General features: G+C 35.8%; 2 pseudogenes; both read right to left on the bottom strand.

Annotated features, from left to right (window-relative positions):
• Positions 1–34,176: 34,176 nt before the first annotated feature.
• LOC137242135 (uncharacterized) lies at positions 34,177–40,844 on the bottom strand (annotated as a pseudogene).
• Positions 40,845–41,072: 228 nt separating this feature from the next.
• On the bottom strand, positions 41,073–42,183 carry LOC137241515 (uncharacterized; annotated as a pseudogene).
• Positions 42,184–72,089: the final 29,906 nt, after the last annotated feature.

Raw genomic sequence — 72,089 nt, 5'->3', positions numbered from 1 at the left:
GATCTTTAATATGTTGCTCTTCACTCCCACTAGCAACTAAAAATCATCAATGTACGAGTAAACAAATTCTAATTCATTTACAACTTCATTGATGAATCTTTGAAAAGTTTGTGCTGAATTCCTCAAACCGAAAGGCATTCGAATGAACTCTAACGTGCCAAACGGAGTAGTAATCGCCGTTTTATAAATATCTTCTTCTGCCATTGGAATTTGGTGATACTCTCTAACAAGATCTAATTTTGAAAATATCTTTTTATTTCTTAGATTAATATTAAAATCCTGAATATGTGGTAAAAGATAGCGGTCAGGAACAGTAACAGTATTAAGTCGTCTAAAATCACCACAGGGACGCCAATCATTACTCTCCTTTTTGGTGAAGCTACAGAGGAATTTGATGGTCTACAAATTTCAGTTTATACAAGAAAATCAAATTCAGTTTTAGCTACCTTAAATTTGATTGGGTCTAGACGTCTGGGCTTTGAGAAAGGAAGATTGCCTTCTGTAACAAGTCTATGAACTGTGGTGTGTTTAACTGGTTTTGAATAATTTGGCTCTTCTATATGAGAAGGAAATTCTTTCAACAATTTTGTGTATTGATTTTCTATTGAAAAAATTTTTGGAAGAGAGATGTTACAATAGTACGAAATTGTGTTAACTGATAAATTTGTTAATGGATCTATTAAACATTTGTTTTTAATATCAACAAAAAGTCCATATTTGCATAAAAAATCTGCACCTATAATCGGTTCTGCTATATCAGCGATCAAAAACACAAAAGGAAATTCCCACCTTAAACCTAAATTAACATTTACAATTTTTTTTCCATATGTAAAAATCTTTGAACCATTAGCTGCTGTTAAAATAATATCTGATGATTTTTTTGTGCACGAGAATTTCGAAGCTGGAAGCACAGAAATTTCTTCAAAAAGTTTAACTTGTTTTCTTTGTCAAATATAAATAAGCGACGAGTTGATATTTCTGAAATTCCGTTATTTGTCACTGCAATAACGGAACATTTTAGTTTGTTGGATTACTATTTTTTACAAACGTACATGGTTCTTCACATCTCCTAGCTTTATTTCCGAAGTTGTAATGATATCTACATAACTAGTTGGGATTATCACGAGATTTCGAACGATATCTAACAGGACTTTTAAAACTATTTCTACTTGTTGAACGTGATCTTGAATAATTCTGTTAATTTCTTTCTTAATTTCACTTAATTCCGAAGATAATTTTTGAAAATTTTTACAAATTAAAGATGTTGTCTTAACCAAATTAGTAATAATAGGATTTTCGCCTTTAGAATTTTGAGAACTGTTTATCAAAGCAATTTAATTTTTACTGATAACTTCCCAAACGTTTTCAGCTAATTAAGTTAGATCATTTATATCACTGAATTTCGAACTTGTTAAAATGACATTCAAGTTTTTGGGTAATTTTCGCATCCAAAGTTTCTTTAAAATTTCTTGACTAAAATTAGAACCAGAAAGTAGATCTGAAGATCGGTAAAATTCCGAAGGTTTGCGATCACCCATTTCAGAATCGGACAACACTTTATCTAATTTCGTATTCTCACTTAAGGAATGTCTTTCAATCAAAATTTGTTTTAATGCAGAATATTTATTTATTTCCGGTGGATTTTGAATAAAATCTAAAATGGTCATTATGACTTCCTGAGGTAATGCAGTAATAAGTTTCACTGAAGTGGAAAAAATTTCGTTATAGTTTTGGTTCGCATATGGATTTATTAGATCATTTTGCGAAGAAGCACGTTCTAAATCAATAAGCGAATCGTTAACTCGATGTGTTGGTGTAGACGTGTTTCTGTCGTTTGGTGGCGTACGAAGCATAATTGAAATGGAATGTCAAAAATTAATTTTTTAAAATAGCGTTCAAAACTCAACGTTATTAAATGCAAAATATTCTTTTAAATCTCCAGAAGAGAGAATTTACAACTATTTAAAATGTATTAAATTTTAATTTCAGATAAACTTTAATTAATATAGTTATATATGGGGTATTCCTTCCCATTTCGACCAATTTTGAACCCGACCCTTTTAGAATTGGCTGAAAGTTTTTCTTCTTTTTCTAGCTTACGAAAGACTTTTTTCAGAAGTTTTTCAATTTTTAAAAATATTTTTATTTGCCTTCAAATATTATAATTTATTAAATTTTAATGAGCTCGAGGCAGTTTAAAAAATTGAAACACAGTTTAAATTTTTATATTTCAATTTTATTTGGTCGATATTTCGATCTTATTCTGAGAGCATCCTCAGGAACTGTGGACAAAAACAACAATTAGTTAACATGTAAACAATTTTCAAACCCTAAACATAATACCACTTACACAATTAAATATGTTTTACCGACTAACAAGATGTACGAAAAAAGAAAGCGTAGAAGTCAAATAAATATGAAAATATAAACAATTTAAAACACCGTAAGTATAAACAAAAATCTACAAAAACAACTATACATAGAATGACGAACAAAAAGACATAATCATTTGCATTAACATACAAATGTACATATGTACATATATATTGGTCATCCCACTGCATTTGTTGTGTTGAGCTGCAATTCTAACTAGAAGAGTGTTGTTGTCTTAAAACTAAGTCGCGGTAAACGCGCGCGTGTTAGTCGGTAAAACATATTCAATTGTGTAAGTGGTATTATGTTTAGGGTTTGAAAATTGTTTACATGTTAACTAATTGTTGTTTTTGTCCACAGTTCCTGACGATGCTCTCAGAATGAGATCGAAATATCGACCAAATAAAATTGAAATATAAAAATTTAAACTGTGTTTCAATTTTTTAAACTGCCTCGAGTTTTTAAAATTTTTCATCCAACTCAAAAAAAGTTATGAATTTTAAAAAAACACCGTTTTTGTTTTCAAAATGCTATAACTTTTTCAAAAATTGACCGTTTGGGATCATTTTTCTTTTTTTTTAAATATTGTTTTAATTGTACTTTTCGGAAAAAATACAAGAAAAATTTTAAAGTTTTTTTTTCAATTAAATAAAAAAAAAAATTCTCGGCCCACTCCGGGATTAGTGGGGATGATTGCAGAATTGATTGAAGTTTTTTATGAGAAAAAAAGGGCGAAATTCGAAAAACTGAAAAATTACAAAAAAAAAAGATCCCAAACGGTCAATTTTTGAAACAGTTATAGCATTTTGAAAACAAAAACGGTGTTTTTATTTTAAATTCATAACTTTTTTTGAGTTGGATGAAAAAATTTGAAAAACTTCTGAAAAACGTATTTCGTAAGCTAGAAAAAGAAGAAAAACTTTCAGCCAATTCTAAAGGGGTCGGGTTCAAAATTGGTTGAAATGGAATGGAATACCTTGCGGTATGTTCTTGATATCATCAGAGGTTTTTGATATTTTTAATATAGTTGTTACTACTTTAACATCACAAATGTTACATCTGTTATTATTAAAATAATTAAAAATTTCCTTTTTTGTGCACTATGCATATGTTTAACTAAATGTATACTAGGATTTTATATGAGTTTGTTTGAATTTAATATCGATCGTATTTTAAATTTATATTTTATCAATTTAATAAAACAATGTTAATTGGGTATAAACACATGCATACTATATGCCTTTTTTACGACAAGTTTTAAACAATCATTCATAAATTTTATAACTGTCTAAAGTTTCTGTTTGTTCACAAGGTTATCACATTTGGTCCTCTTCACTTTCGTTTTTTTCTTTTTTAAAACTATTCTGCGGAGGACCTCTCAAATTCAATGTCCGCCTTCATTCCCATATTCTATTTTTCTTTTATCGTAACAATTTTTTACTCCGACAGACTCAATACAACATATCTTAGATTTAAACAAAATATGCATACATACATGAACTTTGGCCACAAAATCGGTTCATTGGCAAATTTGCTTTTTTTTGGTGTTAGTAGTTCATTAATGCACTTCAAAAAGTTGAATTTTTTTGGTGCTATTTTCAAGTGTCCCAGATTTAGATTTTTTAAATAATTTTTGATATTGTCGTCACTTGACCAAATAAAGCTACTTTCAACCTTCCTTTTATGTATAAGCTACTCTTCTTTTAGCAATAATTTAGCTTAGCAAACGTTACATTTTGTGTATATTGGGCTTGTTTAAAAAAAATACACACCGTCTACACTTATTTAAAAATATTATATTTTCTAATTAGTTTCTCTTTTCTTATTGTCCTCCTGGCAAGATCGCCAGTTGTAGTATCCTTTTTATTATTTTTATTAATATGAATGTTTGTAAATTGTCGATTAATTAATTAATATGAATATTCACATATGTAGATTATATCTTCTTGATGTAAAAAAAATTTAATAATCATTAAAATTTTTGATAATTAAAAAATCAATATTGATAATTAAAATATTGATAGTACATATTAAAATTACAAAGTTCAAATTAACTTAAACACAAAGTTAAATAAAAATAATAAGAACCCTACAGTGATCAGTTTGACAACCCACTATTGTATGTTTCTATTTACATGTTGAACGTCTTTTTAAAGGAAGGAAGACAGACTGATTTGTCTAAAGTCTATGATTGTTGGCGTAAATGAGAGCCATCTATCTGCAAGAAATTCCTAAAAGATCCGGCCCCAGATGAAACGAGATGGATATACTTGAAATATTTACAAGGCAATTTTATTTACTTTCGGGGTCATGTTGTCCAATTGGAGATATTGCCTATAAATGTTAGGTTACGTTGAAGTAGCTGCCGCAGGGGCACATAGAAGTCAGTTACAGTAGACCCATTTCGATGCAACAAAAAATCACCATTACCCCTCCTCTTTCCAGCGTACATTATCCACAAAGAGACCTAGCAGATAGCGCTGCCTGCCTGGGCATTTGTAAATCCAGCGAAGAATCACTATTGCCAATAAATGGGAAACGAAAATCATACTATACAAGTCACTTTTATCGTACGCGTCCTGCTATATGGTGCAGAAGCATGTACCATGACAACATCAGATGAAGCGGCTCTGGGAGTGTTCGAGAGAAAAGTTCTTCGAAAGATTTATGGACCTCAATGCGTTGGCGATGGCGAGTGTCGAAGAAGATTTAACGAGGAGCTGTACGAGCTCTACGCAGAAATCAACATAGTCCAGCTAATTAAAATGCAGCGGCTGCGCTGGCTAGGCCATGTTCTGCGAATGAAAGATGACGTAAAGGAAGTGTTTCTTTCGGAACCCGCCTATGGAAGCAGAGGTAGAGGGCGGCCCGCTCCGCTGGAAGGATCAGGTGGAAAACGATTTAAACTCCCTTGGTGTGCCCAATTGTCGCCGGTTGGCAAAGAGCAAGAGCGACTGGCGAGCCTTGTTGGACGCACATAACCATTTAAATGGTTAAGCGCCAATTAAGTAAGTAAGAAAGTAATTTGTAGATGTGGTAGTCTACCGTTTCGTAGTCTTTGTCGTCCTTAAAACTTCTACAGTATCGAGACTCCTAGCTTTTCTGCATGCCTACTATTAACGCAGTGCCCAGTTAGTACTCCTACAAGTATAGAAAACGTATTCGTACTTAGAGTAAAAAGGTGACGGGATATCTAAATGTCCCATTTTGATCCAGTTTTATTAGAGGTTCGACATCATGGTTTGACGGTAGATGTACTCTTTTAGCATTAGCTTGCATGTGACAAAGGGTATACCAGAGTATTTTTTATTTTATTTTTTTTCAAAAAGATTCTGCTTCGTCCACGGCACAACCCAACAGTTCATCTAAAATACAGTTTCCTCGTTGTCTTTGTGCCCGGTACCCTTTTGAGGTGTACGCGGTCCTGTTGGGCGAAATCGGCGATACTTAGGTCTTGGTTTAGCAGTAAATGAGTAAGAGTTAAAGGATTTGATTCCCGCTTGGCTGTTGCTAAAAAAAACTTCCTTGGCGATAGTGTGCTTTCCTATCCAGACTGCGACTTCAATGATAGCTGATACGTCTGAAAGAAAGTTGGAGGTATTTCTACTTTGAAGAGATCCCTTCTACGACTCTACCATTTAACTTAGAACCGAAGATGTATGCGGAATTGCTCTGCCAACAGGAGTGAGGCACTGACTCTACTTCACCCAATCGTGCTAACTTGGAATGTTTACCGTTAAGTTGCTGTCAGCAACTGTTTTAGTCGTTAGTCTGTGCTTCGAGGATAAAGCTATAATAATTTATTATGCTAGAGTGCCCTGTGGTTCTTTTAGTACAACAGGGCGACTCCCTTAAAGGGACATCGCTACCGATTTATCACTTCATTTGTCGATATACAAAAGTGCAGACAGAGTGACACGGATCCCTGCGAGCACGTTGTTTCGGTTATATTGGAAAATAACTTTTTTAATAAGAATCAAGTCGGAAAACTGTAACTGGCTGAAGCTGAAGAGGTTTGATGATTGAATTTTGATTTTATTACGAGAAATCCCGAAGGCACTCTTAGAAAAGCAGAACCGGCCCGGCTCCTAGATTTTTACTCAACGTTCGGTTTCGCCATCCGCTAAGTCTGCAACTTAAGCCTTACTCCACAAAAGCTCTAATGCACAAATAGATATGCATGGCATAAAGTGTGAAATGCCGTGTCAAATGGCTGCCAATATGGTCATAAGCGCTTTAACGCATGCTTGCGTATGAATTAAGGTGGAAATGTGTGAGTGCATGTGTATTGGTGTGAATTTATTTATGTTTTGTTAAATGTGTTAGCCTATGTTATGTTATGTTAAGTACATATCTACATATGTGTGTATGTGTCACATTTATCTGTTTTCTGTCATGTCAAGCTGTCATGTGGGCAACTTTTTGTTACAATTGCTCTGCACTAGAACTCTCTCTTTTCGGATAGGATCTGCCTCCCGTATTTTTTTATGTGAAATTAAATTTTTCGCTGAATTTGATAGAAATTGCACGATAAGCTCATACTCGATTTCCGCTCGTGTCAGTGCTAACATAGAGAAGCATGCCTGTGAAATGCAACAGCGGTGGATTAACCCACCAGCGGAGCGGTGCCTTATTTCGGCCGAAATGTAAGAACTGTATGTGTTCATGAGTGATTGGTTATTTTTCTGTCCGTATAATACAGAACCGGGCCCAAGTAGAGCCCTGGGCGCTATTATGTTGCACTATCTCTTGGGGGCTACATGATATTGTGTTCAAACCTCTTGGTTCGGTCAATGAACTTGTGTCTATAGTTTGAAACTTCATGTGGGCTGGAAATGGGCATACGGTCAGGTAGGACGTGACTGTTTCATTGTAGTCTCGCTCGCCACAACTTCTGAAAATGCTAAGCAGAGCAAGCCACCAATGTCCCGGTATTGTGGTAGTAGTACTTGTGCTATATTTCCTGGTTCTAATTAGAAGGTCGCTTGTTCTCTTACTATCGTAACTCAAAAATTTTTGGCTTAGTTGTTCAACAGATATACAATGAGTATCAGTTAGAAACCCCTCCCTCCTGGAATCTAATATGTATGTTTCTTTTGATTGATGTAAGTGGATGATACATCTTGACAGCCTCAGCCAGCATTCACTGGTGCCTAAGGTTTGCGAATTCATCTGTCTTCTCATTGCTCTCAATGTTCCTGTGATCATGTTTGCGATGTTCACGACTTCCTCTTTCATAATTTCTAACTTGTATTTTAATTCTAGAAATGCCTCTATTTCTTTACTCTTGTTGTTTTGCATGTGCTTCATAATACGGTTTGTAATATTTGTAATTTCGTTAACTTTTTCTACTGTAAGTTTAGTAATGAGAACTTGGTTGTTATTGTTTTCTAAAACGTTATTTACTTTGTTCATAACTATTTCATGTTCCTCATGGTATGGACTTCCCGCAATCCATTTCCATGCACTGCCCAAAAAATTGAGTGACCTTTTTGATCTTTTTTCTATTCTTAGATTATTAATATGGGCCTTCACTTGGGATATTAGGAGGGATATAAAAGGGTAATTCGGATTTCTGTAGAATTTTTCTGCTTTTGTCGTTGTTTCTATATGTTCCAGAATTTCTGTATATTTGTCGATGTTTATTTCGTGTATAATCCTAAATTGTCCTGTCTGCAGTCTGACAGTTCCTTTTTCTATTGTGATTAATTGGGAGTTCGAATAGTCTAATATCTGTACCTCTGCGAGGCATAGTGGTAAAAAGAATCTGAAAAAAGAAATTTTATTGTAGTAGTTAATTCCGTATCCTACTTTTATGGACGATTTGTCCTCTCTCGGTCACTACCGTGCTGTTCCTGTCTTCTTTAACTATTTCCCTACTATATAATTTGCATAGTTTTGTTCCTAACCTCCTATTTTTTTTTTTACAAATATGACTTGTCCTGGCAAGTAGGATTTGAGCGTTTGTTTACGTTTATTATGGAATTCAATATCCTTATTTTGTTTTTGTGTTAACTTTTTCAAATTCTCGTATCTAGTTTTTTCTATGTCTTCGGGCGTGAAGTTCATATTTCTTCCGAAGAATATGTCGACCGGTCTTTTCTGTGTAACTGAGTGAATGGTATGATTGTACTCGGATACTGCTCTTTCTAAACGTTCCTCAAAGTTTCGATGTCCCCCATTTTCTTTTACACAGCGCATTATCTCACTTAGGGTGGAGTGGAATCTTTCCACTTGGCCGTTAGCCTGGCTTTTATATGGGGGAGTAGTATAAACTTCGATGCCTAATTCGTCTTTCATCATAAACTACATTGACATGGAATTTAACGATGGTTCATTATCGATCACTATTATCTTCGGGACGCCGAAGGAAAATATTATATCCCTTAAGGGTCTCCTTACATCCTCTATGGCCCTACTATTTAGCATTCTTGTTACTGCATATTTCGAGAACTTATCCAGTGCAGTCATAACTCTCTTCCCTTCGGTTAGAAAGATGTCTATATGGACTGTGTGTCCTGGGAAAGTTGGCAATGGGGTTGCTGCTATTTTTGGGTTGTTAGGGTGCCTTTCATACTTGCTTTCTTTAAATACCGTGCAGTTTGTTATCAGTCGCTTGATTTTGTTCATCATCCCGGGAAAATAACTCTTCTCTATGATCTGTATTTTATTTTCGGTCGCGTTCCTATGTGCTCTTAGATGTTCTTTCAAAATAATATTTTCCTGCTCTTGTTCGTTAGTTATGTCCTCCACCAACTTCTGGGTGTACCTGCATTTATAGTTGCTAAAGTGTTGTGGATAGACGTTTTGTATTATACCCATAGTCCTCTCATCGGTGTGGATTCCGTTGATTACGGATGGGTTTAGGTATCTTTTGAAGAAATCTATAATCTTTTGCTCATCGAAAAATGGTTCGTTAACTGTATGGCGGTGTACAGTTGGGAAGATTATTTTGAATTGGTAAGATGGCGTTTCTGAATGCTCGACAAAAATTTGGTTTTTGAACACGTTAATCGGTACCTCCGTGCAGGGTATTAGGTTGTATCCTGAACTCTCATCACTATGGGTAGTGGGTGTAAGCGAATTTATTTGGACGAGTATTCTTGATAGCGCGTCTGCGACTACATTCGATTTACCGGGCTTGTACATAAGCTCATAGTTATGTTCTTCCAAGATGGCTTTCCATCTTTTCATCTTACTGTTCGTATTTTTGTGGCTCAGGGCATACGTAAGAGGTTGGTGGTCGGTCACTATCTTAATTTTCTTAGAGCCGTACAGATAACTGCGCAAATAATTAAGAGACCAGATTATGGCGAGCATCTCCTTTTCATTGGCGGCATAGTTCTCTTCTGTCTTGCTCAAAGTTCTTGAAATATAGGTGATGGACTTTCCATCTTGTGAAAGGACGGCTCCTATTGCAAAATGGGAGGCGTCAGTGGTTAATTCGAAATCTTTCTCAAAGTTCGGGTGAGCGAGGACAATATCCCTTGATATTAGTGAAGTTTTTAATTTGTTAAATGCATTTAAAGCTTTTTTGTCGAGTTTTATTTCGATCTTCCTAGACTGATTTTTTTAAACATTCCCGGCTTCTCCTCGAAGGAGTGCAGTTAAGGGTTTGGCTAATTTGGAGTAGTCCCTAATAAAACGACGGTAGTAGCCTGACATACCTAGAAATGATCTTATTTCCTTCAGGTTCTTTAGCACTGGGAACTGTGCTACGGCCTCTACCTTCTTGGGATTGGTTTTTATGCCATCGGGAGTGACGACGTATCCTAGGAATTCAACTTCCTGTTTTGCGAACTCGCATTTGTCTAGTTGTATCTTCATGTTCGCTTCTTCCAATGTTTTAAATACTAATTTAATATTCCTTAAGTGTTCCTCTTCGGTTTTACCGAATATTATAACGTCATCAATATAGACGTAGCATCTAATTCCTATGTGCTGGCGAAGTATGTCATCTAATGCTCTTTGGAACGTAGAAGGGGCATTTTTAAGCCCGAAAGATAATCGGAGAAATTCGTATTTTCCGTTATTCACGGAAAATGCCGTTTTCTCTATATCAGATTCACGAAGGGGTATTTGATGGAAACCGCTCTTAAGATCTATAACGGTAAATATTTTATTGTTTCCGAGGTTGGCCAGGACCTCGTTAATTTCGGGTATTGGATATTTGTCTGGGATAGTTACGGCGTTAAGTTTCCGGTAGTCGATGACCATTCGATATTTTTTTTCGCCTGAACCGTCGGTTTTCTTATTGACTATCCAGACCGGGGAGTTGTAAGGAGATTTAGATCTCCTTATTATTCCATTAGCAAGAAGTTCTTCGACTTGACGTTCTATTTCTTCTTTCAGAGCCATTGGGTATGGGTACGGTTTGGAGTAGATTGGGGTGTCTGTCGTTGTTCTAATTTCGCCTTTGACCAGCGTAGTATACGTCAGTTTTTCGTCTGGGTCCGAAAATAAATTTGGGCATTTTGCTATTACGTCCTTGATTTTATCTTTTTGTTCTTCAGAAAGATGGGGAACCCTTATTACCGCGTTATTAACTTCTTCGGATATTCGTTGTTTTAGAGGTATGATTGTATTCGTAAATATGGTCATAATATTGTTATGTTGTTGTTGTTGTTGTAGCAATGCTCGCAGCCGCGACCGATCACAAATTGTCATCAATATCCTCTAACGGGAGTCCAAGGAAACTTGCCGTTTCAACAGGGGTGAACCATAAGGAAAGGGGTGTTAGAGGCGTTGGTTTCTTATTACAATTAAATAGATGGTTGGTGTCATGTGGGGACACATTGCAAGCGGGGCATACATTGTGTATGTCGGGGTTGATTCTGGATAGGTAAGAGTTTAACCTGTTACAGTATCCAGAACGAAGTTGAGCAAGTGTGACACGCGTTTCCCTGGGGAGTATGTGTTCCTCTTCCGCGAGTTCTGGATATTTTTCTTCAAGTACTGGATTCACCGGGCAATTCCCGGCATAAAGGTCCGACGCCTGTCTATGGAGTTCACCAAGGACCTGCTTGTGTTTTTTCGCTTCATACGGTTGGGTTCTCAGGTGCCGTATTTCCTCAAAATGCTTACGGAGATGACTCCTTAGGCCCCTAGGCGGTGCTGGTTCGTCAATCAGATGTCTGTTGGGATGCCCAGGTTTCTGGGTATTCAACAGAAACTGTTTGGTCGGCATTTCATTTCTCTCCCTGATGGGGAGTATTCTCGCCTCATTATGCAGATGGTGTTCTGGGGACATAAGAAGACAGCCCGTGGCGATTCTGAGAGCAGTATTTTGGCAGGCCTGTAGTTTCTTCCAGTGGGTAGTTTTTAGGTTTGGCGACCATATGGGTGACGCGTAGCACGTAATCGGCTGGCTAATTGCTTTGTATGTGGTCATGAGCGTTTCTTTATCTTTTCCCCAGGTACTGCCAGCAAGGGATTTGAGGATTTTATTACGGCTCTGAATTCTCGGAACAATTGCGGTTGCGTGCGCACCAAAATGTATATCCTGATCAAACGTCACACCCAAGACTTTGGGGTGTAGGGCAGTCGGTATCTCTTACAGTTACTGATGGAATTAGACGTTATAATGGAATAGTCCTTCGGTATGAGATAACGGACCATCTTTATATCGAAAACTTCCCATTCGCAGATACCACCCGTGTCAAAAGGTCGAACAGCCAGCCATCCCTTGAGTAGTTCTCACGTCGCAGTCCTGTTGTAAGTTGTTCTTTTAGATTTAGACTGCGTTCTCGGTGTACACCGCGTCCGACCTCCACTTCTCTCTTTAAGGGAGCCTTAACCTCCTGTCAAAATTCAGGGACGGCGTATGATAATCTGGCGACCGATCCACGCCGAAAACCTTCGGTGGTATCCTTGGAACCAAACCTACACGAGTTCCAAGAGTCAGACTAATGAAGTTTTATTGCCGATCAAATTGTAGTTTGACGTATGTGCAGGTCCAGAGATTTCTGGTTTAGGATCACATTTAATAGGACAGTTGGCCGCCATCTGGTTCTCTCCGAAGTATGCTCACAGTTCCCTGTTCACCCGTTTAATATCGTACTTCTTGTCCATGGCTGGCCATAATACTATTGGCCCGTAAACTTGTGACAACGGCCGAACACAGTCACGTTACGAATTTCGGTTTTTAAACTCGTTTCTTCTGACGAGTATTTTAGGTCTCTTAAGCTATCCCAACCGTTTCACCCCAATCAAAAAACTAGACCGTACTAAATGGCACAATATCTAATACTAATTTAGTACCGGTAAATTAAATTTAGTGCCTTTGTATTTTAAAAAATATCGAGGGTTGGGCTAGCTTAAGTTTAAGATAGCCCAACCCATATGCACAATCAAAAAATGAGACCGTACTAAATTGCACAACATTTAATACTAATTTAGTACCGGTTAATTAAATTTAGTGCCTTTGTATTTTAAAAAATATCGAAAGTTGGGGATCACGTTTAATGCTAATTAAATACCGACGGACAGTAATAAGGTTATAAGCAATACTTATGTATATGATTCGATCTATGAAAAAGGGGTTTTGGTCCCTTGCTCCAAATTTTGGGGTTTTTTTTGGAAATTGTGAATATGCACTTTTTATATACTCGAGCAGACCTACAACTTTATGTATAGATCGCAAGAAGCATACTTAAACTTTTTTTTATTTTGTCACAGTTTTATTTATAAGTTCTTTTATATCAGTAATAAAAATAATACAATGAATGGTTGTTTGTATTTGTTTTCAAAGTTTTATATCGAATTATTTTGGTGTACATTGTATATGTACATCCAATTTTTCTATAATATGAAATTTTTAGGATTTGTTTTAATGGAATATTTATATCGTTAGCTTAATGTGAAAACGTGCTAAGTCACAATGTGCGATCACAAAAAAAAATATTTTAATTTTTAATTTTTACTTGCTGGGGGCTATGATGTGTAAATGTGCTAAGTCGTCAGCTGTTAAAAAGAATGTGCTGAGTCAACCTGTCAATAATACCAATCTGAATTACTAGTCATTTCTTTGTGCGCGCATTTTATTTATTTATTTAATTCATTCAGTCTAAAAGTACATGCTTTGTTGTTGTTGTTATTGTATTATTATTATTATTATAATAATAATAATAATTATTATTAGATCCGGTACGTTTCGGTATTAGATCCGGTACGTTTCGGTAACAAAGTACTATCAAGGTACTAGCCCGACCATCTCGGGAACGATTTATGTGGCCACATTAAACTTTCTAGGCCATTCCGCCCACCCCACCCGATAGTTCCATGAGGAGCTTGTGGTCGCCAGAGCCTCGGATGTCAATGAAACATTATTTTCCACGGTTAAGTGAGGTTGACAATTGAGTCGGAGAAGCTATGTATAGCGCTGGCAACCCCTTGAGGGGGTTGCGAACACAACCCCTTGAATTCACCCAAGTGAGACATGCCTTTGGTGTTTGATAAATGCTTTGCGCTGGCCATAATCTACTTCAATTCTTACATGTCGATAACTACATGCTTTCTTATAGACTAGTTAAAAATAGAAAACAATTAAAGCTTAAACTTATATAAGCTGTTACTAAAAAAATAACACTACTGAATCGATTTGCTAGATGATAGTCCTAGTTATAGGTTCATTCATAACATAATTCGTTTTATGAGTTATTTCGATAAATAATCTATTATGCCGAAGATCACGCAGAGGAATATATTGAAAGAACAAATTAGATAAATCAGAGCAATTCGTGCTAAAGTTTATTACATTATAGGCAAGCATGAGTGAGATAAAAGTTGTTCTGTCATGTAAAGCCTGAAGACCAAGCAATTTTATGGAAGGCCGTCTCTCCAGTGAAGCATATGTAAAACAATTTTTGTAACAATTTTTGAATTTTCTCAATTTTATAGGAGTTAGATTCATAGAAAGGATTCCATATTATTGAGCAATATTCAAGACCACTTCTGACCAAGGATATATAAAGTGCCTTCAACGTCATAGGGTCCTTAAAATCACTGGTGTTACGTCTACTGAACCCAACCATTGTAACAAATTTTGAAACAATGAAGTCAATGTGACTAGAAAAAGAGAGTTTGGAGTCAAAAATTACACACAAATCTTTACTCTCTTGACAACGATTAAGAGATTTAGCATTTAGTTTGTAGATGAAGTATGTGGCAGTTATCTTTATGGAATAAGTTCCAACACAGCATTTGTTTGAATATAAAAATAAATTATTGTCTGAGCACCATTCGGCAAAAGAGTCCACATCAGAACCATTAGAAATAGTTTGACAAATAAATAGTATTTTTTGTGAAGTATATAGTTTTAGTGTTATATTTCATTCATTAAAGGGGAGGAGTGATGGGGAAACATATTGAGTTAAAAGTGCTAAGTCAGGAGAAAAAATTTGTTTTGAGTGCGGAAATTGTGCTAATTCATAAAATAGCTGCTGGCTTAGCATACATGATTTTTATTTAAATTTTTCAAAGCTTCTACACTCAAAAGTATTGCAAGTAAGGCAGGGATCGCCACCTCATAAGCGCTTTCACGCAACTCGTTTTGTAAAACGCTCAGGCATGCGCCCTGCATAGGCAAGCGCACCACACATCCCCGCGCGCACGCATTCTATCTTCTCGCCAACAACCGAATGTATTCTGCTGTACCCACTAGGAAATAAACTGCTATAATTTCGTGTAAAATGACTTTTGAAGTAATATTTTCGGGTATATTTTTGGTTCGCCTGTACGAAAACATTGAAGCTTTGTTTGATTTATTTAATAATTAAATTTAAATTGAACGCATTTTTGAATGCATTGAAGAAAACAATGCGATACGTTAATTTTGAAAGCTACCAAGTCCGACTGGGTTTGCGTACGTTCCAGCGCCATTTCTGCTCGCTGATTGGTTGTCGCTAATTTTTTTAGAAAACAAAATTAAGAATAGACAGGCACTGACAAAAATTTATTACGTCTCACTTGAAGTTAATAATTTATTATGGAATATACATAGATAAGTTTAAATACATGCATGCTTTATTTCACCGTTATTAACCCGAAAAGTTAATTTAAGGTTATCACTCATTTATCTAATAGAATATAATAAATAATAGCCGTGTTTTTTAAATGGTTTTATTTAGCCTGACTCTGTGTAGCGAACAGAACTTTGTAATCGAAATTTAAGTAACTACCCGATAAGCTACATTATGTTATGTTATTTCAAATTGAAAAATTTTATAAGTGTTAATATATTTAATTTAAATTATAAATAAAATTTTATTAAAAAATATAGTTATTACTATATTTAGGGGGAGTAAATGTAGGGTTATAGGTGAGTTAAATATCTTTATTTTTGTAAATTATTTTTAATTGAGTTATCGTTTGAAGATGAAAATTTTTGAATTACTTCAAAGAGAAAATTTTTGTTCTTAAATATTTAAAAACTTCAAATGAATAAAAAATAAAAGTTGTTCTTGAAAAAAAAAATATATAAAAGATTTAATAAAATGAATGAACAAAAAAAATTAATAAATAAAAAGCCTACATATATAAAAAAAAATTAAAGAAAAATATAAAAAATTAAATATAAAAATAATGGAATATTTACCTTCTACCAGAGTTACAAAATATATAATTTTCTTCCTAAATAAAATAATATAATTTTATGAATTTCGAGGTTTTTACAGTGTACTTTTTACTAGCTCCGTCGCCATTTTTTTATTTTTGGATTTCAAAGTAGGAGTGGTCACGCTTCCATAAGCTGGTGGCGATCACTGAACTAAGGTATCCTCATTCACAGTTATGAAAAAAAGGTTATTTCAAAAATTATTCATTTTTTTCGTCTCCTGTAAAATTCGTAAAAAGTGACTTAGCACATTTTCACATTAAGCTAACGATATATAACATTCGTAAAAGCTAAAAAAAACTCAAATAAAATTATTTAAATAGGTACGTTGTTCATAATAAATTGTAAATGATTCGAATATTTTTAAACGTCCGGGAGCCCTGAAATAGTGAAATTTGCGGGGCAGATAATTTCTTTAGGTTCTGATTTTTAATTTGGACACAAAACTAAGTTCTAATTTTTAGTTCGGACACACCTTCATTGAGCTAGATAATTTGCTTCGTTTGGACACTTCCAATGATAAGGCTTTTTCAAAGATAGATGGCGCTGCTTAATCGTGTAACTATTTAGTGCCAAATTATATGAAACGCGGGGAAAGAATTCAATTTGTCTCTTCTAAATCAAAGTTCGTATTTTATCAAAGCGTTCACACCCCCAGTAAATTAAAGTAGCGACAAATTTCTGTCAGAAAAAAACCGTCCCGCTCAAATACATTAAACAGGCCTTAGATCACCGCACACCATTGTTTTTTTTTTTTTTTTTGATAGCTGCATGTGTTATGTGCACGCTTTTTAACGAAGACTCGCACAATCTAAATTGTGAACAAAAATTGATTTATTAATATATGCAGTACACAAAAAATTTCATTTTTAAGCTTGAACCTATTCACAAATATTAAATAATTGATATAATATTTTAAGGAATACATCTTTAATTGGATTGATTCACCATGTACAAATGGCAGTTAATCATTGTGTTTTGGCAAGACATAGTATGCCAGTAGTTTATCTTATTTTCTGCGCGAAAAAGGTGAATGAGTCATAACTTAGGCAGGAAATAATAATAAAGAAACAAATGAAACATGTTTGTGATATTGTTGCATGCAATACGTCATTGCAAACTAACCCTGTTTTGATCTCTAGAAAGCTGAAAACGGAACTATATTTAAATGTGACAAACCAAACAATATCCCAGAGATTGACAGATGCCAAACTTCCTGTCAAAAACTCTAGCAAAGTACCTTACGGAGTATTCAAAACGAGAACAACAGACAACTTCAACAAGCAGGTATAGTTTCTATTATTTTTCCAACCAGCGTTGCGGTTTTGATACACTTTTTGTGAAATTTCGTACTTTGATATTTTGTATTATGGAATACCCCATTTTCAACCATTTTCCTAATTGTTATAAATTGTTTGTAAAATTCGGTAGTCGGAGGGATTTATTTTAATAGTTATTTTTCTTGTGATCCGAAAAGGTCCGTGTCAAAAAATAGTCCTACGTGAAAGTTTACCCAGGATCCGCATAGCTTTTTCATGACGAATCATGCATCCTTTTTGATTTTTCGGGATTTTTTTTAAAGTCCACAAATAAAAGTAAAATCTAGACTTTTATTTTATAAGTCCGAAAACAAAAGTTGAATCCGGACTTTTATTTTTTAAGGACGAATAAAAGTACCACCCTATAACTGTAGAACGGCTCATCAAAAAATTTTTTTACCACTCGATTCTACCTAATATCTGTAATTCAAACATGTAGAGATACTTTAAAACAGGGTTTAAAATTGCTTGAATATTTTTTACAGCAATGATTTTGTTCCTGCTTGGGCTGTGTAAAGTAAACAGCGATAGTGCAAGCACACGCATTATACTGCAGCACGAACTTATTGCTTATTGCTTGGACTATGAAATAAACGAACAGCATAAGCCACAGCAGCTTTCTCTGCTGCAGCAGGATTCAGTTGCTGTAGCTTGAATTTTGTAAAAGAAAAAGCAAAGGCAATACAGACTTATTATACTCAGTTGAGCAGAGCTCACAGAGTATATTAAGTTTGATTGGATAACGGTTGGTTGTACATATATAAAGGAATCGAGATAGATATAGACTTCCATATATCAAAATAATCAGGATCGAAAAAAAATTTGATTGAGCCATGTCCGTCCGTCCGTCCGTCCGTCCGTTAACACGATAACTTGAGTAAATTTTGAGGTATCTTGACGAAATTTGGTATGTAGGTTCCTGAGCACTCACCTCAGATCGCTATTTAAAATGAACGATATCGGACTATAACCACGCCCACTTTTTCGATATCGAAAATTACGAAAAATGAAAAAAATGCCATAATTCTATACCAAATACGAAAAAAGGGATGAAATATGGTAAGGTAATTGGATTGTTTTATTGACGCGAAATATACCTTTAGAAAAAACTTTATAAAATGGTTGTAACACCTACCATATTAAGTAGAAGAAAACGAAAAAGTTCTGCAGGGCGAAATAAAAAACCCTTAAAATCTTGGCAGGTATTACATATATAAATAAATTAGCGGTATTCAACAGATGATGTTCTGGGTCACCCTGGTCCCCATTTTGGTCGATATCTGGAAAACGCCTTCACATATACAACTACCACCACTCCCTTTTAAAACTCTCATTAATACCTTTAATTTGATACCCATATCGTACAAACTCATTCTAGAATCACCCCTGGTCCACCTTTATGGCGATATTTCGAAAAGGCGAACACCTATAGAACGAAGGCCCACTCCCTTTTAAAAATACTCATTAACACCTTTCATTTGATACCCATATCGTACAAACTCATTCTAGAATCACCCCTGGTCCACCTTTATGGCGATATCTCGAAACGGCGTTCACCTATAGAACTAAGGCCACCTCCCTTTTAGAATACTCATTAACACCTTTCGTTTGATGTCCATATTGTGCAAACAAATTCTAGAGTCACCCCTGGTCCACCTTTATGGCGATATCTCGAAAAGGCGTCCACCTATAGAACTAAGGCCACCTCCCTTTTAAAATACTCATTAACACCTTTCGTTTGATGCCCATATCGTACAAACACATTCTAGAGTCACCCCTGGTCCATCTTTACGGCGATATCTCGAAAAGGCGTCCATCTATACAACTTAGGTCCCCGCCCTTTTAAAATAATCATTAATATCTTTCATTAGATACCCATATCGTACAAACGCATTCTAGAGTCAACCCTGATCCACCGTTATGGCTATATCTCTAAATGGCGTCCACCTATAGAACTATGGCCCATTCCCTCATAAAATACTCTTTAATGCCTTTCATTTGATACACATGTCATACAAACACATTCCAGGGTTTCCCTCGGTCCATTTTCCTACATGGTTATTTTCCCTTATGTTGTCACCATAGCTCTCAACTGAGTATGTAATGTTCGGTTACACCCGAACTTAACCTTCCTTACTTGTTTTCCTGTGAATTTGATTTTGCGGCTGCGAAGCTGATGAACGGTAAATTAGAATTTGATGACAAAATGTTTTTTTTTCGGCTAGTTTTGTTTAGTCAACAAGTGTCGCGTCCAACAGAGTGGTTAAAATTAGTGAAAAAAATATAGAAGTATGGAAATGTTTTAAAAATAATATTAATGATGGGATCGCAAGTTGTTGCATATGCAGTGCTCGGTTGAAAAACAACAGAATTTTCAACTTAAAAGCGCATATAAAAAACGTGCACAAAGTAAGTACAAATGACGACTTAAGCCCAAACGCGTCGACTAGTGTTCCACCAATAATGCGTAAGAAAAAAATAAAGATAGAAATCAATAAAAAACATAATTTTCGGTCATATGTTGGGCTTGTGACAGAAAATAGTGTGCCATTTAATCTTTTGAACGCGCTAAACTTGCGAGCATTTGTTGATCCGATTTGCGAGGGACTCTCAGGAAGCCTTAGTAAAAAGATTTGTTTAAATGCAGATAATTGCAAAAAAACATTCAAATTAGTTGCCGAAAACATTAAAAAAGATATTTCAAGTGAAGTTAGAAACCGGCTGTTTTCATTGAAAATTGACAGTGCTACGAGATTATCGCGCAATATTTTTGGCATCAGTGTGCAATTTATCAAAAACAATGAAATAAATTCGAGAATGTTCGGAATGGTGAATTCGAAGGAAGTCGGTTCAATCACATCCAGAAACTTATCGATTGAAATACTTAAAACTTTAAGTAAATATAATATTTTATTGAACCAAGTAGTATCCATTACTTCTGACAATGGTACCAATATGATAAAAGCTACGAATATACTGTCCCATTGTATTTCTATAGATGATTGCAATGAAGATGATGAGGAGTTGACAAACGAAGTTTACATGCAAGTCATAAATTCTTATGAAGATTTTCCAGATATCCGTGTTGGCGATATACAAATTTGTCGATGCGCTGCGCATACAGTTCAACTTTGTGCATTAGATGTTACTAAAATCGGTGAAATTCAAAAATATGTTTTAAGCTGTCGCAATTTAGTTAAATTTTGTCGAAAAAAATCAAATGGCTGCCGGGAGGTTTTAGAGCTCAAGGAATTAAGAGTTGCTCAGTTAGACACGCCCACTAGGTGGGGATCAACTTACCAAATATTAAGTGACTTAAAAGCAGAAAAAGATATTTTAGTTAATTTGGAATCACCAAAGAATAAATCAACTGAAGAAAACTTTGAAAATAACAAGGCATTATGGGATTTTATTGAAGGGTATTGCGTTGTATTAAACCCCTGCAAAAAGCTATCATAAAATTTCCGGAAAAGCAATTGCATTATGGCGATTTTTATGCGCATTAGCTGAAATGCAAACTATGTACGCAAAAAATCGTAGACAATGAGGAAAATACGAGATCGTTTGTATATAAAGTAGGAAATAGCATTTTGCAAGCACTCGAAAAGAGGAGCAAGAAACTTATGTCTAACGATAGTTTGCTGGCCACGCTCTTCCTTGATCCTCGATTTCATCACACATTACAGATATCTCAAAAATATTATGCCATTTCTTATTTAAAAAAACTATGGTATAAGATGAAACAATTTGATACAGATGCACAACTATCACCCAGAGTTTCCACCATTTCATTTGACCTTGAAGCTGCTGATGAAGATGAAGTACTTCTAAATACATTTCTGAGAAATGGATTGCTTGCCAGTGAATCAAATAATATGGTTACAGATGTAAGCACAAAAATTCAAAACTTACATCTTCCGTTTATGGCAAGTGATGGAAACGTACTGAATTTTTGGAAAGAAAGAGCACACAGCGACCCAGAATTATAAGCTCTTAGTAAGTTTGCTTCGCTATACCCCCAACGCAGGTGAAAATAGTTTAAATATTTTAAACCAATAACAGTAACACAGTCTTTTTTTTTTTTGATTTTAGGTCACAATCGAGCGAGCTTTTTCTATTTTGAAAACAATATTAACAGAGAATAGAAATCGGTTAAGCGAAGAAACTTTGGAGGATATATTGTTGGTTAAACTAAATTCATCACACCTAGATGATGCTATAAAGAATTTGTTATTATTCGAAAATATGGAATAATACTAAATATTCTTGTAATCCATTAAAATTTTATTTTATTTTTTTTACTTTTGAACTACATACATATTTAATTATTTTTCTGTTATCAAACAATGTTACACAATAAAATAATCAATGAATAACGCTGGATCACAAATTTCTTTTGCCCCGAACACAGTTGCTTTCCCTTGCTGTGTAGCTCACTGCTGCTGAAATATGTAAGCCAGCATGTGCTTGTGCTGATTTTATTTCAAATTGCCAGCTATAGCAAACAATGTGCGCTGTCGCCCTGTCGTTTGCTGTCGCTTGAACTCATTGTTTTCTTTTCAATTCAAAGCCAAGCACAATGTGTATTGCTGCAGTTTCCTCGCCCATGCAAGCACAGCAACAGTACCATTTTTAATGCTTTTGCTAATTTTGCTGCAGCATTTTAAACCCTGCTTTAAAATTGTTGTTAATTATAATAAAAGTTTGTCATTGATATACCATAACTGACTCTTATAGTCCTATTTTTATCCTTTCCACAGTAAGCTTGCACCTGTTTTTGGCCATAAAGTGTGGTTCAATTGAGATATTGCGTTGAAATTTGATACACCGCTTTCTGGTGAATAAGAAGGATCCTGTATGCAAAAAAATGTTGTATTTGGATGAGCCGATCCACAATTATAGAGCTTTTTATAAACTTTTATTGGACTAAAAAATTAAAAGTCCGGAAATGATTATTATTTTATGGTAAAAGCAATAACAGTTTGGGTACCTGGTTACAAGTTAATATTATTATTTTTATACCTTTCATGAACATGAAATGGTATATTAACTTTCGTCCGATGTTTGTAACGTTGAGAAATATAGAAGATAGACTCACCATTAAGTATACCGAATTGATCAGGGCGACGAACTGAGTTGATATAGCCATGTCCGTCTGTCCGTCCGTCCGTCTGTCTGTTTTAACGCAAACTAGTCCCTCAAATTTTGAGATATCTCAACGAAATTTAGCACAAGGATGTATTTTTGTATTATTATAGAAATTTGTCAGATCCGGTAGGATCGGACCACTATAACATATATCTCCCATACAACCGATCGTTCAGATAAAACGATTTTGATCATTCTTGCCGCAATGTAGAAAGTATAAAAGTGAAACTCTGTGATATATATTCTAATATATCATAGAAGATATGCTGAAAAAATCACTTTGATCAGAGCTATATATAGTTATATCCCATACAACCGATCGTTCAGATTTTTGGCCATTTCTCTCTTAGTTTCGAAAATAAAAACATGAAATTTGGTGATATATATTCTAATATAGTGACACGTGATTTTTATATATAAAGATTTATCTTAAAAGTCGTTTAGGTATGTACATCTGTTCACTTTATATTTTTTATCTTATACATCCGACTATTTGGAGATTACGAACGGGATAAAATTATGGTTCAGCCCCATTCATGGAAGGTATGAAGTTTTCGGCACACACATTAATTAACCCGTGTTAAATTAGTATTAAATATGCTGTAATTAAATACGGTCGATATTTTTTAAAATACAAGTGTAATAAATTAAATTAACCGTTACTAAACTAATTTCAAATGTTGTACAATTTAGTACGGTCTCGTTTTTGATTGGGCTGAAAAGGTTGGGCTAGCTTAAGAGACCTGATTATTTTACACGAATAGAATAGCCTTTTCAACTCTATATTTTCCAGATAAACTTACTGTCTATTTCGTCGCCCCGCTACTTAAATCTCTAAGAGAGGATGAGGGCAGTATTCTTTAGAGAGGGCAGTCGAAACCGAGCTAGTTTCTTTATTATTAGTAAACAGTATCAGCTTCGTGTTACTTAAGTTATCATTGATGCTGCTTTTAGCTGTCCACCAACCACTTAAATTTCCTTGGTATTACCAATTAGCCCAACGAAAAAGCTACTGGAGATACTTGTTGCAGGGCCAAACCCGTTCAAACGGTATTGCGCCAATTAACATAGGAAGTTGCAAATCGTAAAGCCTCCGAAGCACGCCTCCAGTATTTCACTTGAATGTTGCAAGTAACACATCTAATAGTGAGCTTTGAAAAGATCTCGTTCAGTGCAATGACCCACAGATGTAGCAACCCCTCCCAGAGGAGTTCGTGTGTTTTCGAAGTGTGTAACTTGTACAGAACCCCTGTTAGTTTGCATTACCCTATTTTACAGCATTGATTGCGTTCCTCGACAGATATGTCCGCTCTTATTTCTATACTTTTACAGGCTCCAAGGTGATATCGTCATGGACCGGTGATTTATTTAGCAAAAACCGTCTGTTCAGAATTTCGTTATGCTCTTTTTTTTGAGCTCTTTTGCCTCATTATGTAGATGGTGTTCAGGAGCCTTAAGAAGACATTCCGTGGCAATTCTAAGTGCAGCATTTTGACAGTCCTGCAGTCCTTTTCCAGTGACCGCTTTTAAGACCAGTCAGTCTGGCACGCGTAGAACATGAGCGGACCGCTAATTGCTTTGTACGTGGTTAGCAACATTTTTTATCTTTTCCCCAAGTGCCGGAAAGCGACTTGAGGATTTTGGTGCGTGTTCACACTTTTGATAAAATTTCGTGGCATGGTCCTTGAAGGCGAACGAAGTGTTATGGAACGATACCCCTAAGATCTTTGGATGACTGGCAGTTGGTAGCGTAATACCATCATTGTGAGCGTCCAATATGTGCGTCATCTGTTCCTTCCATGTCGTAAACAAAGTTTTCGTGGATTTTGTCGGAGATAGAACAAGGTGGCGCGAGGTAAAGAAACTAGAAGAACTATAAATCTATCTCCCCAAAACCTTTATTCTAGAAACTAATATCGTAAATGCGATGCCGATATATTGTTGTCCTATTAACGGCTTACTATCGATTGCGCATTAGTATCGTCTAGTTTTGGCTTGATATCGACGAGTTACGAATGCATCATCGGTATCGCATTGTAACGAATTTACTGCAAATCCTCTTATTCGCAACCTTCTACTACCGTTCGTATCGCTAAACTTTTCAATAAATAACTCCAATATTTAATAATGCAAAATGGCCTTTATTAAAGTACTTCACAATAACAGTGATACTTCACAACCAATAGCTTGCTTAAATGAAACTGATTCTCGCGCCTCTACTGTTGCTGCTTTTATACCGTGTGATTTCCTCGTTGCATCTTCTAGGCGCTTTCAGAATTTGCTTAGTTTCTGGTATATAATTATAACTACAGATGCACGTGTGTAGCTCTCATATGCGCGTGTATTTGTGAGCGACAATTCCACAATTACAATTGCATACTTTTGAGAGCATCTCAGATAAGATATCTGCATGTGTTTGTGCGTTGCTTCTCCGCTGAGTGTACGTACATATGTGTAGACATAATGATTGATTCGTTTATGTAGATACCTAATCAATGATTTATGGATGTGCATATAAGTCACTCTTAGCATCGGTTTAGAGATGATAGTATCCCTTACTTACTTACTTACTTAATTGGCGCTTAACCGTCTAAACCCTTAGTGTTGCTAATATTCGTCACAGTATTTATCGGTATATGCTTTATTAGAAACATATAAGTCGTCGTTAGCAAAGCGATATTGTACCGATAACATATTAGTAACACTGCGATAAGAATTAGATAAATTTTCGATAAAAAATCGATATTTGATAACATAATGATAACTTTTCTATAAATAATCGGTAAATTTTCGATAGTGAATCGATAACTTGTCAATAACAAGTCCATGCTTTCTGATAAGTAATCGATAGCCTTTTATTGAAAATTAATATCACGCTAAAAAAATTGGTAACATTCCGATAAACAAATCCTTCCTTTCCTTTCCTTTACTTCACTTGTCTTGTTTTAATTTGCTTTCTGTTTTCGCTCATATCTACGCTACGACGTTCATTGTTCCCAAATTATGCTACATTGTGAGGTCCTCATGGACCGGCGAGTTCAATCTAACCTAAACATGCGACAGTGTAGTGACTACGTTAACGCTTTACCTTCTGGATTCGCACATACCGTGAGCAAAAATGTTTACACATCAAAATTCATTTTAAATCATATTGGGACAAATTGTTCTAGTGGCCATGAAACGGTTAAGATCTATCTAATGCTGGATTACATTTGTGGATATTCATATGCAGCACAGCCTAACTTGAAAATTATGCAACTATACATTTTCCGTTCCGTGTTTGAATTACAAAAAAAAATTGATTTTATATTTCTACACACATACATATGCACTTACAATATATATATACACCCAATCGCATATTACACTTAACCTTACCTAGTAACTTACTTTCCTATATTTTCCACATAAATGTCTAACATTTTTCTACACCACACTTACATTCACATACACAGCAAGGTGCTTCAATGAGAAGAAAAAGAAGAAGAAAACATGGAAAAAAACTGACTCAAAGAATTTGCGAATAAAGCAAATTTACACGTTTTTGATCTTAATCTCATTCAACCTGCAATTTGGTTTGGTTTGATGTTTCGTGCTTTTTTCCCACTTTTTAAACCAATGCTTTTTCACAATTTTTATGTAATAATTTTTGCAGTGGTTAAAGATTTTTATGACTTCGGATTACTTATTTAATGAATCCAAGATATTTTGGGATTTTAATTGGTTTTTCATTCTTTTATGTGGTAAGATTTTTTTCGTGAAATTAATAATGATGTTGTTGTTGTCGAAACATAGTTTTCGAACACTGTTCCCTCAAATTTAAATTAGTATAACAAAAGCTTAATTAGAAGTGATTGTGAAGAGGTTCTTCATGGAATGCAGAGGGGTTGATAAAGGCAATACGAAGCTTTATAGCTTCAGAGCTTCCGCAATCCAATTGTCAACCTCTCCTACGCGATCGGAATCCTGTCACAAATATGAATGTATTATACACATATTAAGCCGACGAGGCTCTCCTCATGGTATTGGGGTGGGGGGACGGCCTAGAAAGTTTAATGTCGGCGTATTCATCGTTTCCGAGATAGTCGGGATAGTACTTTAATGATGCGTTGTCACAGGAAGGTACCAAATCTACATATATAAGACTAAAGATCATCAGCATCAATAACACTCCCCAAAAACCATTGGAGAGTGTCTTTATAGTTAATACAACAACAAATCTAACATGAGTTGATTCATAACGTTTCCCTGGATAAATAAGAATTTAGCACGTGACTTGTAGTAATTGTACAGTTGACTGACGTTGAAATTCTTTGCGAAACTTACTTTTCATTCAGAGTATAAAATTTATCAGGTTAGGTAAGATTGAACTGGCCGGTTCGTGAGCACTTCACATAGGCTGAATGAGATCATAGTGACAAACTTGAAAACCCGTATCAAAAACCACGACCTATGTTATAAAAGAACTTAGCACTCTTGGCAACTTCTAGCAGATTTCTCAGTCCTATCGTGCGGCCGCCGTGGTGTAGTGGTAGCGCGCTCCGCCTACCACACCGGAGATATCTGGTTCAACTCCCGGACAAAGTAACACCGAAAATTTTGAAACAAGTTTTCTCAATTAGAATTAGTCGCCCGTTGGCAGTGACTTCGCAAACACTCCGAGTGTATTTCTGCCATGAAAAGCTTCTCATTGACAACTTATCTTCTTTGCATTCATGGCGTTCGGAGTCGTCATAAAACATGTAAGTCCTGTCTCGCCAATTTGAAGAAAAAATTAAAAGGAGCACGACGCAAGTTGGAAGAGAAGATCCTCCTAAAATCTCTTCGGAGGCTATCGCGCCTTACATTTTTTTGTTTTTTATAGCTAATATATCCAATCTTCGTCTGCTATAGTCTTAGCATGGTAAGCGTAAGGCAGGAGCACAAAATGAGCTCGATAGGTTGCTACTCCTTTCCGCACTTCCTAATTTAAAAGCATGTGACACCAGAAGGCGGTTTCCGAATAGTAGAATACCCATAATGAGCCTACAGTCCTGTATTTTTATACTCAGTTGAGCAGAGCTCACAGAGTATATTAACTTTGATTGGATAACGGTTGGTTGTACAGGTATAAAGGAATCGAGATAGATATAGACTTCCGTATATCAAAATCATCAGTATCGAAATAAAATTCGATTGAGCCATGTCCGTCCGTCCGTCCGTCCGTCTGTCCGTTAACATGATAACTTGAGTAAATTTTGAGGTATCTTGATGAAATTTGGTATGTAGTTTCCTGGGCACTCATCTCAGATCGCTATTTAAAACGAACGATATCGAACTATAAACACGCCCACTTTTTCGATATCGAAAATTTCAAAAAATCGAAAAAGTGCGATAATTCATTACCAAATACGGATAAAGCAATGAAACTTGGTAGGTGAGTTGAACTTATGACGCAGAATAAAAAACTAGTAAAATTTTTGACAATGGGCGTGCCACCGCCCACTTTTAGAAGAAGGTAATTTCAAAGTTTTGCAAGCTGTAATTTAGCAGTCGTTGAAGATATCATAATGAAATTGGGCAGGAACGTTACTCTTATTACTATATGTATGCTTAATAAAAATTAGCGAAATCGGAGAACGACCACGCCCACTTTTTGAAAAAAAAAATTTTAAGTAAAATTTTAAAAGAAAAGTTAATATCTTTACAGTATATAATTAAATTATGTCAACATTCAACTCCAGTAATGATATGGTGCAACAAAATACAAAAATAAAATAAACTTTCAAAATGGGCGTGGCTCCGCCCTTTTTCATTTAATTTGTCTATGATACTTATAATGCCATATGTCGGACAAAACATTACCAATCCTTGTGAAATTTGGTAGAGGCTTAGATTCTAGGACGACAACTGTTTTCTGTAAAAAGGGCGAAATCGGTTCAAGCCACGCCCAGTTTTTATACACAGTCGACCGTCTGTCCTTCCGCTCGGCCGTTAATACGATAACTTGAGCAAAAAAGCGATATATCTTTAATAAACTCAGTTAACGTACTTACCTGGACTCACTTTATATTGGTGTAAAAAATGGCCGAAATCCGACTATGACCACGCCCACTTTTTCGATATCGAAAATTACTAAAAATGAAAAAAATGCCATAATAATATACCAAATACGAAAAAAGGGATGAAACATGGTAATTGGATTGGTCTATTGACGCAAAATATAACTTTAGAAAAAAACTTTGTAAAATGGGTGTGACACCTACCATATTAAGTAGAAGAAAATGAAAAGTTTTGCAGGGCGAAATCAAAGCCATTGCAATCTTGGAAGGATAACTGTTCGTAGTATTACATATATAAATAAATTAGCGGTACCCGACAGATGATGTTCTGGGTCACCCAGGTCCACATTTGTGTCGATATCTCGAAAACGCCTTCACATATACAACTACCACCACTCCCATTTAAAACCCTCATTAATACCTTTAATTTGATACCCATATCGTACAAACACATTAAAGAGTCACCCCTGGTCCACCTTAATGACGATATCTCTAAAAGGGGTCCGCCTATTGAAGTAGGGCCCACTCCCTTTTAAAATACTCATTATCACCTTGCGTTTGATACCCATATCGTACAAACAAATTCTAGAGCCACCCCTGGGCCACATTTATGGCTATATCTCGAAAAGGCGTCCACCTATAAAACTAAGGCCCACTCCCTTTTAAAATACTTACTAACACCTTTCATTTGATACCCATATTATCCAAACGCATTCTAGAGTCACCCCTGGTCCACCTTTATAGCGATATTCGCAAATGGCGACCACTCATAGAACTATGGCATACTCCCTCTTAAAATACTTTTTAATACCTTCCATTTGATACACAAGTCATACAAACACATTCCAGGGTTACCCTAGGTTCATTTTCCTACATGGTGATTTTCACTTATTTTGTCTCCATAGCTCTCAGCTGAGTATGTAATGTTCGGTTACACCCGAACTTAGCCTTCCTTACTTGTTAATGATAAGTGTAGCTTTTTAAGTGCAAGGTTGTTAGACCTGCACATGATCTTCGACAGTTTGCAGCCCCGCGCTTGTGCACGCGCCTTTCCTGCTTGTTCTATCATGTGCAACTCTCGCCTTTTCTTAATCCGATTCAATCTTATTGTGACGTCGAGGGATGCGCCCCTTTCAGCTAGTATGGGCTTAATCTGTTAAAATACCCAGACCAAAGTCGGGCGAAAGTAAGAAACAGCTCCCTGGGAAGTGTGCGTTCTTCTTCTGCGAACTCTGGAAATGCGGGTTTTATAACGAAATTCAACGTGTGTTACTTTTTGTAGAAAGACACAGACTTTTCTTGGGTAAGTTTAGGGGCCAGCACATATTTCTTTAGATTGATATTTGCCTCTTATATTTGCCTTATGTTGTCTTTTGCTCTACTTAGTCTTTCATACAGAATAAGGACCAGAAACTCTGGCTTATTCGAGCTCAAGAATTATAAGCGAAGATATAGTGAAGCTCTATAACCTGAGTTAAGACTCGAATGTGTCGTAAACGCTGATGAGCTCATCCGTTTACGGCTTTAACATATCACACTGCAAATTGTTCGGGTGTAAGTAATGTTCCCATAACATTTACATTGAAAAATTCAAATTTTAAATCTGTGAATTAATCTAATGCACGTTGAGTTGAACTTAAACTTTACTTCGTCCATCATCAAAAACGTTTAAAGGTAATCGCAATAATCCCACGACAAAAAACTTGCACTCTCACTACTTTTGCCTCGCATGCACATACGGACATAGGAACATATACATACATGTAAATTTATAAACAAAGAGATACTTTATATGAGAATGCGTGTATATGTGTGTGTGTTAACTCGCAGCATTTCTTGCCTGCAACCATAAATAAATTATTTAAGCTATTTTACTTGTAACAATGTACAGCGTAGAAGCTAAATATTTTAGTAAAAGATTCCAGTAATTCACTTGAAATATGCAACATTCAGTTGATGCCACACTAAGGAAGGTCGAAAGACTTAAAATATTGCGTTTGTTGTCTACGCTGTATGATGTTTAAGTTTCAATAACTAAGATACTCTTGCTCCAAATGCCATATACACACAGCGAAAAGACCACCTAAAATGCCCTGTAAATCAGAACAGAGTTTACCGGATTTCTCTATGATTTTTTTCAATAATATGCCCGTCTTGTTATGACTGGATATCTCTTTTTATTAAAACTGAGTAGATAATCTACAAAACTCAAATGAAAACCTTTTCAATAAAATTAAAATGATTACTCGTAGAATTTAGATGAAATTCTTTTCAGTATAATCTAGTAGATAACTTTTAAAATTAAGATGAAACCCCCTTTAATATTGTAACGAATATTAGCAGCACTAAGGGATATTATCATCTCTAAGCCAATGCTAAGCAGTGACTTGATGCACATCAATAATTCAATCATTATGTCTACACATATGTACGTGCACGCAGCGGAGAAGAGACACGCAAACACATGCATATATCTTATCTGAGGTGCTCACAAGAGAGGGCAATAATTTGTGCAAGTATTACTCACGCGCATATGAGAAGCTATAAACGTAGTTGTGGCTGGTGATTTTGTAGCTGATAACTAACTAGTAAGTTCTAGAATGGGAAAGCCTGGAAGTATGCAACGAGGGAATCAGACAGTATAAAAGGCGACAACGGTAGAGGTGCGATAATCAGTTTGATTTAAGCATTCCATCTGTCGAGCAGTAGCAGTCTAATTTTTAAAAAGTATTTTAATGAAGGCCATTTTGCATTATTGAATAGTGGAGTTATTTATTCAACAGTTTAGAGATTCGAACGTTAGCAGAAGATTGCAAATAAGGGGAATTTCAGTAAATTCGTTAAAATATGTTTAAGAGGGGAATCTAAATTTTCATTAGAAATTCCTCCTAATTACAATAAGCCGATGATCTTATCAATTTGAAATGATTGACACCTAAATTCAAATACACTTCTTTCCAAAAATAAATAAATACCACATTTTATTAAACTGTTTTTTATTTATATAAATGAACACGTTTTACGTATAATTATAATAAGTTCAGGTACTTATATATTATAAAAATATACTATACATATTTGTTTATAATTTCGAATATATGTAAAATACAATAGAAAAACATTTGGTTTTATTTTTTCAATAGGCATTGAGCTCATTAAAGACTTAAAAAAAATTTTTTTATGGTTCTTATAATTCTAACAGATAATTAAGCGTCGTTTTTTCAAAAACGTAAAAAATGTATTGTATAAGGTATAGTATTTTTTAAAGTTCATATTTGTTTTAGTCTTAAACTTTTAATTTTCATTTTTATGTTTCTTATACTTCTAATAGAAAATTAATCGTCGACCTTCGAATACTTTTTGACTCTTATAACTTAAACTCCATTGTTTAAAACGTAAAAATTTATTGGCGGTCCATCTAAGGAATCAAATTTAATGATAGTGTAATTATGTGTTTCACTTCCAACCAAATATGATTGAAATCTCTCAGAAAAATTTAAACAAATATGATGTTTGACTACAATATTTACATTATTTTCTTTTATTAAAAAATGGAATATTTCGTAAATAAGAAAAGAATCTTCAGTAACTGAAACAAAATGTCCAACTTGGAAAGCTTTCCCTCGGAAAATAACGGCATTTCTTCTTTCATATACATTCAAATCGGATAAATTTAATGATGGAATGTAAATTTCCTTTTGAGTTTGCTAATCTTACTGCTGATTCTTTTCTAGAGATAAAGGAAATTTACTCTGGACGTTATACTTCTGGCTTATTTTTTATGAATTTGGTGTTCAGCTTCAAATCTGAATGTCCATAAGCATTTAATGGGTCCTAGTTTCTTAACAATAGTCGGGTAATGTACAAGATTGTGGTGTTTGGGTTTTAAAGTATCTTTAAATAAACATTGATATAGTTTTTTGTGCTCTTCAATCAATATTTGAAGTTTAATCAAAATATCGTCATCAAAATTTGGCAATAATACATAGTAAATTATTTTAGTGAAAAGAATTAAAAACTTATAAACAGAATCTTATCCCCCGAATGAGTAGCACAAAGTGAGAGAAAGTTTTCACTTGCTTAGCGCTCATTAAAATTTGAGTTCTTTATATGATCTTTTTTTACAGGAGGAGAAACATTACCGATTACTGTTTGTTCATATTGAAACATTTGCTTCCGGGAATTGAAAGTTTCCAAAGTGAAAAATTTTTTTTCGTATATTAAATAATTTAGTAATTTACTAAAATTGTATTTGCATAAATCATGCATGATATCGCATGATATGTTATCGGTGACATGAAAATATGGAAGAGAATTGAATATAGAATTTTTTTTAAAAGCAATTAACGCTGGGTCATTTAATGTAATATCAAGTTCGTAATTAATATTATTTCTTAAAGAATCGGGATATTCGATACAATCAACGCGTGTTTCGTTCTTGCTGCGTTTGCATACTCTACAAAAAGAGTTTTATGAAAATGAGCTATTGTATCCCAAATCTGTGTTGGGAGCCTAAGTTGTCACCTAAAATTTGAACAAGCTGCACATAAATTTTGAAGTTTTCACTTCCTATATCAATATTCAAACCATCAACATATAATTTTTCGAAAATATCTATTAGTGGAGTGAAGGCAATATAAATACCATACTCAGATATATCTGTACTTTTCATAAATTCGCATACAAGTACATTCACGAGCCTTCCAGCTTGATAATTAGGGATTGTCAGAAAAGTGTAATAGATTCCACATATTTTTTGTTGGCAGGATTTTAAGCCTAAAGGATCGTTGATCTCAAAACCGTCCATGTACAAGAAAAGTCGTATTGCCCACTTGTTTTCATCAAATTTCGCCATTTTCCACAAATCTCCATATTTATAAAGTTGCAATAAGAAGTAAATTGTGATATGATGCCAACATTAGCAATAATTTCTTCCCATATCGCTTCACTTTCAAAGAACTTTTTAATTTGAAAAGGTATGTTAGTCAATACTATTTCTGCCTTAGCGCTAGTCAAAGTCGGATTATTGTTTAAAATAATTCCAGACAGGTCAATGCTAATTACATATTTTTACGGATGTTTAAAATGCTTCAAATTCTATTCTTTAATAAATTTATATTCAGAACCCACGTTTAGAAACGGTTCAGATATGTTTCGAATTATTTCTTGAGATACAACTTGATTTTCATAATTTTGAGTTAACGGGTTAATAATTTCAGCTATTGGAGCCGTAATACGTTCTGTTACAGATTTTTGAATATTGAGAGTGTCTTTTCTCGAAAAATGTGGATAATTGTGAAGTACAAGAGTAAATGCAAGGATTGAATGCTTGAATTTTGAAAGACATGTAAGTTGAGACTCATCAGGGCATTGTAAATGTGTAACTGGCTCTTGTGAAAACGAAGTTTGATATATAACTGACTCTTGTGAAACTGAACCTTGATTTAAAATATTATTTTCTGGGGAAGAACAATAAGGTTTATGTTTCCCTAAGTGTTTTTGATACCTATACATATTGTGAAATATTTGAATGCAATATTGCTCATTGCAAACAAATTTCGCTATGGGTGGAAGCCCATGATCTTTTTTTAAATGGCGGATAAGTAAATATGAAGTTAAGTGGTGTTTCTTACATAAATAACAAGCAAATTTTGGCATTTTTAACAATTAAGAAAAGAAAGGATTAGTTATCTAATTCGCTAAGTAAATTTGAAACTGAAGGAAAATCTTCAGATTTAAGACCAAAGAAGTATTGTTCTAAAACTACCCAAACTTGCTTGCTATTATGGGAATATTCAATTTGGAATACATAACCTAGCTAAATAATACAATCGACAAATTTCTATAAAGTTGCGCACTTCCACTTAAGCCCGTCGCAAAATATAAAAAATTGTAAAGTCCTCACCCACTGCAATGATGTGAGGTTGCAATGGCTGCTTTCTACTCGCGCACTGCTCAATTTTAGCCGAAATTTTTGGCAAAATATCATTTGGTGTAGTTGCAAGTGTTATAGACTCCGATTGTGCATCAGCAATCGTTAGCTTCTGGGTTTTACTCTGACGCTGTGGTTGAAGAACAGCATGGAGCAGTAACAACACAATACAATATTTAGAATCTGAAAAAAAAATTTATTTAAATTTATAAAAATTTAAAATTTTATAATTTTGATGCTTTCTTACCGTTTGATAAATCTTTATAATAGAGTTTCGGAAGTAGTAACTCTCGGCTGGCTTGGTCTTTTACTTCGGCATTTAACACTTTGATCCCCGCGTGCCCACCAGTGGTAATTTTTTTTCTGCACCAGTGGACCTCGTGCTGACGAAGGGTTGTACTTTAGTTGACAAGCTAAGACCAAAATTTGTTTACTTAGTTTTATTGATTTTTTGTAATTGGGGTGACCTTGTGATATTTATTTTTGATAAATCAAATGTATTTTTGTTGTTGGTAATCTGTTTTTTTTTTGTGACCACCGGTGGTCATGTTGTCCCTGGAAGTCAAAATACATATTGGGTCCAAGTGGCCACCAGTGGGCATACTCTAATTTTATACTTTTATGTATTTAACATTTTTATTTTTATATTTTTTTCATTTATTTGTTTTACAAATTTAATTTAAAATGTCTAGAAAACTTTTAACACGTGATGACATTGCTGCCGAGCTAGAAAAGTCGAGTGTAGATGAAGTTACAGGATTTTCAGATGATTCATTTGTTGATAATGACTTTGGGCCAGATTCTGAAAGATCTGGTTCAGAATGTGTGTCTTTGGGGACGACGATAGTGATGAAGATATAGCAATGGACTTGAATGAAGATCCTGACGAAGAAGTTCCTCTTGCAAACTTGATAAATAGTTAAACATGGGGGCCTGTTGGAGGAGATCGGTTGACGTTTGTTGATTCTCCGATCTGTACAGGCGTGAATCCTGATGTTGTTGATATGATGCGACCATAGACATCTAGATATCCCCAAAGACACACATTGTGAGCAGTGTGAAGAAGCAATGTGTTTAGTGTGTTTTCAAAGCCACAGATAAATCATTATTAAATTTATTTTTTATTTTTTTTTCTGAATAGTTTTGGAATAGTTATATTCATCTGTTTTTTTATATAATATACTTCTTACTTTTTAAGTCCTAAAATGAATTTTTTAAAAAGTTATATTGAATTGGACTTGTTTTCGTCGAGAAAGTTTTTTTTGTAATGCTCTACAAGCAACATAAAATATATGTAAATCAAAAGAGTTTGATTTGTGAATAAAAATGTATATATAATGAAAATTATATATTGTACAGTAAATTAATTCAGTTCAATTTTAAGTAGAATAATATTTAAGACAAGTTCAGAGTCAAATTAAAGATTTAAGTTTTGTAAAATACGGCTGATACTGCTGATGTTCGGCTGACCACTTATCTCTTATGACTGACTGTTTCGTTATTCGTTCTCTCTCTCTCTTCTCATGTTTTACGACGTAGGGTTGCCTTCTCACAGTGCATGCATTGGGATGCCAGATTACACTCGGCCATCCTGTTCGTCATCTGTCCCAGATGACTCCTCTACACCATCGTCATCATCGCTTTCATTAATACAACTGCAAAGCTTTATGTTGTCAGCGCTTGTTGATGTTTTGTTAGGACCAATAAATTCTGCTGCTTTTTGTACATCGTATCTGCCGTTTCGCTTTACTTTCGTTATCTCGTAAGGTCCGGCATACTTCCTACCCAACTTTTGCCCCGTCTTAAATTGCGTGACCTTAATGGCTACTAAGTCATGCAATTGGTATCCGTGATGCCCTTTACGTTTCTTGTCGAATTCTTGCTTATATTTTTCTTGCGCCTTTTCGATTTGATATCTTGCTTCTTGCCTTATTTTGTTACGCTCATCTTGTAAACTCGATACCAGTTCATCTTTCAAAATTTGCATCAGTTCGAGATCGCATTCATTGCGCATTTTTACACCAAACATTATTTCGAAAGGACTGAACTTTGTTGACGAATGAATGTGTGAATTTATAGCTTTCTGCACCTGCGATGTGTATTTATACCATTTCGGGGGTTCTGCGGCTGAAATTTTTGACAAAACCGATAGTATGACTCTATTCGTCCTTTCGATTTGCCGATTTCCCCTCGGCACTCCTGCTGTTGATTCTATGTGTTCGATTTTGTTCTTGGAACAAAAATCTTTAAATAAATTTGACGTAAAAGCTGTGCCTTTGTCACTGATAATGCGTAATGGATTACCAAATAAAGTGACCCAATCTTCCATGTGCTTGACAACTTCCTGCGCATCTGTTGACTTCGTTGGGTATATCCACGTATACTTGGAAAACCCATCCACTATAGCCAATATATATTTATAGTTCTTTGCCGTTGGATCTAGTGTACCTAAGTGATCGATGTGAAGTGTGGAAAGTGGAGTATCGCCCTTGTCGATGCAGTGTAAAAAGTCTTCCTGCTTGCCCAACTTTCTGTTACGTGTAATACATTCAATACAATTTGCGATGTATTGATTCACCTTCTTCTCTAAGTGTGGTATGTAATAACCCTGCCTTATCCGATGCATCGTATTTTGAGTACCCATGTGTCCGAAGCAGTGAGCTTTTGCAATAACCTCTTTCTCCATGAGTTTAGGCACTACCAACAAATGTTGCCCTTCAACTTGCTTGTATACTAAATTATTTCTTATTTGATAGTCTTTATACTGATGGTGTTTCAGAATTTCCGCAACTGCTGTTAAATGTTCGTCTTTCTGCTGTGCTCGGCGTATTTGTGCGTGAATCTCTGACACTACCATCATGACAGGAAAACGACTTAAAGTATCAACGTGCTTCATCCTGTTTCCCACACGATGTTCTATTTTATAGTTGAAGTCTTGAAGATACACCAACCACTGTACAACCTCACGTGGAACATCTTTCTTCTTCGTGGTGTGTTTAAAAGCTGAACAATCAGTAACCAGATCAAATTCTATACCCATTAAGTAATGACGTAGTTTTTTCGTTGCTAGATAGGCTGCCTTTACTTCTAAAATGTAACTATGCAATTTTTCCTCTTGTTGCGATGTCTTCTTGCTCCAGTAAAACACTGGGTGCCACCCGTTTCCGTGTTGTTGTAGCAATGTGGCCCCAAAGCCATATTTTGATGCGTCAACGTGCAACTGTGTTTTTAAGTCCTGACGAAAAATTTTAAGTACTGGCTCTTCCAAAAGAGCTGATTTTAATTTCTCGAAAGCTTGTATCTGTTCATTCCCAATTTTAAACTCAGCCTCTTTTTTCAACAACGATGTCAACGGTCTAGCGATTACAGCATAGTTATGAACAAATTTACGAAAATAACCCGTCAATCCGAGAAATGCCTGAACACCTCTAATGTTTTTTGGCAAAGGAAATTTCTTCACAGCTTTTACTTTCTCTTGACTTGGCCAGACCCGCCCGTCTTCTATCTCGTGACCCAAAAAAGTTACTCTTTGTTTTAAAAATTGACATTTTGTCCAGTTGATTTCTAAACCAAACTGCTCAGCTTGCCGCAGAACGCGATCAATATTTTCTAAACACTGCTCTGCCGTGTTTCCAAATACTACGATATCATCTATGTAGATTTCCATGATGCCTTCGTTTATCAGTTGCTGAAAAATATGATTTACATAACGTACAAATACTGCTGGGGAGTTACAAAAGCCGAACGGTGCTTTATTAAATTCAAAAAGGCCCTCTTTTGTTGTAAACGCTGTATACTTTCGGCTTTGTTCTTCAACCTCAACGTGGAAAAACCCGTTCTTAAGGTCCATGACCGAAAAATATCTGGCACTCTGCATCTTTTCGATCACCTCCTCTACTACTGGTACTGGAAATCTATCTTTAAGGACAAGAGAATTCAGCTTGCGAAAGTCTACGCAAAGCCTGTAGCTACCGTCTTTCTTTTTGGCCAGTACAACTTTACTTGCAACATCAGAGCATGACTCCCTAACAATTCCCTGACGCAGACATTCGTCTACTTGCTTTCTTATAAATTCTCGTTCACTCGCTGAAACCCGACTGGGGTTTTCACGAAAGCTGATTGTACTTTCATTGGGTATAATACATAGTTTTATAGGAGAACCTTTTGGATTACTCACCGGCTTATAATTTTTTTCAACTTCATAACAGCTGCATTGTATTTTTGATCTACATTTATTTCTACTTCATTACAAGCTACGTTAAAAATATTGTAACCAGCTTCGCATTCCTCTGGGTTTTCGTCTAACCGTGAAAACTTGAAGTTGCCACCATTTATAGTGACCACAAACTTTTGTAAAAAATCATATCCAACTATCATATCAACGCTTAGTTTGTTATCTTCTACGACTAAAAATGTATGTGTGGTAATTAGCTCATCAACCTGAACCTGTGTTACTATTTCACCCAATGCTGACGTAGCAACGTTACCTAATCCAAATAGCTTTACAACGCACTTTTGTAGTTGCTGATTTTTAAAAATTTCCACGTATTTCCTCTTGCGCCAGTGTCTATCAGGCAAGGTACAGAAATACCTTTAACTTTAGTTGTTTTGGTACGTGTCTGATTTACCACCATATTGACAGTAGGCTTGGCATTTGTACACTGCTTCGCCATGTGCCCTACGCAATTACATTTGAAACACTTTGTTTCTTCTTTGCACTCTGCCCTTTTATGTTGAGCAGACTCACAATTATAGCAGTGCGATTGTTTACGCTCCACCTTAATGTCTTTCTCCGATTGTTCGCGCATAATTATTTGTGTATTTTGTCGGTGTCTGTTTGATGAACCATTTTTTATCATCGTTTCTACTAATTCATACCTTTTCCGTAATTCTTTAAACGTCGTTGAACTATATAGAGGAAATTTCAAATCGTTTCGCACATCTATGCCATCAACTATGTAACTTATGACAGCCTCATCTTCTATTTCTCCAAGCGCCGCAATTTTTCGCATTTGCAAAACATAATCGTGAAATTTCTCAGAAGTACGTTTTTTTCGACAGCGCAGCTGCTTATGTATTTCAGCGCTACTCAACTTCTGCTCGAATTCTTCTCGTAATGCTGCGCACAACGATTCGTAATCATAAACAGTGGTGGTTTCTAAGAACAATTTTGCCGTACCTACCATTTTATTACGAGCATTTACATATTTTTGTCTTGCACTTAATTCGTATGCTTCTGCGTTATCATGGAAATTGCGTATCCATTGATTAACTGGTATCGAAATGCCATCGAAATCCGGTATAATTTTAGAAAAACTTTCCACGGTAACATTATTTTTGCTTTTGTTTTTATCGTCTTTTTCTAATTTTTCAGCGAGTACTTTGATTAGTTCTGCCAACTCACTAGAACGTACATATGTATTTTCATCGTCTGATTCAAAGCCGTTGCTTCGTTTTTCTCGTTCGTTGTCCATTGCTGCTTCAACTGCGCTGCTGCCTGCGCTGTTGCCTGCTCTGCTTGCTACACACGGAGTAGATTCAAGTATGTTACTGTTGCCCTGCGCGTTCAACTGTTCGTCGTTTTCGTCTTTGTCACCTACTTTACGCCGTTGTATTTTGAAAGTGTCGTTCGCTTCGCTTTGGATACACACTTGTTCACTTTTTTTTGTGCTCGAACTTGGTTTCTTGTTCTTCCAACGCTGCTTTTTATTTGAACGTAACATGCTGCTTCACCAGAAATTTGTCTGCTTGGTTGAGCGGTTGAGCCCCCATGTAAATCAAAAGAGTTTGATTTGTGAATAAAAATGTTTATATAATGAAAATTATATATTGTACAGTAAAGTAATTCAGTTCAATTTTAAGTAGAATAATATTTAAGACAAGTTCAGAGTCAAATTAAAGATTTAAGTTTTGTAAAATACGGCTGATACTGCTGATGTTCGGCTGACCACTTATCTCTTATGACTGACTGTTTCGTTATTCGTTCTCTCTCTCTCTTCTCATGTTTTACGACGTAGGGTTGCCTTCTCACAGTGCATGCATTGGGATGCCAGATTAAATATATTTATCTAAAATATATATTATATTTCTTACTTTTTAAATCATAAAATTAATTTTTCTAACCTAAATTTAATTCACTATTTTTTAGGCTTTGGCACACGAAATTATAAAGTCCAATTCAAAAAGGTTTACATCCTGGGACCGAACTAATTTTATAGTGCAGAACGTTTCCACCCGTGATCACATTGTCGGTAAATAAAACACGACCTATGACCACGGGTGGTTACCTTGCCCCAAATCGTGAAAACATTATTGTCCACCGGTGGGGCACGCGGGGCTCAAAGTGTTAAGATAGGAAAGATTATTTTACAAAAGTTGTCCAGTTTTAAAAATAGCTGGTTTCCAATACCTGTATGCATTATATTTAAATCAATATCAACCTGTTATACATAAATAATCCTTAGTTGTTGTTTTTAAGCTTAATGTATGAAAACATTTTTAACTCAATTTAAAAAAATTTTAACTTATTAAATATTATGAGAAAAAATTTAAACAACGCGACATCGAAATGGTCAACTGATATCGTGTTTTAATTTTTCCCTAAATATTTAATATATTTAAAAAAAAATTTAATTAAAAACACTGAGCTATCGCCTTTTTCTTACCAATTCGTAACCGTTAAAATCATTGTAGCGCGGCCAAGCTGCCGGCAAATCCGATAAAGAGCGCTTACACTTATTTCTAAAAATACATGTATCTGCCCAATATTGTTTGACTTTCTCCCAAATAGTGCAGTTTTGGGCTAGCCAACATTGTTTTTCCAAAACATTATCTGCAATATAAGAATTTAAATATTGTTAAAAGAACAAATTCTTAAAAAGGTATTAGTAAGTATTGCATACCATCCAAATTATCTTCATGAGCATTTTGCGTATCAGAAATGACTTTATTTTCCAATTTTATGGCTTTGGCCGAACAGGAGAACAATTTTCCACTCGTATTCTTTTTCCCCTTTTTCCTTTCCAAAAAGTAAAACTCCTAAAATATAAGAATAACCAAAGATGTTTGTAAGTTTTTGATAGTTATCATCGAACCCATGCAATTACCTTGTTTTCTTTTGGAAATACCGCAACAATTTCATTGGCCCACTTCCTCATATCTGAGTATTGCATTTTATGCCCCAAGGCAGTATAATTATCCACTATACAATTAGTAACATTTTTCTGGTTTCTACTATCCAGGTAACCGTTTTTTTCGTGCAAAGTTAAAACAAGTTGACCTTTTGATGTTTTTTTAACAACTCCATAAGGTTCAAACAGCTGGAATTTTCAGAACAAGAAGGTGTCGTACTGGATTCTCTTGATTTAGCGGAGGACAAATCCTCAGAAATTTTTTCGAACCATTCCAGAATTTTGTTGTTTGTCGCTAAAGTCTCTTGGTCACAAATAAATAGAATTGCTTTAAAAAAAAGAAATCAGTATTATATTGTTTAACAATAAAACAAACAACTTACCTTTCGTTTTCGCCACTCTCTCAAAATTTGATGCGCTCTCCGAAATATTTTGTTTCCAATCGATCAAAAAAACGTTCAACATCTTCAATTTCACTTTTCTCGAGAACGAAAAGGGAATTAATTCCGCGCTCAATTAGAATTGTTACAACCTAATTTGACAATCCCCAAGATTTAAATAATTATAATATTTCATCATTGTCTTGGCTTGGTTGGGATGAAACAAAAATATCGCTTTCTCCATACATATCTCACAAACTCACTGAAAATAAACAAGAAAAGGTACACATGTATTGCACCATCAAAACTGTTGTTGTTGTTGTTGATACAACAACAACAACCATCAAAACTAAAACGTAAGTAATCACTGCACTATATTTTATTATTAATTAATATAATTCATCCACTGTTCACCGCACTATATTGAATTATTATTATATAATTTACTTACCTTTTAGAACGCCAACCAGAAAACTCAGAATATTTGTGAACACTTCTCATCGAAATCAAAAACTCAACTGGCACCTATTAATATAAGAGCAATTAAAATATGGCACGTGTTATTTGTGAACATGCATTCGCACGTATTTAGCTTCATAAGAAAGTAACGGGAGAAAAAGAGTATCACTGTCGCCAAAAATAAGAAGTTTTCCTTCTTAATAAATTCAATAAGGTACATGTAAAAAAAGAAGATGACCTTATTGATTTATTTTTAAAAACTTGTTCTCATAAAAACAAGCAGATTTCTTCTAAAAATTTAATTGTTCTGACAAAATGACTTAAAAAATTAATAAACAAGAAGTTATCTCCTTGTTTTCAGCCGATTTCCTTTTCAATAAATTTGAGAAGAAATCGAAGCTAAAATCTAGAAGATTTTCTAGCAAAAATTTCTTCAGTTTTGTCCCGTCTCGCTCTCCTCGGCCAAAAAGCTTTTTAGACGTCGATCTCTTTGATTATAAGTGAACTTTTTGGCTCTGTGTATATTCAAAAGTAAGTTTGGTTGTATACATGTGTGTTTGTTGCTGCTAGCGTAGCTCAACGATAGCAGCAGATGAATAGGAAAAGTTGGTATTGAGGTGCTGTCGTTGATTTTTGAAATACCGTTGTTAAAGTATTAACATTTTCGTTTTTTAACAAGCACCGATGAAATTCTTATCTGCTCTTATGATGTTCCCTTTGACTATGTGGATGGAATTTTTGTTTACACAGATGTTCATACATACGCAAATATATACATGTATGTGTTTCTCATGTGGGCTTACAAATTCGGCCTAGTCTCACTGGAGCTCAATATCATATTCAAATTATCCAAAAGTTGTCAAATCTATTGAATTGCAGTTTCCTTGTTCTTTCTCTTCCTCTTCCTGTTCATCTTCCTACACCTCTTCTCTCCTCCTATATTTCTATATCGTCTTAATCTTTTTTTCTTCCTCTTATTCTTCCTCACCCACCTCTTCTCCCCTTCTGCTTCCTCTCCCTGTTTCTTTTCCTCTTTGTCTTCTTCTTGCTCTTCCCGTCTCTTCGTCATTTTCTGTATTTTCCACATTTTCGCCCCTCCCCTAACTTTCTTCATCTTCCACTTCCTCTTCTGCCTCTTCCTTTTCCCCTTTCCCTACCACACCCTCTTTATTTTTATCTTTTTCTTCTAACTTTTACTCTTATCTTCATCTCCCTTCTCCTTTCTTCCTCGTCGGCTTCATCTTCCTATTTATCTTTCTCTTCTTTTTGCTCTTACTCTTTCCCTTGCTTTCCCCTCCTTTTCCTCTTCCGCAGCCTCTTCATCTCGCTCTTCCTATTCCCCACCTGAAGTCGACAAAAAAGGAAAAATGAGACACCATATCTTCTCAGGGTAGAAGCAACAAAGTGGTAGCTTATGCAGATGACCTAGCAATGTTTGGAGGAAAACATTGACGATCCTCTCATAGCGGTGCCTGGGTGTCTTGATAAGTTAGTATGAAGCATAAGGATTATTTTCCATACCGAGCTGGTTCCATTGGCGTGGAGGTTCACGACTCCTGAATTTAGAGCATCCTGAATTAAGGAAGTACCGTTGGTGTTATCTGACAGAGCTATGAGATTACTTTTGACAAAAAGCTGTCATGTTAGCTAAATAAAGGGGAAGAAGGCAATTCCAAAACGCTGTGAGCTCTCACCAAATGTGGTAATTTGACTGTATGTGGACAGAAGAGGAGAATGGTTTGATGGTTAGCACTAGCCATTTCCATCACGGTCAAAGGGATCGAAGCAGTGCAGTGACTGGCAATGTTTGAAATAAGTGGTGCTCTTTGTAGCACCCTGGCGCTAAAAGCTGACTCTGTGCCAGGCTGACATTGTGGAAAAAATTGCAGCAACTCAAGCGGCAATACGGCTTTGGGATGTGGGATAATATCTGGCGAATCACGAGAACTCCATCCACCATATTGACTAATCCATGTTTGGGGAGCATACTGCGTCGGTTTCTGATTCTGTTGCTACATTACTACTCTTTCAATTGAGGAATGAAATAAATTTTGGGGCGGGAGTCTGGTAAGCCTGTAAACGAATGTATTCCAGCTAGAGAGTCAAGTTGGCGAGGGGAGTTTTCTGTCAGGATATGGGTGCATCTGGATATTCAGATTATCCCATCACCGCATCGTGTTCCAGGCGAAGGATGTCGCTATTGAGAATACCCTCGGTGGAATGCTACTCGCAGCTTTAGCTGTGAGGAAATTTAATATTTGGTGTGATAGGCAGGAAGCTATCAAAGCGCTAAGCTTAGCCACCGTGAATCCGAGGTATTTTAGGGATTGTTTGAACTCTCTCCTTCCTACTTTTTGATAGAAAAATCTGGGTATCTAGGCAAACGTAAAGGCATAACTCATAGCAGAAGCTTTAGCTGGAAATATGAAATGGTAAAGTTGAAACCTTAGGCATGTAAGCATAGGAGAATTTTTGTACAAACAACATTCCACAGGTGACATATTTTATTTTAGTTAAGGAAATATTTCTTAATGCTTGGCTTTACCACAGTTAATAAAATCATTAATACAATCATACCTATATGTATGTAGGTATACAGAACTAGCAACAACAATGTGGTAAGCTATGTAAAAGTTATTTGAAATTGAAAGTATTTTTATGCTAAAAATTTGTTCGTGATAAAATTTTATGAAAGGAGATAAAAAATGCCTTTCACTGCGATATTTTGCTGTTTCATCATATATATGTATATAGTATGCACTAAAATATTTATGTATAAGAACAAGCATTCATATCTACTTGCATGCATACATATAAATATCCTTTACAGACGCCACTTTATTATTTTGTGTATAATTTCTGAAATTTTGAAAATATGTTCTTTGTGTGACATACGAGTAGGTATAAAGGAATACATAATACAAGTTGTCGAATATTTTTGAAATATTTAGTGATGAGGTATGTCTCGGATTACCTTCGGAGATAGGAAATCACTTGGTAAAATTACAAAAATATTTAGTTAACTAAATACAATACATACATATTTACAGTATAAAGACTAACACAGTTGCTTTTTTAATAAGGGGCCAAAATATGTAGGCATTTATATATATGTATGTGACAAAGTGAGTAAGCGTGCTTACAAATTTACAGATGTTAGGTTAGGTTGAGTTGGCCGATTAATAAAGACCTTATATAGATTGAATGTTTCCGTAGTGTTACCTGAATTTGTTTAGCGGCCAAATAAAAAAAACCCAAAGGTACCAGGGCTTATGCCAAAGTTTCTAGGACCTAGTAAGTATGTCCATCGTGAACATCTCTCTTTAGAAATATGAGCAAGTTTGAGGGACAGAGAGAGAGAGAGAGAGATAGGGAGGGCGAGGGGGAGGAAGGGGTAGACAGACAGATAGAAGGACGGAAAGAGATAGGATAGGGGGGATAGAGAGAGAGATAGGGAGAGAGAGATAGAGAGAGAGAGAGATATAAAGAGACAGGAGTGTGGGAAGAGGAATGGGAATGAAGAGAAGGGAGGGCGAGAGAAGGTTAGAGAAAGGGAGAGTAAGAGATAAGGACATATCAGAACGACATATGTATGTAAGACACGAAAAATGGCACAACGCCGAAATTAGATATGTCTCCAAACCGAATTTGACAAGGGATGACAGAAAATCGTTGGAATATGGATTGTCCATTTAAATATAGAATTGCTTATAAATATTTTTTAAATGTTGTTTTGTGTGTGTTTGTTCTATGTATTATTATGTTAGCTGTTGTATCAAAGACTATCAGTCTACAAATCTGAAAGTTGTAACCAATTCCATAAAGGTAAACGGAGAACGTGTCTTTGTCCGATATACTTATAATATTTTAATTTGCAGTCACAAATCATTCGAAGCTAAATGAACAAATAGTGAGTTCAGAAAGGGATGACGATCCTCAAGGGCCTTATAAAGGTAAAGTTGAATGGATTCCTAAATTCCAAAAACTCATACCTGCATTCGTCCACACCTGACAACGCTCCTCTATTTTGACAAAACGATTGCGAACAACTTTTTTTGTGTTCGAATACTGGACGTGAAAGCTAAGTTATACTCTCGGATATCGACTCACCAGTCAACCCTTTACAACGGTTCATTATGCACCAACCGCCATTAATCAGAAATACGTTCACCGATGACTTTTGGTATACGGACACCGATTCACGGTGCACCACATACACCGACCGTTGACGTCTGCCACCCGTACACCATTGTATAGTCATCCAATGCTCATCCCACCTTCATTTCGACTAGTAATAGTATGCCTGTCTAAGATTCCACCAAAAGATTAACATGTGTTCAATAGTAAAGAAAGAACTAGATGTGTACTAGAAACTAGAAATGTACTCACCACGCCATAGTGGCAGCCTGAACCAGCTTCTGGTGGGTTCACTAGGGAAAGCTATATCTGTTATATATTGGGGAATGTGAAATGGCTGATTCGACAGGATGAAGGGGTTTTAAGATATATGCAAAAAATTACCAAACTCAATGTAGGCATGAACTTAGTTTCATACAGAAGAAACTTCCAAACTTCTACTTGAAAAAAGCAGACAAAAGTGAAAAGATTACAACCGGTGCAATATCAAGAGCCATAAGATTGTATTATAATGGAGAGAGGACCGGAATCCCTCAAAGTAAGTTCAGGGCTGACACCTAGGTTAGGCTAGATTAGGTTGATTGGCGGCTGCTTGAATAGCTCTCTTGACAACTTTTTTTACTTGTACTTAGATTATCTCTGCATGGCAACGACACAATTACGAATAAATCACACGTCGATTTTAGATATTTCCTCCTGAGAGCCGAATACATCCCGGACGAGATATTTACGCTTCGTCCTCGTAAAGCATATGTGGCTGAGCTTATAGTCCCTGAATGATTCTACTACGTCGTTCTCCGTACAGGTAACACTGCTGGGGCTGTCTAGTATATTATTTATTTATTTAATCAACAAGCAATTTGTTTGCAGACTGTTAGTGTACAAAAATTCAAGTTTACTTAGCTTATAGAAAAGGTATAGTTAACTTTATGACAAGTGTCTAATGATTAGGTTCTTAAATGTAAATTTACTACAACTAAGATCAAACGCCAAGCAATGGGAATAAGCATTAAATTGAGAAAGTGTCCTCCTGAGGGGACCATTCATTGCACAAACCGTTCTAACAGCACCCATATGAAACATATCGTTACAACGAAGGATACGAGAGGGTACATTAAAACGAATTTTCATGAGGAGGTAAGAACAGTCAATTGTGCCCGAAACGATATCAAAGACAACGCTCATTGACAACAGAGTTCGCCTGGAGTCTAGTCACATAAGGTTTATCAGTAAACAGTGAGATTGATATGATGGTATAGGGTCTACAAAGTTCAACGACTGAAACGCAAAGCGCAAACAAGCTCTCTGAACAGACTCCAACTTCTTGACATAAACAGCATGAAAAGGTCTCCACACAAATACCGCATACCCCAACCTCGATATCACTAAGGATGTATACAATAGTTTGAGAGTATAAGGATCTGAAAATGATTAGCAGTTACGGCGGATGAAAGCCAACATCGTGTACGCTTTAGAAACTGTATAGCTTATGTGAGTGGTAAAAGTAAGCTTGGTATCAAAATACACACCCAAATCTTTAATTTCAGTTAACTTTTTTAATTGAACGTCTGAGATACTATACGATGTAGGAACCGCATACAGCTTAGTCTCCTATCCTTCTATCTCCTAGCGTAGAGCCTGTGCCGAAGCAGAGAGCACGTGCTCAGAAATTATAAACTGCTGTGGATATTAGACTATTGAACAGCATTCTAGTAAAGTGAAACTTCAATTTGGAGAAATTCTCATGTAAATTTAAAACTTAGATTTTAAACTTAAGCTAGACCAGGATCCTACGGAAACTTCCCATTGGAAATAATAGAAGGTTAAGTTAGGTTGAACTGGCCAGTCCATGATGACCTCCTAAGACTGAATGAGTCCGTAGTGTTACCAGAAGTTTATTTAACGGCCAAACTGAAAACCCCTTACTATTAAAAACAGGACCTATTTTATAAAAGAACTCCGTTCTTTTGGCAAATACTAGAAGCTTTCTAAACCCTATGCCACTTGATGCTTCTAGAGCTGATAGCTGTATCACGTCTAATAGCTGGAGTCTTAGCCTGGCAACCGCAGGGAAACCGCATAAAACGTGTTCGATTATTTCCTCCTCGAACCCGCATTTCCTACATCTGCTATCACTGACTAAGCCTAATTTAAAGGCATGTAACGCCAGAAGGCAGTGCGCAGTTAGAATACCAGTCATGAGTCTATAGGCCTCGCTTTTTAAAAGTTATAAAAGTTTAATTACTTTTAATTTTATTAAAACCTATGGCTTTTTTTGTTATCTTTCAGTAGATGATCTTCCCTGCATCAAATCGTTTTTTTTTTAGATGATTCGGAGACTTCGGGGACTTCAGAGGTAGAGGTAGTTAAGTTAGATCGGTAGTTAAAGCCAGCGTTGACCTCATGGCGCTTCCGGTTAGTAAAAAAAAAAAAACAATATGCGTATTGCGACTTTCACCCAACGGAAGCATACATTTTACTCCAATAATAAGACTCAAAGCTAACTTTTCCTCGCTACACTAACTACCTATTAGCATATTCGTGAACTAAAGATCAGCAATTAATAGTTGACCAGCGTGCCACCAATATTACTAAGCTCTTGCGCAAAAAAAGAAAAAAAAAGTCCAAACGCGTGACAAGTTTAGGAATTGTTCTGAGGGATCATTCCAAGGTACGCAGCTTTTATAAATTAAAAGAACAAAAAAGAGAGCTAAAGTTTAGTTCATAAACTCGAACGTTTCTAACAAGATTAGATTTGTTTTTTAAGTTTCACAAACTGAGACAAATTTCAGCTAATATCTTTCAAACAAAAAACTTTACGTCAAGTTTTAGAAGATAAATGCATGCCAGTACACATCAAAATGGGCAAGGCATCGTAGTTGTGTGGGAGGGGAAAGGGGGGCATTATTCGTCAACTCTAGCAAAACAAAGCGCGTGAGTTTACAAATTTAAAATTTTTTCTACGGCATGCCCAAATTGACTCATGCATGTCAATCTATTGTCTTACGAGTTAACAGAAAGAAGTTTATCACTACGAAACATAAGCAGGCGTGGTTTATTATATGTATGCGTTAGTTTCCGGCTGACATATGTATGTATTTATGCAGCAGAGATTGCATTTAACGGTCAACAAGGGAAGAATTTCGGTTGTATCATAAAAACCTCTACTCAGGAATAAAAAGGGCTTTCTCAGAGAGATATTTTTATTTTTGAATTTTCTCGGTCGATGATTAATTTTATTTTTATTTTCAAAAAATTTCTCACCATCACTCAGATCGTTCAGTGTGGTTTATTGCATAAGTTTTTTTAAAATTGCTGTTTTGCGACTAAACAAGATTTAGGGAATGGTAAAATCCTTGCGGCTCTGTTAGAATTAACATAATGTATATTAAATAATTGTTACTCCTCAAAACACAAACCATAGTCATGGAGTAATGCAGGGACTATTTTCAAGACCATTTGGAACCATTTCGGATTTGGTATCGAAAAAACAGTAATTTTTTATACGAAGGTTTTTATTGGTTATCGGAGTGCTACCAATTCGTTTCGATTTTATATCGACTACTCATCGGTTCACTATGAAACAGATACCGATAAAATATAAATTATAAAATATAATGTCGATGACGCATCTGTAAGTCGAAGCGAAAAAGTTTCAACTAGATGCCGATGATTCGGCGATAACAAATCGATATTCTTTTTGAGACAATATCCATATTTTTTCGAATAAAAGTCGAAATTTTAAGATGGCAAATATTTATCGATATTTTTTTTAACACAAGCCAATATTTTTCCGATAACAAATAGACATCTTTTGTTAAACAAATTGAAAATTTTCTATATAACATCTTTTTTTTACGACCACAAATATATATGTTTTGATATTCTTCGTTAGGAAATCGATATTTTCTCTATAGTAAATCGATAATTTTTCGATAACAAATCAATATTCTTTCGATAATTTTCCGTTACAAAAATTAAAAATCAATATTTTTCTCATAATAAATATATAATTTTTTGATAACTCGAAATTTTTCCGATAACAAATAGATATTTTCATCAACAAATCGAAAAATTTTCCTTATAAAATCTATATATTTTCGACTTCAAATATAAATCCTTTCGATAACAGATCGATTTTTTCGATAGTAAATCGATAATTGTTTGATAAAAAATCAATGTTCTTCCCACTATTTTCCGTTAATAAATCTATATTTTTTCGATAACAGATAAATATTTTCCGATAGCAAATAGATCTCTTTTCGACAGCAAATCGAAAAATCTTTGATACAAAATCTATATTTCTTCGAACCCAAATATATAGCTTCGATAATAGATCGATAGTAAATCGATAATTGTTCGATGTTCTTACAATTATTTTACGTAAACAAATCAATATTTTTTCGATAGCAAATCAGTATTTTTTCGATGATAAATCAATATTTTTCCCATAAAAATTAGATATATTTTTTATAAAAATTCGATATTTTTTCTTTAATAAATTGATAATTTTTCGATACCAAATCAAGATTTTTCTCTTAAAGAAATAGATAAAAACCTATAATTATTCTATAAAAAATCGATATTTTTGCAATAGTTTTTCCTTATTACTTCGATACATATTTTTTTGATAACAAATGAATATTTTTTTTGAAATCTAAATCTCTTGAATCACAAATATATATCGTTTCGATAAAAAAATCGATATGTTTTCGATAGTAAGTCGATAATTATATGTACCATTGAATTGAATATTTTGCGATAACTTTCCTATAATAAATCCATAAAAATATGTAATGTTCCGATAACTTTTCGATAATAAATCGCTTATTTTTTCTGATTTCGATCGAAATTCTTTTTACAGGAAATCTTCTATGATATATTAGAATATATATCACCAAGTTTCACGTCTTTCTATCTGAACGATCGGTTGTATGGGATAGGTATATACTATATACATACGTATAGCTCCGATCAAAGTGATTTTTTCAGGAAATCTTCTATGATATATTAGAATAAATATCACCAAGTTTAACGTTTTTATATTGGAAATTAAGGGAGAAATTGCCAAAAATCTTTCTATCTGAACGATCGGTTGTATGGGATATATACTGTATATAGTGATTTTTTCAGAAAATCTTCTTCTATTTTGTTTTTAAAATTTGCTGATGTACTTAAAAAGACCTTGTCTTACAGATACAACCACTATGTCAAATAAATAAATAAATAAATAAATATATTAAAATATATATCACCGAGTTTCCCGTTTATACTCCCTAAATTAAGCGAGAAACGGCCAAAAATCTTGCTATCTGGATGATCGGTTGTATAGGATATAACTATATATAGCTCCGATCAAAGTGATTTTTTCAGGATATCTTCTATGATATATTAGAATATATATCACCGAGTTTCACGTTTATACTTTCTAAATTGCGGCAAGAATGATCAAAATCGTTTTATCTGAACGATCGGTTGTATGGGGGATATATGTTATAGTGGTCCGATTTAACCGGATCCGACAAATGTCTAATATAATACAAAAATACATCCTTGTGCCAAATTTCATTGAGATATCTCAAAATTTGAGGGGCTAGTTTGCGTTCAAAAAGACAGACGGACGGACGGACATGGTTATATCAACTCAGTTCGTCGCCCTGATCAATTCGGTATACTTAATGGTGAGTCTATCTTCTATATTTCTCAACGTTACAAACATCGGACCAAAGTTAATATACCATTTCATGTTCAAGAAAGGTATAATAATGGTTACGAGAACTGTTATTTGCAATCTGTAGTATGCACACGAAAATGTTGCTCATACGCCAAGGGGTCTCTATATAGACACAACAAGTGAATATAGTATAACAATGGGCGTTGAAAACAATGATGAATCATATAAGAGAATGGTTCGTAAGTTTGTTGTTTGTTAAGCAAACTACTTCACTTACTTGGTGTACGTTTATTGTCATTGATGTTGTTAATTAATGTCTGGAGTCGGCTGATAGGAAACTAATCTCTTTGCTCTGGCCTCAAAAGTGGCAGAAGGAATATAAAACTAAATTTCGCGAACAAATGAAATATCTAAGCGGCTCAAGCAAAGTGCAAACAATATTTTTTAGCGATTTGAATGTGTAAAACAATAGCTAACAAGTGAGGGGAGGATCTGTGTGTGTGTTAAAATATTTCAATTCTGTTGCCTATACAATGCTATTTACAGTTAGTGTTGTTCCAATACAAGTAACTACGAGTTTATAATCGGGTACCTCGCTCAAGTTCCAAGTATTTTCCGTATTCAATTACCTCGTACAAAGTCTCATTTGATATCGAGTACGTGGGCACGGTCACATGGAATCGGTTGCTCGTATCAAGTAACGCGTCCTGCATTTTTGTAGTACCTGTCTTGTCTAACAGATTCCGCCAAATTTAATTTTAAGATTATCAACATTCGGCAATTTTGAGTATATAAAAATACCCAAAAAAATTTACATTTCGGGAATATTTCGTTGCTCTCATAAATTATCTGGCACAACGAAATCTTGACACACATTCCAGTAGCTTACATCGACCTACAAAAATAGAAGCAGTACGTACATTTACCTACAAATAAAGTTTAGACTAAGATGAAGAAATCTTATGGGACGCACGGAAAATTGCTCCTATATTCTGTTAGGGGCTCGATGTGGAAGATAAGTTTAAGTTGGCAAAGCACTGTGGTGTGTTTGAGCGGAAGCTTCCGCTATGCAAACGCTGGCCTTATACTAAATCCTGCGAGGGAGCGAGCTCCTATACGACAAAAGTGGTCTACTATGGGTAATCTTGCTACCGGGTGCCATTATCTTTAAAATGGAAGGAGGCTTGATATACTCGTATCTAGACAAAGTAAGACCTTATCATTGAACACCTGATTACAAGCTTATTTAGTGGCAATGATTCGGCTACAAAGTGGTTAGGCAGGCAACATTGGGACGATAGGTGAGTCACTGTTCGTACAATTAGATACGTATATTTTGACACGGTGAGGTTGAGCCTAACAGGCACGCACTGAAGGTGTAAGTATATTAATGAATTAATTCGACGAAATTGGGAGAGAATAAATTTTATCCCACACTTGGTGTGTATGAGAGAGAAAATGTTGTGTATTTCCGGCCAGCTGCGTCGCGTTATAAGGAAAAACTGGGACCTGAGTCGTCGCACTGTTCTTAAAATGTATAGTGGCCCGTTAGTAGCTTGAGCTACTTATGGGACCGCCATATGGTGTCGAACGGTTGCTACTGCTCATGGTCTCAGAGTATACAAAGGAGTCTTTTGTTTCCCGCAGTGTCGCACTGTATCGACGAGTGCGATGCACGTTTTGATGGGCGCACCCCCTTTCGACCTTGTGGTGATGCTAACAACAAGCACCCTCAGGTTGAAAGGGGGTTTGAGCATGCTGTAGCTGCAGGGCGACTGAATAATTAATAAGTGGCAAATTATTTGGAAGAATAGTACTAAAGGAAGTGTTACTGTTCGAGCTCATCCGGGATGTTTCGTTTGTGACAGAAAATCCTGACTTCAGTTTGAGTCAGAATCTGGTTTGGAAGGAATGTAAAAGCTGGTGGTATTTAGATTGTATGGGTTTCAAAACTTATCTCATCTTTCTTTTTATTTTAATTTTTATCTTAATTTTTCAAGTCCACCGGTCCGGAGGGCGTAGCTTCGGTAACGAAAGTCCGACGAAGACTCTAAGGATGGTACTACGTGGAGCAGATAGCCCTCGGAGCTTTTTCCGTTTCTGCTCAATTTAGGGGGCCCTTCGGGAGCATCATTATAGCTGTGTTCCGCATGCGTTAGCGGTCGGTTGCTCGAATGGGGTTATATTGCAACCGGGTGCCATACCGGGTGTTACAGAGGCCACCAAGTTGACGACGTGTCCACCCACATACATCAATTGGGTAAGCGAAGCTTGGGCGCTGGTCAGACGTGGTTTGACTAACATACATTGGTGCATCGTACGACTAGGCTATTGATGGCAGGATCTAACGTTTAATCGATCATTTCAGTAGACAAAAGTGTATAAAGGGCGACAAAAATTTCGTTCCCAATCCAGAGGAAGTAGTATTAACTCAGAGGTACAAGCTGCGAGGTTATATACCTCCTGCGCTACACATCAAGGTCGATCAAAACTGGTCCGCAGGAAGCAGGAAAGCCAATTCTGATCTGTACACAGGATCTCCATACTCTTGTTTACAGGTCTCATTTCCTGTTCATGAGAACGACCCTTTACTAGGAGTTTCGTAGTGACTGTATTTTCATCTCAAATACGAGGAGAATGCACTTTTTTGACAAGACATTTTATGCTTTAAACGGTAAATATCGCAATCAAACAACAATAAGCCGATGAATCAAACTCTATCTATAAAAGGAGAAGAGAAAACAAGCATAAATATAGCGCATCTCCCATTACCATCACCTCAAATGTGGTTGAATAAATAATTAAAATTGCTACAACATCTAAAGCAGTAGGATCGAACGCGACTGGCATGCCGATACCTGAAAACCTTGGCTTCGAGGGACTAAAATTTCTGAAGCTCCTTTCCTCACCCGAAGGAATTACCATTGTGCCATCAATCGACGACTGCATGATGGGGGCACCAGGTCCCGATCCGTTCATTGATTAGCTATGCTTTAAACTTAGCGACTAGCTCCCCAGTTTTTACCTAGCGAAATCTGGCACTGTTACCGACCAAATCTTTTGCGATTTTATTTACAACTTGAACAAAGCAAATGCCTATCATATTGGCAATCCACGTTGACCGAGTTACGCTACGGACTGTCCTACACTAAAAAATACTGGGTGTCAGCTCCTATCGAGGCCGTAACAAAATACTCAAGTCTCTTGCTGGCATTCCTTGGGACAAAGACAAAGAAACGCAGTGTAGAAAACTGCACACCCGTTAAATCGCCGCGCACGGAACTTCCACGGGATCTCTTCTTATGTCCCTTGAACATCATCTACACTGTGAGCCGAAAATTCTCTTCAATACAATGAAAAATAAAATGCTGAGCAAACAGTTTCTGCAAAATGCCCAGAAACCTGGGCATCCACGCCTCCCTGCAGCTTAGGAAGTCATCTTCATCAGCATCATAAAAGAATACGGCACTCAAGGAGTCAGCCGCATGAAGAAAATGAACATAAAAAGGCTAAGGACACAAAATGTCGTCATATTAATATGCCAACAATTTCCCGGTGAACCACGTTCTCAAAGACAAATACCCTGAACTTTCAATTGAGGAAAGCAACCTCCCCAGGTTGACACGCAACACTCTAACTCAGTTTTGATCTGGTTACTGTAAAACGTTAACTTTTACGTATACAGAAACAACCTCGACATACCCAATGCATGTCCTGCTTGTACCGTGTCCCCACATTACACCACCGCCTCGAACACCCTTATCTCTCTGGTCCAATCATGCTAAAACTGCTGATTTTCTCGGACTCCCGTTAGGGAATATTAATGACCATTTGTGAGAGATCGCGACTTTTGGATGCGGCGAAGCACTGTTAACACAACAACTACAGCATTAAGGCGGTCTACTCGGGATGAATCACTCGTAATCTCAAAACGAAGATAAAATGGAGGAAGAAATTAGGACATAATCGCTAAATATACATACTTGGAGGGCGAAGGCGATTCCAGATTATAGTTGAGAAGTGTGCGAAGTAACGATAAAGAGTCCTCGCACGGTACCGGATTAAGAGTTAAACAGCGTTTTGGATGTGTGGTAGACTCACCCGACCGGAAGAGCGAGTGATTGGCATAACCCCGTGAGACCGTAAAAGTAGGTCGAACGCCCGTCGATGAAAGAAGCTTTGCCACGAGAAACCCACCAGTTTACGTAAATCTGAAGTTTTTCCATAGATTGTAAACTGTGATTAGATATAGTACATTTTATAGAATGACTACAACTATTTCTGGTGAGGCATTCTAAATGTAATACTGGAAAATCTGTTTGCCTCCGCCCCTTATGTGTATATCTTTTCTAACAACAACACAATATTTTTGATAAAGACCAAGAGTTCAAGGCGAAATTCAGGTCATTGAAAGTAAGCCAAGGTTGCTATCCAACAGGCTAGCGCTACTTATACCACGTTTCCATCGATTTGGGGCCTCCATCGCTTTGCCCTTTATTTCATTGTATTACTGATTTTTCTCAATTAGGCTAATCTAATCTCCCTTAATTTCTTTCTCCTAAAATTTCATTGTTTTCTATTTTGTTTTCATTACAAAATACTTTTAATTGTTGGAATGTAAGTAAATGCATTTATCTATTGTACACACATACATACATGTGAAAATTTCGATGTATCATTTCATATACTCAATTTTCTGGTTTAGCTTTTTTCCCATTAAAATCTTAGGTTACAAGCAATTTCAAGTGTAAACAAATGCTCTGTTTGTGATTGATGCTCGGAAGTCTATTAGATTGATTGGCATACATATTTAGATATACTATGCAACGTGCATTGTATGTGTAACAGGGATGTTATGAACGTTAGTTTACAGAAGCCGGGAGAGAAAATGCATTTTCCAAATTTGCAATATAGTAACCGGAACCTAAATCGAAAAGCAAAAGAAGATTTTTAATTTATTTTTAATGTGTAAACATATTTACTTACGTGACGGGAGAATCCTGTATGAAAGCGTAAGATGTAAGTGTAAGCGTAAGCTTATTCTTTGTAAGGAGTTAGCTATATAGGGGATACATGTAGAATGTTAACGCAGACGTAGTGCGTAATATTAGTATTTGTACTAAACGGAGTACTATAGAATGTATAAGCGTAAGCGTACTTTATGGTATTGGTATGCTATATGGAGGAATAAAGAATGAGAAGAAATCGTCCTTGGGATGAATTGTTTTTTGGATGAGTTGTGCTTGAGATTAATTTTCTTTGGGATGCGTTTTCCGTGGCATGAACTGTCCGTAACATGAATTGCCCATTAGGTTAAATGTTCGTAGGATCAATAGTCGGTGGGATGAACTGTCCTAGGGTTTTTTAAACTAATGTGATTAATTTTATTCCATTTTATTTTATTTTATATTAGTTTATGTTTTCTAATATAATTTAAATTTATTTCTTATTATTAAGACATGAGCTTAACACCGGCTTATAATAATTGAATATTCAATTATTATGTTTTTCTAAGAGAAACTGAAAAGAAAGAAACATTTACTGGCATATTGCGATATTACTATTTTGAAAACCACCACGAATTCATCGTCAGGTAATTTCGTAAAGTTATCAAAGGTTTCACCGAGATTCGAACCGCGAATCACACAATGAAACTGCAGTTGCCTTACCCACTAATCTATCCTCCTTGTATTTGTCTCCTTGCTTAATTCAGTTTATCTTATTTCTGCACTAACAACACAACTGAGACATTCTGCCTCTATCAATTTGTGTGTATGTAGATTTGTTTTTGTAAAGTTTCTTTTTCGTTGCGAATGAGAAGCTTTGCAAACTTGGGCTCAGTTTTACAAATTTATGTTTGTTTAATTTAATGGTGTGTTCAATTTATACTTATTATTAAAAATTCATGAGCTTAATTGAACGCACCATTAAAACAAATAAACTTAAATTTATTTCATTTTATAAAATTTTTTTGTTTTGCTTTATATTATTTTAGTTTAATTTTATTTTATTTTGTTTTAGTTTATTTAACTTTATTTTATTTTATATTTCTTATTTTAGTTTATCTTTTTTATTTTATTTCATCTTATCTTATTTTATTTTATCTTTTTTATTTTATTTTATTTTATTTTATTTTATTTTATTTTATTTCATTTTATGTTATGTTATTTGATTTTAATTTATTTTATTTTATTTTATGTTATTTTATATCATTTTATTTTATTTTATTTTAGTTTTTTTTATTTTATTTTATTTCATTTTATTTCATTTTATGTTATCTTATTTTATTTTAATTTATTTTATTTTACTTTATGTTATTTTATATCATTTTATTTTATTTTATTTTATTTTAGTTTTTTTATTTTATTATATTTCATTTTATTTTATTTTATTTTATTTTATGTTTTTTTATTTTCCTTATTTCTATTTAATTTTTTTATGTTTTTTATTTAATTTTATTTCTTCTTTAATTTATATTATTTTTTGTTAATTTATTTTATTTTATTTTAATTTATTCTAATTTATATTATTTAATTTCTTCTTTATTTTATTATTTCTTTTTTTTTTTCCTATTTTTTACTAACAAAATTGTTACACCTAATAAACAGGCTACCAAAAATGTTAATAAAGGGATTAAAACACTTAACGTTATTTGCAATATTCTCTTTTGTTTTTATAAACACTTTGAATATCAGCAAATAAATTTACACTTTAACTCATATTTACTGATTAAGTCGTTTGCATGCGGCTTAATTGTTTTCTCAGTACAACAACATAATATTGAGAAAAGCAAAAACACCTTTCAACCTTAGTGTGTATATCAACAGAGCCTCATAATGAATTTTAAATTGATGTTTTAGAGCTGTATTCAATCTTTTTGGAATATATGTAATGGTCTGCCCTCTTGGAACTATCCTAAGGCTTTAAAAGGGGTGCAAAATTTCCAGCTTGCCTATATATGTACAGATTCCGGTCGGTGCAGGTTCTCTTTTTAATCTATTCCGTTTGAAATCCAATTCGAAACAGACGAAACTGATATCGGAATATGAAACCGAAACTAATCAATACCTGCGGCGATTTGGAAACGAATTTTAAATTTCGTAAAATCTCCGGCCTGATTACATGTTTATATGTACGATTTGATATAGCCTTGTGCATAGTAGTTTGCTTTCATTTTTAAGTTGCATAAAACAAATTTGTTTTTAGGATTTGGCAAACATATCTGAGAATGTTCACATAAACAAAATACTTTGCTTTATGGATTTTGATTGAGCTGAATTAAATCTAATATATTCTTCTGTCAAGGTTTTAGAGGCTGAACTCCTCCGAAACGGCTGAACCGATTCTCATGAAATTTTGTGAGCATATTCGGTAGGTCTGAGAATCGGCCAGCGTCTACCTTTTTTCGCTACGTGTCTAGGGTCCTGAGATCAAAACGTGGACCCGGTAACCCCTAGAATGTGCTTATACAATATGGATATTAAATGAAAACTGTTGATGAGTGCTATAGTACAGGATAATTTTCATACAACTGGGAGGATAGAGTTTCGAGATATAGCCCAAAAGTGGACCCGGGTACCCCTAGAATGTGTTTATACAATATGGATTTCAAATGAAAACTGTTGATGAGTGCTATAGTACAGGATAATTTTCATATCCCTGGGTGACTAGGGTCACGATATATAGGCCAAAACGTGGGCCCGGGTACCCCTAGAATGTGTTTATAGAATATGAATATCAAATGAAAGCTGTTGATGAGCGCTATAGTACAGGGAAATTTTCATACAACTGGGAGGCTAGGGTCTCTAGATATAGCCCAAAACAAGGACCCGGGTACCCCTAGAATGTGTTTATACAATATGGATATCAAATGAAAACTGTTGATGAGTGCTATAGTACAGAATAATTTTCATATCCCTGTGTGACTAGGGTCTCGAGATATAGCCCAAAACGTGGACCCGGGTACCCCTAGAATGTGTTTATACAATATGGATATCAAATGAAAGCTGTTGATGAGTGCAACTGGGTGACTACGGTCTCGAGATATAGGCCAAAATATGGACTCGGATACACCTAGAATGTGTTTTTATATTATGGGTACCAAATTGAAGCTGCTGATGTGTGCTATAATACAGATTAAGTTTTACACCGCTGAGTGACTAGGGTCTCGAGATATAGGCCAAGACATGGACCCGGATACCCCTATAATGTGTGTGTATTATGGATATCAAATGAAAGCTGTTGCTGAGAGCTCTAAAGTTCATTGTGATATTCGATTTAGTCGCATCAAGCTAGCAAAACTGATAAATATGCATGCGAAGCCGAAATAAAGACAAGAATTAATAATACCCACATACCTATTTACATACGTCCTATTCGATTTGCCTGAAATTTCGTATATAAATTTGCCTATATTAGTATTTACGATGCTTTTTTCCGGGAAGTATACCAGAGACGGACTGGGACTGGGATTAGACCAGGACTGGGACTGAGACTCGCTGTGGGACTGGAACAAAATACACACCACCCTCTGGGACTGGCAATAAAAGATGAAGAAGAAGAAGAAAAACTTAAGAGAAGAGAAATGAGAGGAGGCTGAGAAAGAGATAGAAAGAGACGAAATGGAGATGGAGCGAAAAAGACGGAGGGAGGAGTGAATAAAAAGATTAGGAAAAAGTGTAGAGAGGTAGGGCACATCTAGACGGAAAAAGCTTATTAAAATATATGCAGATAGGCCAAATTTAGGGCAGAACAACGTCTGCCGGCTCTGCAATTCACAAGGTTTCTTATTGGCCTATTGAGTATTTTTTTTAAATACGACCCTTGTGAACAATAAAATGAGTTGTTGTTGTTTTCGGGATTTTGAGGGCATCAATGCTATTATCTGTCTATACTCTATAGTCGGCCCACTTTACTTTTTTGTAGTTGTTGAAAGTGCGGTGCTCAGAAGTGATTACTTCGACTATATCAGCTTTACACATATATGATTGACTGGTGAGATCATATTATACGACTTAATAAAAAATAAAATTATTCCGACGCGCGAACTTGATATCAAACCATAAAGGGGTATTTCTCCTGAGTTGCGAATAATAAGTGGAGGAAGATCTTCTCAGTTCGCTTACTTTGCTGTTATAGTCTCCTAGGCGGTTAATCATAGAATGCGAATACACTTTCCACTTTGCTGTACTTATAGGCTTTTAAAGCCAAGCTTTTCCCACCTTCAGGTTAAACTTACGTTTTTATTTTACTTCTTAAGCCCCCTGACTTAACCCAACGTGTGAGTGGTTGTTTTTAACAAGTGATGAGTTTGTAGGAAATTCAATACCCTTTAAAGTTAAAAAAAGTGCACTAATCTTGTGTTCGATGAAATACTAAGGATCTGCTCCTGAAAATATTATTGAAACAGGGCCGAATTTTAAAGTAAGTGGCTTTATTTCAAGTATTGTGAGCTGGGAGGGACAACTGAGTAAATTTTGCCCCCTAGGGGGTGTACTAATTCCTCTCCTGAGAACCCTAGTCACAGATGACCTCCTTCAGTTACTGAAAACCAAACGATTTGACATAAAACAGTACGCAGATGACTTAGTAATCTACATCACAGGGATACACAAGGAAGTAAAATCCAATCGTATGCAACATGCGCTGCGCACCATAGAAAGGTGGTGTGATACGAAAGGGCGGTCTATCAATGCTAACAGATCTGTCGTAGTGCCCTTTAACCGGGAAAGGAAATTATCCATGCCAGGGCCAACCCTGGGTGACCCCAAAATCAGCGGATGCAGAATACATTGGGGTTGCGCTGTACAGAAGCCTGATCTGAAATGCTCACCTAACCTAAACTAACAAGATCTATCTACCAAAATGACACTTTGGACCTTGAATACTGTTGGGAAGTCAATAATGACATATGCTTCCTTATTTTAGTGGCCGAGGACTATGCAAAAAGCAGCAATAGCAAAATTACATTGACTACTTTTTATTGGCATTACGGGTGCGATTAAAACGTCCCCTGCTGATGCCCTAGTGGGAATACCTCCCTTCCCTATTTTAATAGAGGAAAAGGCAACACTTGCTGCACCAAGCCTTCAAAATATTTCTGAGCTTAAGAGCTGAAACATGACAGAGCATATAAAAATAATAAGAAATCTCATATGAAAACCCGAAGTGCAACTACGTGATCCAATGGCTGCTACGCTCAGAGTCCCATGGAATTTTGGGCGGTATATTGTGGAAAGAACTCTTTGGAAAACAGCGATTCTATACACCGACCCTGATTCAGAGGCTGGTTCACGAATGGATTAAAATTTAATGACAGGAAGACGTGAGCTGAATTCTAAGGGCAGAGCTTAGAGAAATCGATAACAACGGGATGCTACCAAGAAAAAATATAAAACAAAGCAGTTCAGACAACAATGGATTGAATTCCCGAACAGTCTAATTGATTAATTTAAGCAGAGATGACCTACGAACTCTGGCCGTACTATAAGCGACACTCTAGTCTACAATAGTACCTAATATCCGACACACAAATCTGTCACATTTGTGAGCTGGAGGAAGAAACGCCGGTTAACATTTTCTTCGAATGAATCGCTCGTTCAAGGCAGAATTTCTCCCATCTTGGTTGTGTGACTCTTAATTCATTCGTGGTATGGAGTAAAAAGCTTGAAGAGGTACTTAAATTCATTAAGAGCCTCCACATACAGTAACCGACTGAAAGGTCAAGCACAATAGATCTGAAAAAGAGTCGCAGAGCATCGAGGCTTAATAATATAAATAATATTGAAAAAACGTAGGCTGTAAAAATTCTCTATTGTCTAAACCCAATTAATGCTAATTACTACAAATAAATCTAATTTTGTTTTTTTTTTATCTTAATTTTAATAACAGCCATCCTGTACTAAAGTTCTCACATCAAGAAGCACCAATCTTAATTACAACTAAGCTGTCAGTTAATCGTTGTATAAAAATCTTAACTAATTCATGGCTTAAGTCGATGGCTTACATACGCTTCAGTAAAACTTTAGTACACAAAAAACCATAACACGAGAATTACGGTATATTAATACATAAGTATGCGTACACACATATAGCACATACATATATGCACACTTATTCGTAGATTTATACATAGGCAAAGAAACAAGCGCGCTAGCAACTTTCCTTCTAGGCTGGCAAGTCAAACATTTTGGCAGCAACTCAACTCATCTCAATATATATAATAAGTCCATAAGTAGATAGAAATATGTTTTTTTGTTATTGTTTTTCTTGCTTACTACATTATTACTGCTAATTTACTTCTTGTTGTTATCATTGAGCGAGCGTGCTTGAATACTTACCAAACAACCAATCAGCCTAACTCAACCCAGCTCAACCCAACTCAACCCAATCCAACCCATATTACCATCATCCCAAGAAACTTCCCCATTCAATTCCTTACCAGTCACAGTTTACATTGTCATTTCCAGTGACGATGCTTTAACAGCGAAATTTACTTTCACAGCGCTCGGAGTTACTCAAAATCCATTGGTGAGCGGTGAAAAGCGCGCGTTAAACTATTCCAAAAGCGATTTTTGAATGCTACACTACGTAATTGGCTTACGGAACATTTTTAACAGCACAAGTGCTACAAAATGAGCTTTTCATTTGTTTTTATTTTTATTCCTGTTATCAGGCGATTGGCATTGTCTTTTGTTAAAGTCCGCAGTAGGCGTATATTGAATTAAATTTTGGAATTTAATTATTAAGCCAATGAATTTTCAGACCAAAAATTTTATTTCCTGTCTGAGTGAGGTAACGATGTAAAAGCGAGAGTATTGAAACATTGAAATTGTGGTAAGAGAGACGTAGCCATAGGAAAGTGACTTAGCCGTCTTGACAAGTGTCCTTCATTTCTGGTGTCCATAAGAAGATGAGGGAAAGAAAGGGTAGGGAGGGAAAAAGAGGGTTCTGCAGTACTAGTCAGCGCTAAGGACTCGCATTCGTTTTCCTAATCATATTCATATTCATATTCATACTCATATTCGTATTCATATTCCTATCCATATTCATGTCTATTATTAAGAATTCATGAGCTTAACACCGGCTTATAATAATTGAATATTCAATTACTATGTTTTTCTAAGATTCATGTCTATATTCATATTCATATTCATATTCGTATTTATATTTACATCCATATTCATATTACTCATATTCATATCCTTATTCATTTTTATACTCAGTTGAGCAGAGTCTATATTAACTTTGATTGGATAACGGTTGGTTGTACAGGTGTAAAGGAATCGAGATAGATATAGACTTCCATATATCAAAATCATCAGTATCGAAAAAAATTCGATTGAGCCATGTCCGCCCGTCCGTCCGTCCGTCTGTCCATTAACACGATAACTTGAGTAAATTTTGAGGTATATTGATGAAGTTTGGTATATAGGTTCCTGGGCACTCATCTCAGATCGCTATTTAAAATGAACGATATGGCATTATAACCACGCCCACTTTTTCGATATCGAAAATTTCAAAAATCGAAAAAGTGCGATAAATCATTACCAAATACGGATTAAGCGATGAAACTTGGTAGGTGAGTTGAACTTCTGACGCTGAATAGAAAACTAGTAAAATTTTGGACAATGGGCGTGGCACCGTCCACTTTTAAAAGAAGGTAATTTAGAAGTTTTGCAAGCTGTAATTTGGCAGTCGTCGAAGATATCATGATGAAATTTGGCAGGAACGTTACTCTTATTACTATATGTCTGCTTAATAAAAATTAGCAAAATCGGACAAAGGCCACGCCCACTTTTTAAAAAAAAAATTTTTTTAATTCAAATTTTAAAATAAAATTAATATCTTTACAGTATATAAGTAAATTATGCCAAGATTCAACTCCAGTAATGATATGGTGCAACAAAATACAAAAATAAAAGAAAATTTCAAAATGGGTGTGGCTCCGCCCTTTTTCGTTTAATTTGTCTAGGATAATTTTAATGCCATAAGTCGAACAAACATTTACCAATCCTTGTGAAATTTGGTAGAGGCATAGACTCTAGGACGATAACGGTTTTCTGCGAAAAAGGGCGAAATCGGTTGAAGCCACGCCCAGTTTTTGTACACAGTCGACCGTCTGTCCTTCCGCTCGGCCGTTAACACGATAATTTGAGCAAAAATCGATATATCTTTACTAAACTTAGTCCACGTACTTATCTGAACTCACTTTATTTTGGTACAAGAAATGGACGAAATCCGACTATGACCACGCCAACTTTTTGGATATCGAAAAATACGAAAAATACGAAAAAAATGCCATAATTATATACCAAATACGAAAAAAGGGATGAAACATGGTAACTGTATTGGTCTATTGACGCAAAATATAACTTTAGAAAAAAACTTGGTAAAATGGGTGTGACACCTACCATATTAAGTAGAAGAAAATGAAAAAGTTTTGCAGGGCGAAATCAAAAGCCCTTGGAATCTTGGAAGGAATACTGTTCGTTCTGTTACATATATAAATAAATTAGCGGTACCCGACAGCTGATGTTCTGGATCACCCTGGTCCACACTTTGGTCGATATCTCGAAAACGCCTTCACATATACAACTAAGGGCCACCCCCTTTTAAAGCCCTCATTAATACCTTTAATTTGATACCCATATCGTACAAATACATTCTAGAGTCATCCCTGATCCACGTTTATGGCGATATCTCGAAAAGGCGTCCACATATAGAACTAAGGCCCATTCCTTTTTAAAATAATCATTAGCACCTTTCATTTGATACCCATATCGTACAAAAAAATTCTAGAGTCACCCCTGGTCCACCTTTATGGCGATATCTCGAAAAGGCGTCCAGCTATAGAACTAAGGCCCACGCCCTTTTAAAATACTCATTAACACCTTTCATTTGATACCCATATCGTACAAACAAATTCTAGAGTCACCCCTGGTCCACCTTTATGGCGATATCTCGAAAAGGCGTCCACCTATAGAACTAAGGCCCAAGCCCTTTTAAAATACTCATTAACACCTTTCATTTGATACCCATATCGTACAAACTAATTCTAGAGTCACCCCTGGTCCACCTTTATGGCGATATCTCGAAAAGGCGTCCACCCATAGAACTGAGGCTCACGCCCTTTTAAAATACTCATTAACACCTTTCATTTGATACCCATATTGTAAGAACGCATTCTAGAGTAACCCCTGGTCCACGTTTATGGCGATATCCCGAAAAGGCGTCCACCCATAGAACTAAGGCCCACTCCCTTTTAAAACACTTGCGTTTATACCCATATTGTACAAACGCATTCTAGAGTCACCGCTGGTCCACGTTTATGGCGATATCCCGAAAAGGCGTCCACCTATAGGACTAAGGTCCACTCTCTTTTAAAATACTCATTAGCACCTTTCATTTGATACCCATATAGTACAAACAAATTCTAGAGTCACCCCTGGTCCACCTTTATGGCGATATCCCGAAAAAGCGTCCACCCATAGAACTAAGGCCACTCCCTTTTAAAACACTTTCGTTGATACCCATACTGTAAAAACGCATTCTAGAGTCACCACTTGGTCCACGTTTATTGCGATATCCCGAAAAGGCGTCCACCAATAGAACTAAGCCCCACTCCTTTTAAAGCACTTTCGTTTATACCCATATTGTAGAAACGCATTCTAGAGTCACCCCTGGTCCACTTTTATGGCGATATCTCGAAAAAGCGTCCACCTATAGAACTAAGGCCCACACCCTTTTAAAATAATCATTAACACCTTTAATTTGATACCCATATCGTACAAACAAATTCTAGAGTCACCCCTGGTCCACCTTTATGGAGATATCTCGAAAAGGCGTCCACCTATAGAACTAGGGCCACGCCCTTTTAAAATACTCATTAACATCTTTCATTTGATACCCATATCGTGCAAACAAATTCTAGACCCTGATCCAACTTTATGGCGATATCCCTAATGACGTCCACCTATAGAACTATGGCCCACTCCCTCATAAAATACTCTTTAATGCCTTTTATTTGATACACATGTCATACAAACAAATTCCAGGGTTTCCCTCGGTTCATTTTCCTACATGCTTATTTTCCCTTATGTTGTCACCATAGCTCTCAACTGAGTAGGTAATGTTCGGTTACACCCGAACTTAACCTTCTTTACTTGTCATATTTATATTCATATTCGTATTCAATTTGAAATTGAAATTCATATTCATGTTCAAGTTCAAACTCATTGTCATATTCGTAATCGTATTCCTTATTCATATTCACATTCATATTCATATTCATAATCATATTCATATGAATATTCATATTCGTATTTGCATTAATGTGCGTATTCAATTCATATTGAAATTCATATTTATATTCTTATTCATGTAGTAAGATTATTAAATTATTATAAGCCTCTTATGAGAAGGGCGAAACTAAGACAATTCCTTCTCCGAAATTCAATGCACTTCAATTTATTATGGGAGCGTCGGGGACAATTGAGAGCATGAAAATTACCAAAACGGCGAAAGTTGGCACAGCCGACAGTTAAAGCGAATGCCTGATGTAAGTAACAGAAGCTTTGCGCTGAATAGTTCCCGTTACTAAAATAGGTCTTAGGGAGATCTGGAGAAGACCTTCGCCAGAGATAACACGCAGCAATTCCAGGGGGACGGAAGCCATAGAAAAGCCAAACAGAGATATCAACTGGATTACACCTCAGTGGATACAAAGAGAGCACACATAAAGACTCCGGCTTAGTCCTCCAACACAGTGAGTTGTGAAGATAGGTCAAAATGTTCACGGATCGGGATATGGCTACTCACGGTTAGGGATGAAAATTGTTCGCCTCCATATTATGAAAGCCTAAGGTAGGGATTCTATATATATAGTTAACTCGGCGTTTTTGGCAAAGTCAGAATAAGACTATGTCGAATCGAGATTGGAAAAACGAAATTGAAAATGGCTATATACCGTATGAAGAGCAACAAAGAATTGGGAGATGATGGTGAGTGGTAGGTATGGCCGTTTTACAGCATATAATGAAATGAGTATATGACGCCCTATCCATCAGAAAGGTGGCACCTCACAGCTCTATACTTACAGTGGACACAGGCTGCTTAATGTCGCATGTACGGCTTCATCGAGGATTTTAGATCTTCTAACTAATAGAGAGCACAGACACTGCAGGTTTCTATTGTCCGTTATGTTAATCTGCATGCTGAGCAATAAAATTTGAGCAGCAGAACTAAAAGGCACGAACTCTTGAAGCCTTCAATATATACTTTGGATCTGTGTTTGATTTCTTGCAAATTGTATCTTCTTCATTAAAATTAAGATTCAAGTGCTTAAATGATGCCGAAACTTTGGCAACAGTACACAACAAAGGGATTACCTTGAGACGATAAATATTTACACTCAGCAAAATGTATTGTTTAAATATTGCTTAGGAAAATATGAATGCATTCAGGTGACGACATTTTTCCATTATTTTTTCTTGGTGAGCTTATGTGTTAGCATGGAATTCGCTACACATAAAACCAGATTGGTCCTTATCTAATAGATGGTTGCATTTGAAGGCCTTGCCGAAACTGTACGAAATTTTCATATGCCTCTTTACAATACTTAGCTAACACGGATCCCAAAGACGTTGAAGCACAATATTGCCTGAGAAACGTCAAACGAGAATGGTCGACTTTAATTGAACTCGCCCATAGGCGTCTGAGTAGGAGTCGTAAGTAGTATTCTTGAGGAAAACTCCGTACTTCCTAACTAGCTCAGCGTGTTCAAAAATTGTTATATTGTTGGTCGTTTCAAATAAAAAGTAGACTCCCTGAAGTAGATGCGGAGGTATCGAAACGCGTAGGAGGGGAAAAAATTAAAATTTTGCCTTACAATTACCAGCCGTAAAGCTCCTACTTATCTTATACATAGTCCAGCCATCATGGACTCAACTTTGTAGAGCTAATGAAGCATAGATTTTTTATAGTATAATTGAGTAATTTTATCACAAATTGTCATCACTCAAGTATTCAAAACAAAATAGGAAAAACAAATCTAATCCAACAGCTTCTTCAAAATCGTTCAAATTCGAAAGACTTAAATGATTACATTGGATTAAATTAAGTCAACAAAAGGATCGCGTACGATAAATTAGCTTCATATGAGTGCGTACTAGCAGTGGCTATGGTGATGACGATAACGCGACATAATTGAACCGCCAACGCAATTCCAACATGCCATGCACAAATCCATACATACTTAACATATGCGTTTTACACATAGTTGCCACTTCTCATATTTTGTTCGGGATCAATATTTCTTACGAAAAATTACCAAATCAAATTTTCATTAAGTGGTAGCTGATACAGCAAGGGCTAAAAACTTGATGCGGCATAGATAGGGGAGCACCCGCGTTTAAAGCTGAAAAACTCATTTTTCGGCACAGCCCCTCTAATTCGCCACAATATCAACCCGAGTGAATTATGGAAACTTAGAATATTCCCTCAGTAGTTCATTCAGGTCGTAAGAGGCGACAAAAGCCCCAACTACGTAGCCGGTTTTAACTTATGTATGCTTGGGACGTATCACATTTAATTCCTTTCCAATAAAAAACTTGCCAATAAACCTCGGATGAGACCTATTTTTTCTGACGACACCACGTCAAAAGTTTTAAAAACCCCGATTTAGGAGCTTTCCTGATAATTGGCACACTCTTGCAGATGCCCACCTGGTTGATGAACTCGTGAAGGAAAAGGCACGCAGGAGGTTCGAAGGGAACCAGAATTCAATGCAGGGTTATTGAAAGAAAAACAAACGATGTAGACTAACCCTGTTCTCTCTCATTATGTATCTCCGCTGCGGACACCATTGGTGTCCAAAAATGTGTATGATTAGGAATATCGCGCATACTCCGAAATAATATGACGTTGGTTAACATTATCCTCCTTATGCTCAAATTTAGGAATAATGAACGAAAATTCTGTCAAAATATCCGACGGTTCAAAGAAGGTTTCATTACCAGGACATATTCGCATTGGTATGCTAATGACGAACTGGTAACTGACGTACGCAGTGTGTTTACGCTGTGTAGTCAGCGCCCCTCCTTATTTCTAGAATGCGAGGAAGATAGTGAAACGGATACCCCGATCCTTCGTGACGGAAGTGAGAATAGCAAAGCGTCGGATAACAATGAACGCTGGGCTGATCAAACACGGAGGCAAAGTGCTGGTAAAGCAGAGGCTTCAACTGCTATGCGAAAGATGATTGGACGTGTGCAAGCCCGCAGATTGGAATTTATGTTAACCGTTCCCAATGAACAGAAAAAATGTTAGCCTAGCACTCAAGTTCTCAAAGGTTATTATTGTCGTTAAAAGGAGATGACTGTGGGCTCATGATAGTTAAGTTGACTGCACACTGCCGTCTTCTTGTATCGCACGCTTTTAGTATAAAACTTGAGCTGCCAGGAAACGCACAGCTGTCAGGTCTAGGAGCAGCAAGTAACATAGATCCTAGAAAGCTCAAATATTTGCCAAGAGGACGTAGTTTCATTTTGGGTAGTATAGCTTCTGGTTTCTGATGAGGTTTTTCAGTTTCATCGTGCAATAAACTTCTGGTAACCCTGGACATGGACTTACCGTGGATTGAAAAATCTTCTACTTACTAAAAAAAATCACAATCTAAGTCCCTTTGAAATGTGTGTGGATTTATAGCTCTGGATCATGAATGATGTCGAAAGGAGATGCGATGGACCATGGAGCTTTTGAGATAAAGTTTCTCAATAAAATTAAGGGTCCTTTTCTTGGACCCAGTATATGCATATTGTACGGGTTGACTCGCACATATATTGATAGCCGGGCATTAACCTCAAACAGTACTTTATCAAGAATGGTCCTAGAATGCAAAGAAGCATTGTGGAGATTTCGCTCAGGTCGGATCATACATTAATACTGGGTCCCCAGTCACAAAGGGACAGAACGGAAGGGGCAGGCCTATGAGTTGGTAAAGAAGCGTTCAGCACTCGCTGCAAAACTTCTAAGGTCATGTGCTAATGCTATGACGTTAGACTCACAAAGTTGCTCATATCTCTGAAGACCTCACGTTGGGCATACTAACTAGACACTGCCTTCTGGCGTCACATGCCTCTAAGTTAGGTCCCGTCAGTAACAGCAGATATAGGAAGCGCGAGCATCAGGAAGGAAAGGTCGTGTCCTGCTAGAAATGTTCTAGTATTTTCCAAGAGGAGGAAGTTATCCTATAACATAAGTATGGTAAACTAATTGTGCTTTTTCCTTTTGGACTTCAAAAAAATCTGGTAACACTGTGGACACATTCAGTATATGTGAGGTCTTATTTGACCGACAATTTCAACCTTACCTAACCTTAGGGTCCTTATTGTGGTTGGCTAGGTAAAGTTGTGCAAATGACTTAAGACAATTTAACCAAAAAAGTATCACCATCGGCACCAGTATTTGACAGTAGAGGAAGGAAAAGACCTCCATTTATTTCAGAGTTGCAGGCGACCGAAGATTTTACCTCCTCTGTTGCTCCCAATTGGCATACACATAAAGGGCGTGATTTAAGTGATATGATGTCCAGAGCAAAGGTACCAATGACAGGAAATATACCCAGAAAGGACGGACCATTTTTCCGCTCAATGAACCAAAGTGACAACTATGGTTGCAACCAACCGAAAATTCATGCATGTTTCAATGCTCTGATAAACGAGCTCATTCGTAACGCTAAGCTTTAAATTTTGTGTGTGGAGTGCGAAGCAAGCAAAGTTTATGATAAAATCTCTAACGATAACGCAGCAATTGCAGCTTAAAAGGAGTAAAATTGTTTTTTTTTTTTGGCGTACTCCAGCACTGATTAATCCAACGCCATGCGAG

Source organism: Eurosta solidaginis, chromosome 2 (assembly GCF_040869045.1).
Source record: "Eurosta solidaginis isolate ZX-2024a chromosome 2, ASM4086904v1, whole genome shotgun sequence".
Classification (NCBI taxonomy): Eukaryota; Metazoa; Arthropoda; class Insecta; order Diptera; family Tephritidae; genus Eurosta; species Eurosta solidaginis.
This window is presented reverse-complemented; position numbering and strand designations above follow the sequence as displayed.